This window comes from Apium graveolens, chromosome 1 (assembly GCF_009905375.1).
Source record: "Apium graveolens cultivar Ventura chromosome 1, ASM990537v1, whole genome shotgun sequence".
Lineage (NCBI taxonomy): Eukaryota > Viridiplantae > Streptophyta > Magnoliopsida > Apiales > Apiaceae > Apium > Apium graveolens.
In genome coordinates this window covers 7799543-7871631 of record NC_133647.1, presented here as the reverse complement: position 1 = coordinate 7871631, position 72089 = coordinate 7799543, and the positions used below count along the sequence as shown (strand labels likewise).

General features: G+C 34.7%; 6 protein-coding genes across 9 annotated transcripts; 5 read left to right on the top strand and 1 right to left on the bottom strand.

The window, feature by feature from the left end:
• Positions 1 to 16414: 16414 nt before the first annotated feature.
• Positions 16415 to 16882, top strand: LOC141696635 (secreted RxLR effector protein 161-like). Its single transcript, XM_074501074.1, has one exon. The coding sequence runs from the start codon at positions 16415 to 16417 to the stop codon at positions 16880 to 16882; it is 468 nt and encodes a 155-aa protein (XP_074357175.1).
• Positions 16883 to 20352: 3470 nt separating this feature from the next.
• LOC141660411 (uncharacterized) lies at positions 20353 to 23162 on the top strand. Its single transcript, XM_074467397.1, has 4 exons — positions 20353 to 20598; positions 22235 to 22385; positions 22520 to 22613; positions 22680 to 23162. Exons 1-4 carry the CDS (start codon positions 20489 to 20491, stop codon positions 22940 to 22942), a joined length of 618 nt encoding a protein of 205 aa, XP_074323498.1. The 5' UTR covers positions 20353 to 20488; the 3' UTR covers positions 22943 to 23162.
• Positions 23163 to 24671: 1509 nt separating this feature from the next.
• On the top strand, positions 24672 to 27477 carry LOC141660415 (uncharacterized). The gene is made up of 4 exons (XM_074467402.1): positions 24672 to 25275; positions 26517 to 26670; positions 26802 to 26856; positions 26929 to 27477. The coding sequence occupies exons 2-4, from the start codon at positions 26521 to 26523 to the stop codon at positions 27198 to 27200; spliced, it is 477 nt and encodes a 158-aa protein (XP_074323503.1). The 5' UTR covers positions 24672 to 25275; positions 26517 to 26520; the 3' UTR covers positions 27201 to 27477.
• Positions 27478 to 27610: 133 nt separating this feature from the next.
• Positions 27611 to 35624, bottom strand: LOC141660398 (uncharacterized). 2 transcript variants are annotated; one of them, XM_074467390.1, is made up of 10 exons: positions 34151 to 35624; positions 33716 to 34054; positions 32915 to 33050; positions 32566 to 32644; positions 32066 to 32188; positions 31540 to 31617; positions 30268 to 30371; positions 29550 to 29637; positions 29371 to 29469; positions 27611 to 27896 (listed from the first exon to the last, which is right to left on the bottom strand). In XM_074467390.1, exons 1-10 carry the CDS (start codon positions 35508 to 35510, stop codon positions 27804 to 27806), a joined length of 2499 nt encoding a protein of 832 aa, XP_074323491.1. In that variant the 5' UTR covers positions 35511 to 35624; the 3' UTR covers positions 27611 to 27803. The 2 variants fall into 2 exon arrangements, with proteins under 2 accessions (XP_074323491.1, XP_074323486.1); XM_074467385.1 differs by having other exon boundaries at positions 33716 to 35624.
• Positions 35625 to 42547: 6923 nt separating this feature from the next.
• Positions 42548 to 44368, top strand: LOC141696021 (cell number regulator 6-like). Its single transcript, XM_074500399.1, has 4 exons — positions 42548 to 42707; positions 43087 to 43201; positions 43674 to 43939; positions 44114 to 44368. Exons 1-4 carry the CDS (start codon positions 42612 to 42614, stop codon positions 44366 to 44368), a joined length of 732 nt encoding a protein of 243 aa, XP_074356500.1. The 5' UTR covers positions 42548 to 42611.
• A 5145-nt stretch (positions 44369 to 49513) lies between these two features.
• LOC141719095 (exocyst complex component EXO70A1-like) lies at positions 49514 to 62980 on the top strand. 3 transcript variants are annotated; one of them, XM_074521478.1, is made up of 12 exons: positions 49514 to 49648; positions 56524 to 56699; positions 56969 to 57064; positions 57483 to 57688; positions 58730 to 58960; positions 59244 to 59382; positions 59475 to 59687; positions 60300 to 60505; positions 61337 to 61534; positions 61623 to 61722; positions 62458 to 62705; positions 62805 to 62980. In XM_074521478.1, exons 2-12 carry the CDS (start codon positions 56544 to 56546, stop codon positions 62920 to 62922), a joined length of 1911 nt encoding a protein of 636 aa, XP_074377579.1. In that variant the 5' UTR covers positions 49514 to 49648; positions 56524 to 56543; the 3' UTR covers positions 62923 to 62980. The 3 variants fall into 3 exon arrangements, with proteins under 3 accessions (XP_074377579.1, XP_074377589.1, XP_074377586.1); XM_074521488.1 differs by lacking the exon at positions 56969 to 57064 and having other exon boundaries at positions 49515 to 49648; XM_074521485.1 differs by lacking the exon at positions 49514 to 49648 and having other exon boundaries at positions 56278 to 56699.
• Positions 62981 to 72089: the final 9109 nt, after the last annotated feature.

Here is a 72089-nt window from a genome sequence, read left to right as displayed (position 1 = left end):
ACTTTTTACCAGAAGCTTCAGATTTAGATGTGACTTTCTCTGATTTAAGTCTGGCTTCTTCTTCTTTTAAACTTTCCAAGTCCATTCTTGGATTTTCTTGAAGAAATATATGTCTTGACATTTCCTCATCAAGATCTAGAAGTTCATCAGAACTTATCCTTTTACCAGCAGCAGAACTTATTCTTTTCCCAGTATCAGAACTTGTTCTGTGACTAGCTTGTCTTGATGTAAACCTTCTACCTTGACTATGACCGCTACCCATTCCAGAGTTTCCTTGGTCATCTTTTCCATCATCATTTCCTTGCAGTGTCTTGTTGGTTTTGCATTTGGACTTAATTACCTTCTCCCCTTTTTTGGCATCAGCAGGTAGTAAAAGAGAGATAAGTAGTTCCACTGAGGTCTGGATTTCAGTAAGTTGCGATTGCTGAGAAGCTTGATTTGTCAGAATTTGATCAATCTGAGCTTGTTGTTTCTCTTGAGTTTTCTCAATATAAGCAATCCTGTCAATGGTAGGTTGAAAGAACTTTTTCTTATCAATTTTCCAAACTTGTTCCTGTTTGATAAAGTTCTCCTGAATCTTGTGTAGCTCTGCATGAGTAGTTGAATGAAGACCTTATAGATGTTTAGTACTCAATGCAGTGACTCTAAGCTGGGTTTTAAAATCATCAGAATTTAACATTTCATCAGCTTTAGTCAAGTGCTCAGCAAGATGTAAAGCATTTGGAACACATGAAACTGAGTTCCATTCCTTAGTCCACTCCTGACCTGCAGGAGTTTCACTCCAAGGCACTGGTGTATCCCTGATAACAAACTCCTTTACCAGTTCAGACTTAGGAAGAGTCGGTGGTGGAGTATGTCCTGAAGGACCTGCTTCATCAGCATCGACAGTTGGAGCAGCTTCACCAGTATCTCCAACATTTGCAGCATCAGAACTTAAAGAATCAGTATCTTCTGATAAGACAACAGTGTGAGTAGCAATGGAGGCTTCATCATCCTCTAATTGCTGATCTGATACTAAGTTGTGATCAACAGCCATATCCTGATGCTCACCTAAAATCTGATCATCAGCATCTTGATGCAGAGAAGGTGTTGTTGATAACTCTGGAGTTTGAACAGCATCAGTAACAGGTGTTGTGGAAGGATTAATTGCTGTTGGAGCTTCTAAGAAAAGTATTTTAGGCACAACCAGGTTCTGAATATGAATTTCAGCACTTGTGCCTGGATCAACAAGAGACACAGATGGTGAGTTAGCCTTATCAGATACAGCTTCCTGAGATGGAGTTGATGGAGAAGAAGTGACTGGAGCAAATTCCTTGTCTTGTGAGATCAAAGATTCCTGATCCCCTTCCTTAGCTACTTCCTCCTCATCATCTGAAAGTGGCCTTTGTGCCCTCTGTTTCTTGTACTTCCTTGTTGATTTGGATTCCTTGAGAGTTTCAGGAACTATCATTCATCTAAGCCTCTTGAGAAGCCTAGAACCCCAAATTTCAGAATTCTTCTGAGAAGTTGCTTTCTCAGCTTCATTTACCACAGGTTCTGAAGAAGGAATCTGGTCCTCAGAATCTGATTCATCTCTCAAAGTAATCCTTCTCCTCTTTTGAGGTGTTTGAAGAACAGTCTTTGTTCTCTTTGGCTTAGAGGATGTAGGCTTCACAGTAGGTGCTGAAGAAGAAGGTTGAGCAGTCTGTGAAGTGGAGAGATAGGATTTGAGATAAGTTCTGAGGGTAGGCTGAGATATACCCTGAGTGGTAGGGACTGAAAATGATGAATTTTGGTTATGGTGGGTTGGTTGAACATTGGAGTAAACAGATTTGTAAGTAGCAGGATCAGCATTTACCAGAATCTGTTTCACAGACTGAGGAATCTGTAATGGTCTCACCATTGATTTCTTTGTGTCAGCATTTATCAGGTCGTTAAAGTACCTTTTTGCAACCTTAAAAGGTGGGGTTTGAGTGCTGACTAACTGGGGTTCATCAGTACAATACGTATAAATAAGTTGACGAAATCGAGCAAAGTAAACAACAGTTCTATCCTCTGTCATCCTATCCCCAATAAAACCAATTAAAGCAGGTGCATAATCAAAGTGAGTTTGATTGATAACTGAATACCCGATGTGCTGACTCATGATTGGGATAGCATCAAAGTTTGAACCCTTGTTGCCAAAAGCCTTGGTGATGCAATCAAAGAAGAAACTCCATTCTCTTCTGATATGAGCCCATTTCAATTGTCCTAGTTTTATCAAACTCTTTTCATATCCCAAATCAGTCATTAACTCCCGAAGTTCTGATTCCTCTGGTATAGAGAAAGTACAATCTTCTGGAAGATGTAATGCTCTTCGTACTGTACCAGAAGTGACTACATAGGATGAATCACCCACTTGGAAGATAATACTGGGAGTTCCTCGTTTACCACCATCATCAAAAACTCCAGTCCTCCAGAACCTCAGAACTTGTTGACTTGAAAATAATTCAGGCTGAGTTAAGGCGTACCCAACCTCACTATGTGCAAGAAGATCTTGCACAAAGTGCAATTCAGATGGAGCTTCAGCATGATCAAGAATTGCAGCATAGTTGTTTGGAACAAACTTTGCTCCATCAATGATTAAATCCTTTGGTGCCATGTGAAAAAAAATATTGAGATTCAAGTATGCCTGTTGGGTGTTTGAGCTAATGTCTGTATGAAAAACCAACGTGAGAAAGAAGGAGAAAGAGAGTAAAAGTAAGGAGAGAGATAAAGTATAAAGAAAATAAAAGATTAAAGAAATCTTCTCTCTGTTGTACTTATACTCTGAACAAAAAATGTTACCGTTGGACACCTGTCAGACATGCAGAATAACGGTCAGTTACTGGGCTCGAGAAAACATGAATCATTACTTACCCAGTTGCCTATTTTCAAGGAAAAACCGTTCCATTAATCAAGAGAAACAGTTTTAATTCAAAATTTAAACCATTAGTACTGATTGAATTATTTTTCACTGCATCATTGATATTCTGAAAATACATCACATGAAAATGACCAAGATAAATTAGATGAGTAAGTGCTAAAAATGAATCAGAACTTAATATAAAACAAAATATATATGGTCATCAGAACATCAATCAGGATTTATCAACACAAGATGAAATAACTCAGAGACAAAATCTTGAAGTAAAAGCAACTTTCATTAATATATCAAGACAATACATTTATGAAATGGAAATTACATCAATACTTATACAAGATTTTCCCTAAGCTCCTAATCCTAACATCAACAGCTTTAGTCCTAGCTAAGAAGCATGACAAAGCTGAGGATGAAGAAGAACAGGAAGAAGACAAGATTAAGTCATCTTCCTCTTCCTATCTTCGACAAAAAAGATGGCGAGTCGTATGATTCGCTCTTGCTGACGGATACGACGAAGGTGAAGGTCTCTTCGAACGGCCACCAGATCACGTTTGATAACCTCTGGAAATTGAATCCAGAGATTGTGAGAGATGTTGGTGATTGGGTAGGGAGTTGGAATTCCATTCAAAAAGACATGCACAGTCTCATCACCGTAATTGTAGAACCAGCCAAATTCAGCCATTTGTGATAGTAAATGAAAAACAAGACTGAAGTTGTGATAAAAGTATGATGAGAAGACTAATGTGAAGTGGCTGCTTATATAGGCAAGAGAATGCCAAGAGACGCAAAGATATTTAATGCTGACAGGTAGAATTAATTCTACCTCGTCTCCCTAGACTTTGAAAAAGAATAACAGTCATTGGAAAGAGGAATCATGGTCTAGATCGCACAAGACACAAGAAACAGTGGACTTTTCAAGTACGAATACCATTAATCCTAATCATAGTGACTATTAATCTTCCACTTCAACATATTCTAGTTCGAACTGAGACTGTTATCAAATTTTATTCACAGATAAGCCAAGTAAAGGATTAGACTGAGAAATCAGAACTTAGACCTATACCAGAACTTAACAGTCGTCAGAACATAATTTCTTAACTCGAAAAAGGAATGCCCATCTTAGTAAATACTCATACTAGTTCTGAGTTATGGACGTCAGAACTTAATCATCAGAACGTGTAACTTAGAACTTGTCCTCAGAATTTGTGCAATAATGACACAATGACTGTTTATCTAAAATAACATAGACCACCACAGAAATTTTCATCATTTAGATGGAGTGATTAATGTGTGCATTAAGCTAAAAACAGACAAAGAGTAAAGTCTGATTCACTTCAGTACATCTTAGAAATAAGGCATAACTAAAATTTTGCTAAAGATCTATCATTGTCCTGAAACCTACTGATGAATGAGTTCATGCTTGAGTCCATCTCAACTATTTTGTGCTAATTTTATGCATCTTTTGCAATTCTATTTTACAGTGGCTTCTCAGTGTAAGTGAGTCACGACTGTTTATCAGAATTTATGCTATTTTCAGAGTATTTCTCCAGTAATCATAGAGTGTGAAAAGTCACCAAGAAAATATTTTGCTTTTCTAATGCATATTTACTTAATACCAGCAATGCACTTGGGTCGTCCCTTCCACATTTTTACTCTAGATCTCAAAGGAGTACCTGATTTTATTCTTTGATCTTTTTGCTTTTTCTTTTGATAAGTGAGGTTTATCAGCACTTAGTACATTCAGCAGTTTTACTAGTATCAGAACTTAACAGATGAGTAGCATTATTCTAATTTGTGACTTAGTAATAAGATATACAAAGTAAACTTAACTAAGCTCAATTATCAGAATTTGCTAGTGTCATAAGATTTCCACCGAAATAATTACTTCTTACATGGAATCATTTGTTTATTGAAGACTACTAGGTCAGTTATCTAGCACAGTTATCCTCATAGGATAGAATAGGTACTAGAACAAACATATCACTTATCAGAGTTTAAAAACATATATCAGACAACAGTCAGTACTTAAAGACATTTATCAATTAAGCACAGAATATATAATGAGATTAATTCTGTAAATACTTAGTATAAAGTCTGATAACACAGAACAAGTCTAAGCAGATTTAGAGAAAGAACCTGAAACCATTCCAAGTTCATTTACCAATCTTGTAAAAGTAGCTTCACATAATGGTTTTGTGAAGATATCTGCCAATTGTAGATCTGTGGGAACAAAATACAATTCCACTGTACCTTCATCCACATGTTCCCTGATGAAGTGGTACCTGATGCTGATGTGCTTTGTCATTGAGTGTTGAACTGGATTACCTGTCATAGCAATAGCACTTTGATTATCACAGTAAATAGGGATTTTGAAATATGTTAACCCATAATCCAGTAACTGATTCTTCATCCAAAGAATCTGTGCACAACAGCTTCCTGCAGCAATATACTCTGCTTCTGCAGTTGATGTGGAAATTGACTTTTGTTTCTTGTTGTACCAAGAAACCAATCTGCCTCCAAGAAATTGGCAGCTTCCACTTGTGATTTTCCTGTCAATTTTGCAACCTGCAAAATCTGCATCTGAGTAACCTATTAGTTTAAAATCTGATTCTCTAGGATACCATAATCCCAGAGCAGCTGTTCCTTTAAGATACTTAAAGATTCTTTTTACAGCTGTTAAGTGAGGTTCTCTTGGATCTGCTTGAAATCTTGCACAAAGACAGGTAGCATACATGATATCAGGTCTACTAGCAGTTAAATAGAGTAGAGAGCCAATCATACCTCTGTAGTCAGTAATATCTACTGATTTACCGGTATCCTTATCCAGTTTTGTCGCAGTGGCCATTGGAGTGGATGCACTTGAACAATCTTGCAATCCAAATTTCTTTAGCAAGTTTCTGGTGTACTTGGTTTGACAAATAAAAGTGCCTTCCTCATTCTGCTTGACTTGAAGGCCCGGAAAATAGCTAAGTTCCCCCATCATACTCATCTGATATCTTGACTGCATTAGTTTGGCAAACTTCTTGCAAAGTTTGTCATTTGTAGATCCAAAAATGATATCATCAACATAAATCTGGACCATAAGTAAGTCCTTTCCATGGTTGAGGTAGAACAGTGTATTGTCTATTGTCCCTCTGTTGAATCCACTTTCCAGAAGAAACTGAGCTAAAGTCTCATACCATGCTCTAGGAGCTTGCTTAAGTCCATAAAGTGCTTTATCAAGCCTGTAGACATAATCTGGATGTTTGGTATCTACAAAACCTGGAGGTTGTTCAACATATACCTCTTCCTCCAATTCTCCATTGAGAAAAGCACTTTTCACATCCATTTGAAAGACGGTAAACTTTTTGTGAGCAGCATAAGCCAAAAATATCCTTATGGCTTCTAACCTAGCAACTGGTGCAAATGTTTCATCATAATCAATTCCCTCCTGTTGAGAATATCCTTTTGTAACCAGCCTTGCCTTATTCCTTGTAATTATGCCATCACTATCAGTTTTGTTTCTGAATACCCACTTTGTACCAACAATAGATCTATTCTTTGGTCTTGGCACTAGGGTCCAGACTTTGTTTCTTTCAAATTCATTCAACTCTTCCTGCATTGCTTGCACCCAATCAGCATCTTGAAGAGCTTCTTCCACATTCTTTGGCTCAGTCTGAGAGAGAAAAGAATTGTAAAGACACTCATTTGAAGTACCTGTTCTAGTTCTGACACCTGCATCAGGATTTCCAATTATCAAATCAGGTGTATGTGATTTTGTCCACTTCCTTGCAGATGGAAGGTTTTCTCTAGAACTGGATGCTCCCCCATGATCCATGCTATCTTCATTTTCATTTTCTGATGCTCCCCCTGAAACTATGCTCTCTGAGTTGGATTCTTCAGTATTTAGATTTTCAGCACTATCAGAACTTGGCTTATCAGAACTTGACGAATCAGAACTTGAAGAGCCAGATGCATGTTCTGATGTTTCTTGAGATGTGGTAGGATCTTGAGTATGCTCCCCTGCATAGGTGCATCTTCCTTTAACGTAGTCACCACAGTTTCAATAACATCAGAGTTTAATCCATCAGAGTTTGCAATATCAGGACTTAGACTGTCAGGATTTTCAGTATCAGAATATGAGTCTTCATTTTCAAATCTCAGCTGATCATGGTCAATGAAATCTTTAAGACCAGTGATCTTCTTGTCATCAAAAGAGACATTGATAGATTCCATGACCACTTTTGTTCTCAAATTATAGACTCTGAAGGCTTTTGTGGAAAGTGGATATCCAACAAAGATTCCTTCATCAGCTTTTAGATCAAACTTTGATAGTTGTTCAGGATGAGTCTTGAGAACAAAACACTTGCATCCAAATACATGAAAATATTTCAGATTTGGCTTCTTTTTCTTCACCATCTCATATGGTGTTTTTCCATGCTTGTTAATGAGTGTTGCATTTTGAGTAAAACAAGCAGTCTGCACAGCTTCAACCCAGAAATAGGTTGGAAGCTTTGCTTCTTCAAGCATTGTACGTGCAGCTTCAATTAGAGTTCTATTCTTCCTTTCAACAACTCTATTTTGCTGTGGAGTTCCAGGAGCAGAAAATATCTGCTTTATTCCATGGCTTTTGCAGAACTCTTCCATTATCAAATTCTTGAACTCAGTGCCATTATCACTTCCTTAAAATTTTCACAGAATCTTTGACCATTTTATCCAGCTGTTTGACATGATCAATCAAGATAGATGCAGTTTCACTTTTTGTGTGCAAGAAATACACCCATGTGTATCTGGTGAACTCATCCACTATGACCAACGCATACTTCTTCTTTGCAATAGACATGACATTTACTGGACCAAATAGATCAATATGTATAAGATGATAAGGCTCAAGAATTGATGATTCAGTCTTGCTCTTGAATGAAGATTTTCTTTGTTTGGCCTTCTAACATGAATCACACAGGACCATCAGGAGCAAATACTGAATTTGGCAGTCCTCTCACAAGATCTTTCTTGACCAGTTCATTTATATTGTTGAAATTTAAATGAGAGAGTTTCTTGTGCCAATTCCAGCTTTCTTCAATTGATGCTCTACTTATCAGACAGATTGCAGAACCATCAGTACTTGTTGAAAGCTTAGCTTCATAAATGTTACCACGTCTGTATCCTTTCAGAACAACTTTGCCTTTAGATTTACTCACAATTCACAGTGTTCTTCAAAGAAATCAACATGATAACCTCTGTCACATATTTGACTTATACTCAGTAGGTTGTGTTTAAGTCCTGAGACCAGAGCTACTTGTTTAATTATGACATTTCCAAGATTGATATTGCCATATCCCGAATGTTTTTCCAATGTTGCCATCTCCATAAGAAACACTTGGGCCAGCTTTCTCCACAAAGTCTGATAGCAGGGCCTTATTTCCAGTCATATGTCCTGAACATCCACTGTCCAGAACTAGAATATTTTTCCTGTTGCCCTGCAATCACAAAGACCACTAATTATTAGTTTTAAGGACCCAGACTTGCTTGGATCCTTTGGCCTTTTAAGTTTGTTAACATTTGCAGCGGATTTAGCATCAGAGTTTATGTTAACATTTTTCTTATCAGAACTTACACTATCAGACTTTGAATCAGAATTTACACTAGAAGGAACAATGGAAACTTTCTTCAAAGAAGGTTTTATTTGATAATAATCATAGTACAAACTATGATATTCCTTACAAGTATAAATGGAATGCCATAAACTACCACAATGAAAACAAGGATTTTGTGGTTTGTATCTAACAGACTGACTCTTAACTCCTGATTTTGAAGGTAAGGAGTTAATATTCTTATTCTTCCTGCAAAAAGAAGCCAGATGGTTAGAACTTCCACAGTTATGACATGTTTCCTAGGAGCATCTGGAACAGGTTTATAATCATTGCTTTTATTCACACCTTCCTTTCCATTCCTATTTTTCCTAGGTGATTTTACCTTGTTTGCATTCTTGACATCTTTCAGCTTATGCTTAAGCTGCTTCTTTGTCATTAAGCCTATGTTCACTTCAGCTGTCTTTTCCTGTTTTAGTTTGTCAGAAGTTAATTCCTCTTTAACTTCTGATTTCTCATTTTCAGACTTTACAGTTACAAACTTAACAGGTTTAAACTTTGGCTTTTGCTTAACAACAGGCTTAATTTCTTCAGTTCCTTTATCATTCTTATCTTCTCCATAACCTAAGCCCTCTTTCCAGTTTCCACTACTTAGCAACTTTGAGTTGTTTTGCCAGAGTTAGTCCAAGTCCTGATAATCTCTCTTTCCTTTTCTAACTCAGTTTTTAGAGATTCATTTAATTTTAGCACTTCATTCCTAACATAAAAAGCATCATCTCTATCCTTCTCAGTTTGATGGAACATGACTAACTCTTTTTCTAAGAAATCATTCCTTTTCTTAAATGCAAGATTTTCAGAAGTTAATCTTTCACATGTTAAAGTTTGATCTCTATAGCTAACAAACATGGTTTTAAGATATCTTCTCAACTCATTAATATCATCAGTATGAAAAGCATAAGTAGTCTGAGGTACCTTTGTTTCAGCAGCTTCAGAACTGCTCTCAGCACTTTCTTTATCAGCATTTGCCATCAATGCATAGTTCTCCTCACTTTCAGAGTCTGAGGTGTCTGTCCAGCTTTTCTGCTTTGTGACAAGAGCCTTGCCTTTGTCACCCTTTACCTTCTTGCAGTCAGGAGATATGTGGCCTTTCTCACCACAGTTATAGCATTTAACATTGGTGTAATCTCCTATGTCAGACTTTCCTCCTCTGCCTTCAGATCTTCTGAAATTCTTCTTATCAGAACTTATGCTTTTCCTGGAAAACTTCTTTCCCTTCCTGAACTTCCTGTATGCAATCTTTGTGATTCCTTTCACCATAAGAGCACACAGCCTCATCATCTCCTCATCAGCATCAGTCTCAGGCAAGCTTTCCGAATCTGAAGTCATCATCACTCTCAGAACTTGATGACTCAGTATCAGACTTTATGAAAAGAGCTTTACCCTTGTCTTTCTTTGAGGAAGCTGCTTTGGGGAATTCTTCTTCAGCCTTAAGAGCAACTGTCCTTGACTTTCCTCCTTTCCTCTTGCTTCTTTGTTCCATCTCCAGCTCATGAGTCTTGAGCATTCCATAGATTTCAGTCAAGAGTTGTTTCATCAAGATTGTAGTTGTCTCTTATTGTCGTTGCCTTCAAATCCCAGCATTCAGGAAGAGCTAACAGGAACTTAAGGTTTGAATCTTCAAGATCATATTCTTTATCAACCAATGACAAATCATTCAAAAGTTTGACAAATCTATCATATAAATCATTCAATGACTCATTAGTCTTTGAGTCAAAGTGTTCATACTCTTGAGTGAGTATTGTCTTCCTGTTCTTCTTAATTGTGTCAGTTCCCTGACACCTTGTTTCCAGAGCATCCCATATCTCCTTAGCAGTCTTGCAGTTGATTACCCTGTTTGACATTACATTATCAATGGCACTATGCAGTAAGTGTCGTACCTTAGCATCCTTAGCAATTGATGCTATGTCCTCAGCAGTATAATCACTCTTCTCCTTTGGTACGGTCTTTGCTGCTTCACCTGCAACTGCAACAGCGAGTTTGGTTGGTTTGTGAGGACCTTCCTTGATTCTATCAAGGTATTCTGGATCTGTTGCTTCCAGGAACATGGTCATCATTACCTTCCATATGGGATATTCAGATGGTCTCAGTATGGGGACTCTGATGGTCTCATACCGACTCTGAATTTGTGTCTTCGGTGGTTCCTCAGTTGTGGTAGGCTTAGTTGGAGTTTCTGTGTCCGACATGATTGTGTTTGGATCTTTAACTGTATGTATGTTAACAGATTGGCTCTGATACCAATTGTTAGGTCATACACACACTGTAGAGGGGGTGAATACATTGTATAGTACACTCAAATCGAACTTTAAGAACTTAAGTAACAGAAAACAAACTTTATTGAAACAATAAACTCTGTTACAGTATGGAACTGTTACCTCTCAGTGATGAACAAATATCACGAGAGCTGCAAGGGTTACAATGAATAATCTTTTCTAATAATGATAACACTTATAGTGTAAACCCTATGTCTGTGTTTATATACTACACAGTTACAAGATAATCGCTAATTGATATGGAATATAATTCTGCTTCCTAAAATATATCAATCAGATATCTTTTCTTCCAAGTATTCCATTCTTCATGGAATTCCTTCTTCATGCATATCTCTTCTTATGTTTATCTCGATCTTCTTTCCTTTAATCAGCTATTGTCCTTATCTGATTGTCCTTCAACACTTAAGTTCTGATATCTATCTTGTGATGATTATCTCCTGATAATATAAGTACTGATATCCTTAAGTCCTGACTTCCAGTATAAGTACTGATCAACAGTTAAGTACTGATTTATCATGTTCACGTAAGATTCTGAAATCTAAACATAAAACATATTAGCCATGACATTATCAAATATATCTAACAGAACTTGATGAAGTTCAAGAAGCACAAACTACTACGGATCAAGTGGAAACACTTGTTCAGACTGAACAACCTTCTATGGAACAGCTCATTCGTAGGACAGGGAGAGTGTCTCGCCAACCTGAGAGGTATTATGGCCTTGTCATTGAGAATGACAATGAGTTGTCAATCATTGATGATGACAACCCTGTGACCTATAATGAGGCTATGAGTAGTGTTGACTCAGAGAAATGGCATAGTGCCATGAAATCCGAAATGGAATCTATGTATACCAACCAAGTATGGACTCTGGTTGAGGCGCCTGAAAGTGTTAAGCCTATTGGGTGCAAGTGGGTATACAAAAGAAAGATTGGAACAGATGGCCAGGTGGAGACCTATAAGGCCAGGCTCGTGGCAAAAGGATTCAAACAAAGGCGAAGGATTGACTTTGATGAAACTTTTTCGCCTGTAGCCCTGTTAAAATCAATTCGGATTTTGCTTGCGATTGCTGCTTACTACGACTATGAGATATGGCAAATGGACGTGAAACGGCCTTCCTCAATGGGGAACTTGAGGAGGAAGTGTATATGACACAGCCAGAGGGTTTTCTTTCCAAGGGAAATGAACACCTAGTGTGTAAGCTGTTGTGAACTATATATGGTTTAAGGCAAGCTTCTCGTAGATGGAACATCCTTTTTGATGAGACAATCAAAGAGTTTGGTTTTATCAAAAACATAGATGAACCATGTGTCTACAAGAAGGTTAGTGGGAGCGCGGTAACATTTCTTGTATTGTATGTGGATGACATACTTCTTATACGAAATGATATACCGATGCTACAATCAGTCAAAGTATGGCTATTAAAGAACTTCACCATGAAGGACTTGGGAGAAGCATCCTACATTCTCGGTATGAAGATCTATAGAGATAGATCTAGAAGAATGATAAGTCTTACCCAGGGTACATACATCCAGAAAGTGCTTAAAAGGTTTAGCATGGAAAACTCCAAAGAGGTCTCATACCGATGAGCCATGGAGTGTCCCTTTCCAAAAAACTGTCTCCTAAGATACCTGAGGAAAGAGAGCGTATGAGTAAGATTCCTTATGCTTCAGCAATATGATCTATCATGTACGCAATGTTGTGTTTAAGGCCTGATGTTGCTTATTCAATTAGTGTGACGAGCAGATATCAGTCCAATCCAGGTGAAGACCACTGGAAAGTAGTGAAAAACATCCTTAAGTACTTGCGAAGGACTCAGGACATTTTTCTTGTTTTTGGTGGTGAATCTGAGTTGAAAATAGAGGGTTAAACTGACTCTAATTTTCAATCAGAAAGTGATAGCAAATCCATGTCAGGGTACGTGTTTACTCTAAATGGTGGTGCAATTCAGATTGTTGAAAGAGGAGATGTAAACGTCGAGAGAGTTGACACACATAACAACGTAGCAGACCCACTCACAAAGCCACTTTCTCAGAGTCACTTTGATCGTCAAAAAGACAAGATGGGTATTAGATACCAGAGTGATTGGTCTTAGTACAAGTGGGAGATTGAAAGAGATATGTCCTAAGTCCAATCATGTATGAAGATTTAGGAATAACTTTTATGTAATCTGTTTTGATTTCATTGATATTAATAAAAGGCTTGTTTTGTTTTATTGTGGGCTCTATCTATTTAAATGTTTAAATAAGATATACCACAGTTTAGATTAAAACTTTTTATGGATTGTGATGAGATCATAATAATGAGACCTAAAAGATGATAACTCTAAACTTAAATAGTTCCTCGTCGTAGGATTACTAACTGGTAATTAATAATCCGCAAAGATCGGTACATATTATGCTTGCTTCATTATGAAGGATGTCTGTTCTCATAGACATTTGTGTGGTGACACTATAGCTAGTATGTAGTGCTTATTATAGAATAAGTTCACTGAACATGACTCACACAGCTGAACAACTGAAGGAGTTCACTCATGTGTCAGCAGTTGTTCACATAGTGATAGTTGTACAAGTATCCTTAGACTTGAGGTCATCATAGTTATCTTGTGTACACTGAACTATGTTTTGGTTTAGTTCTTAGTCTCAAGGGACAATTATAAGGGCTCTACTGGGTATAGGAATTTGTACACGAAGATATTGTATGATCAATAAAGGATCTTCCCCTTCCAGTTTAGGAAGAGAATGTTCAATGTTGATCCACTTATGTTAGTTCAGGAATCTCTGGCCAGAGTGAATGAAATTAGAAAGGAGTTTCTAATTTATATTAAATAGAACTAAGCATAGTGAATGGGAAAGCAAGTGATTAAATAAGATAGGCTTGACACAAGTTTCATGCCTTGTATTTAATCGTGACATTGCAGGGTAGAAGGAATTAATTATACGCTAACTACTCACTGAATAGGTTCTTGGTATTCTAAGCAGTGAATTCGTATTATCTGGATAGTCGCGATATGCTGAGAAGTATCCCTCACGATGTAGAATAAATATGATTAATTAATTAATCATATTTAATGAATTAGAGAATTTATATAAATAATGATAAAATAGTTTTATTATTATTTATTTCTACTAACGGCTTAATATTGAACCTACAGGGTCACACCATAAAAGAGAATGATTTAATGGTGGAGGAATTAATTAATAATGGCTGATAATTATTTATTTATGAAATAAATAATTAATTGGCAAATTTAATAATTGATTAAATGAGATTTAATTGATTATAAATTAATTAAGAAAAGGTTCTTAATATTATTAATTAAGAATTTAATTTTTGGAAATTAAATCAAGTGAGAGAATTAAATCTAAAAGTTTAGAAAAAAGATTAATAATTAAAAGGTGTTTTAATTATTAGTGAGAATAATAAAGGGTTAATAATAATAATATTTTATGGGAAAATTTTCAGCTGAAAATTTTGCCTATAAATATACTATTATAAACCTTAATTTTGCCTCAACCAAAAGATTTACAAAACCCTAATTCTCTCCATCTCCTCCTCCTTCATTATATCATTTTCTTGGTGGATACCGGTGCTTGAGGAGCAGCTGCTAAGGATCTCTGTTCATCGTTCTTGGGTCTCTATTAAAGACCTCCATCTTCCATTAACGTAAAGCTTCTTAAGGTAAACATACTGAACTACGAATTAAATATTATTTTTCGCATGGATCCTGCGGAGGGTTTCGGTTTTTTTAAGATTAAATTTACGTTTTCGCTGCGTTTATGTGCTAAAAACCCTTCAGATACTATTCTCATAATCTCATTTCTAAGTCACGTACTTAGAGATATAGAATTGCATATCATATTCCAAGGACATTTATTAATCTAACTTTTATATCGCAGTAAATTAAGAATTAATAAATTATAAAGGGAATAATCGATAGAACATAAACATTAATAATCCTAATGTCTTAAACTAAAACATCATAGTGTTGTATCTAGGGCACAAACACTAACAAGGCCAACTTCCTACAACCAACATTCTCCGCTACAACTAGTACTTGGTCAAGTTCCTAATATTTCTCACTTCAAAATTTTTCGGAAGTGCTGTGTATGTACCGATTGCTCCATCACAAAGATCAAAGATGGGAGCTCAAAGAAGAGTAGGTATCTACGTTGGTTTTGATTCTACGTCTATAATTAGATATCTAGAGCCTCTAACCGGAGATTTATTTACCGCAAGATATGCAGATTATCATTTTGACGAGTTTATATTTCCTCCCTTAGGGGGAGATAAACATTCAAATAAAGTTAATCCTGACCTAACATGGAATACATCAAGATTATATTTTCTAGATCCACGTACCGGTCAATGCGTTCTTGAAGTTAAAAGAATTATCGATATACAAAATATCGCAAACCAAATTCCTGGCGCATTTAATGATTCTAGAAATATAACTAAATATCATATACATGCAGTAAATACTCCAGCTAGAATAGATATACCAATTAAAAAATCATATACAAAAGAATTGGTTACAAAATCAAAGCCACGCCTGAAGCGTGGTAGACCGGTCGGTGCAAAAGATGTTGCACCACAAAAAAAAGAAAAATAAAGAAAATTACCCCTGAAGTGGCACATGCTCCAGAAGAAGCAAATACCCCTAAAGTGGTATTATCTCCTGAAGAGATTCCAGTCCTTGAAGATACGGGATTAAACAATCAAAAATTTCAATAAATTATGTGCATGATATGAAATTATGGGATCGAAGTAAAGCCATAATTGATGATGTATTTGTGTATTCCTCAACATTGGATGTCGATATAAATTCTGATCTTGAACCACAAAGTGTGGATGAATGCTGTCGAAGAAAAGACTGGCCAAAATGGAAAGACGCAATTTAAACATAATTAAATTCATTGCGTAAAATAGAAGTATTTGGACCTGTTGTCCAAACACCAATTGGTGTGAACCCTGTTGGGAATAAATGGGTATTCATAAGAAAACGAAATGAAAAGAATAAAATTATGAGATATAAAGTCCGACTTGTAGCACAAGGGTTTTCTCACAGGCCTGACATTGATTATCAAGAGACATACTCATCAGTGATGGATGGAATTAATTTTCATTTTATATTAGGTATGGCATCTAAAGAAAAATTGAAAACACGTCTTATGGACGTCGTTACTACATACCTGTATGGTTCACTTGATAGTGAAATTTTTATGGAAATCCTAGAAGGGTTAAAAATGGATGAGTTCAAGAGATCTCGTCATATATACTCCATTAAACTTCAACGATCATTGTATGGACTAAATTAATCTGGTCGTATGTGGTATAACAGACTCAGTCGTTATTTACAAAAGAATGGGTATATTAGTAACCAAATTTCTTCATGTGTTTTTATCAAAAAATCACAATCTGGTTTTGTGATTATTGCTGTAAATGTGGATGATTTAAACCTTGTAGGAATAGCTACAGAGGTTGATGAAGCTGTCATATACCTAAAGACAAAGTTTGAAATGAAAGCTCTTGGAAGGACAAAATATTTCCTTGGTATACAAGTCGAGCACTTGTCATCGGGAATTTTCCTCCACCAATCTACATATATAGAAAAGGTTTTGAACAGATTTTACATGGATAAATCTCATCCATTGACTACTCCAATGGTGATTAGATCTTTAGAGCCTGATAAAGATCCATTTCGACCACGAGAAGATGATGAAGAGGTTCTTGATCTTGAAATCCCATATCTAGGTGCAATTGGTGCACTTATGTATCTTGCAAATAATACAAGGCCATATATTATATTTGCTATGAATTTATTGGCTAGATTTAGCTCTGATCCGATGGACAGACATTGGAATGAGATCAAACATATATTCTGTTATCTTCGTGGAACAACAAACTTTGGATTATTCTTCCCGAAAAACTCAACATCTCAGTTGATCGGATATGCAGACGCTGGATATTTGTCAGATCCTCATTTTGGCAAATCACAAACTGGATATGTATTTACATATTGCGGTGCAGCCATTTCCAGAAAATCCACGAAGCAAACTATTGGGGTTAAACCCAATATGAGATATGGGCTTGGTGTATAAGACATAATTGGATTGGGTAATAATTGTATTTGTTGACAATTATTATTATAATGGGATTGAGTAATAATTATATGTGTTGACAATTATTATCATAATGGGAATGGGTAATAATTGTATGGGCAGATAATTATTATTGTAATCAGATTAGGTATGTCTTGTTGGCTAAGTTTGTGATGGCTATATAGACATAGTCATGTTATTATTTTGATGTATGCTTAAGAGATGTAGTCGTCTTAGGTATCGTGCGGGAGATGCTTGAGTATTGGTTGGCTCAGATATCAGTTTCGGACACCATTGAGGTGTTATGTATTGATGTATTATTAATAATTATTTTGATTAATAATACAAGTTGGGACGTGGGTTTTTCACGTCAAATATATCGTTGTGTGTTTGTGTGCGTACTCTGTATTGGTAGAATTAAATCTCGAATATGTGTGTGTTTTTCCTCCTAACAAGTGGTATCAAGAGCTGAGGTTCGAGGTTCGTGATGAATTGGGTTGGAGGAACGTTCAAGGTTCATTGCAATAGTTTCGATGGTTTGATGGTTGATCAACCAGGGGAAAATTTTTGGATGATACTCGTGATGCTGAAAAGAGGCACTCGTGGTTGATGCACATGATTTTGTGGATGGATATGTCGTTAGGATGAAGAACGGTAGTTTGGAGTTATTGGAGGTCACTAAACGGGCCTTAGTGATTCTCAAAAGTTGGAACAACGAGATGAATGGATTCTTGTTTGAGGGGAGGCATCGGCGAACGGACATTGATATTTTGATGGTTACCATTCAACCTGATCTGGAGTATTGGGTTGAAGGGGATGATTATTGGGGTTAAACCCAATATGTGATATGGGCTTGGTGTACAAGACATAATTGGATTGGGTAATAATTGTATTTGTTGACAATTATTATCATAATAGGATTGAGTAATAATTGTATGTGTTGACAATTATTATCATAATGGGAATGAGTAATAATTGTATGGGTAGACAATTATTATTGTAATCAGATTAGATATGTCTTGTTAGCTAAGTTTGTGATGACTAAATATACATAGTCATGTTATTGTTTTGATGTATGCTTAAGAGATGTAGTCGGATGTATGCTTAAGAGATGTAGTCGTTTTAGGTATCGTGTGGGAGATGCTTGAGCATTGGTTGGCTCAAGTATCAGTTTGGGACACCATTGAGGTGTTATGTATTGATGTATTATTGATAATTGTTTTGATTAATAATACAAGTTGGGACGTGGGTTTTCCACGTCAAATATATTGTTGTGTGTTTGTGTGCGTACTCTGTATTGGTAGAATTGAATCCAATAGAGAATTGTTTGGTTGCGGTCTATCATCAAGAATATTTAAGAATCATGTGGATTACAAAACATCACAAGAAGTCCTACTGTCATGTTTGAGGACAACACTGCATGCATTGATCAACTCAAAGAAGGATATATCAAAGGAGACAGGACGAAACACATTTCACCAAAATTCTTCTACACTCATGAGCTTCAAAAGAATGGTGACATTGATGTTCAACAAATTCGGTCATGTGACAACCTTGCTGATTTATTCACGAAATCATTAGCGAATTCAATATTTGGGAAATTACGACATAACGCTGGAATGCGTCGACTCGGGGATTTGTTACAACAAAATTCAGAGAATGAATAGTTTTTCCAAGGGGGGATTGAACTCTTTTTCCTTCGTCAAATTTTTTATTCCACTGGGTTTTTCTTTGAACAAGGTTTTAACGAGACAATTTATGATCCATGTTAAATGACAATCAAAGGGGAGTGTTATAATTGATTGTAATTTCTAAGTCAATGGTAAAATAGTAAAATTAGTCTTAGGAGTAGAAATTTTGATAATGCATTGAATGTTTTTGTTTTTCACCTTGGCTATAAATACATGTAGGGGTGTTCATGGGTTCGTCAACCCGATCAAACCGACCCAACCCAACCCTCTTTTAGGCCGATTAAACCGTTTTAAAAAAACCCGATCCATAGTTGGGTTAAAAAAATTTCAAACCGCATTAAATGGGTTGGGTACGGGTTCAAGTTTTTTTCGGCCAACCCAACCCAACCTGATATAACTTAAGTCTCGTTCGATAATTTAAATATAATTTATATATTATATGCAATTGTACATTATACAATATAATTATTTTCATTTATTGTTACATTTCGTTTATGTGTATATGATTTACGACATGATATACATTACTAAAATTTCAATATAATCAGATTTAAAGAATAGTTCTATAATCGTAAGTTATACTATTCGAAATTATCAATTATATATGGTATTGAAACTTTTTTTTATATAATCATTCAATCCGTTCAAACCAACCCAACCCGACCCAAACCGATGTACGACGGGTAGGATTGAGTTACGATTTTATATTTTACGGGTTGGGTCGAAAATTTTCAAACCGATTTAATTGGGTCGGGTCGTAAAAACGCCTCCAACCCGGCCAACCCGACCCATGAACACCCCTAAATACATGGCTTTGGTGAATGTAAAATTTGCACCAAGCAACTCTAATATATGCTCTCTACCTCCCTTCGATTATCATTTTTTCCCTCTCAAATTTAGTAGCCCCTTCTAATATTATTAAATCTAATATATTAATACAACATAAATATATTAAATAATTGATTTGTTTTTAAATTGAGATGTACCTTGACATTAAATATGTAGGTAGACTCTTTCTCTCCTTGAATCTTAAAGTACGAACACGGAAAACAAAAATTAGGTCAGGCGTATTAAAGTATTTACTTGTTACTGTAGGAAGTAAAATATTACCGGTGAAATGCTAATTAACTTTGTTAAAAGCCGCCCCAAAAAGGACCAATTTACCCATATTCCTTAGGGGCTAAGATTCAGAAGAAAGTAGTACAATTGAGGGAATTATTATTTCCACCATGTTTTGAAAATGAGAATTATATTGATCATGGTATCTAATTATTACTTCCACCATGTTCTAAAAACTAATAATTTTATTTATTGATTAATTATTTGATTATTGGTTATAAAATATTCTGATTTGATTTTAGAATTCGAAAATTTACTTCATATTTTTTAAAATTAATATATCAAATTTAATAAATTAAATTTTATTACATTTTTTTAATTTATCCAAAATCTAATCAGTATTTCGATTAATTATCAATTATCCGACTACAAAATATATTTACCGATTATTTTCGATTTCAGTTTTTTAGAAAACAGATTCCATCCAGCTCCGTCCCCCTCCAATATTTTGCTAAGCCCCATTAGTACTCTTTTTTTTTAAAATTCATTTACAAGAAAAAAATATTTTCAAATAAATTTTCCATATTTAACTTCTAATTAAAAAAAGTTCATAAACTAACAAAAGTTATCTTTATTTTTTTTTAACGGGAACATGCAGAATAAGTACTGAAAAAGATGTTCCACTAATCCACTGACAACAACCAGTCAACCAAGCTTAGAATAAGTAATGGTGGCCCTGTGAAGCCCTTTAAATTTATCAACTCCATCACCACAGTTTCATCATCTCCTTCCTTGCATCTTTTTCACTCTTTAATCTCTCTCCCTCTTTTACTGATAATTCAAGTTAAGTGTTAAAATGGGTTCTGGAAATAAAGGCAAACCAGCAGCTATGATTGATCAGGACACTGTTTTTGCAACTGTTCCTTCAAGAACTGAAGTTGAAAAAGCCATTTCTGAACTTCAAAGGTACCTTCCATGTTTTACATGTTATGTCTTGTTAAGTTTAGGGCTAAAGTATTTATGTTTTACTACTTTGTGTATGGTGGTTGTTATAACGGAAGCAAGAAAGATAATAAACGTATAGAGAAAACACATAAAATGAACTGAAAAAAAAGTTTTATTGATCTTGAGAATACATGTTACACATTCGGGACATTTACCGATTAAAGGCATATTTTAACAGTTGTTACTTATGTAGTTGGATACAGAAGACATGCATTGACTAAGATCTATATATCCTCATTGACTTAGATAGGATTCTCAGTCTCAGTCTAAACTGCTTTTTAACTAGTTACTTACAACTGAACTATAGGATATATATAGCTATTAGTGTGTCTTTGTGACTACAAGATCAAAAATATATAGTTCTTGGTTTGATAGGTGTCTCCCCTCCTGTTAAAATGGATAAAGAAATACTGTTTCGTCCCAAATTAACTGTCATGTTCGATTTTTTTTACAGTCAAATTGATCGAAATTTGACCCAAATTTATTATATACTTTGAAAAAAATTATATATAATATGTCTTTTAAAAGTATATGAAATCTGCTTTAAAATGTATATTTCAGGTTTTCAAGATTGTAAAAGAATAGTTTGTAATTTTCAGTCAAATTTGGGTGATATTGGCTACGGTAAGAGTTAAGTAGGAAATTTAATTTGGGACGGAGGGAGTATGTCTAAAGGCCAAGGGTCAGCCAAATAAATTGACAAGTTGCGGTTAATGCCTCGACAACTCCTAGGTGTTAGAGCGAGGCACCTGCTCATCATTTTGAGGTTAATAATAGGAAACTAGAAGTTGTAATCCAGGTTCTTTATTGACTGAACATTTTCGAAACTTGTTAGGATCCAGGTTCTATTGGTCAATGGTCACTTCGCCTGCAATCGATATTATTCTCACCTGGATAATGGCTATAATGCTTGCTAACTTGATTAGAATGAAGGAAGCTAATGTTGATACAGTTATATGATACACTGAACTGAAACAAATAAACAAGCTAGGAGAAAGTAACTGCAAGAGAATGCAATTAGCTACCAACAACAGAAATAACACCATCTCTAGCTAGAGTACATTGAATGTACAAAACTCCTTATCACATTTGGCAGGAATAACACACTCGACTAAGAATATTCTTATGCAATGCTTATATTTGGCAGATAGTTCAGCTCAGTCTTAAGGGAAGACTCACAATTGGTTTTAGTAGTGACTAGTGTGTCTTTCACTGAGGGTCTATTATATTTTAGGCTTAAATACATCATCTAGTTCGGATGAGACCTGGGAGCGAAAATGATTAAATTCGCGGGTAATCTATGTAGTGAACGATGAGTTCGACCTAGGTCTAGGAAGATTAGGGGCCTAGCTGACACATTACATTCTTCCTGGGAAAACTGAAACTGAAAGGAGTTAAGCAGGTCACACAAACAGTAGTGATTGTGCTGTTCATATTAAGAGATCCCAGAAACTATGATTTAAGTACTGATATCAAGATTATACAGTGTATATTTAAGAAGCTATATAGAACTTTATTATCCTACTTGTTCTCTTGAGGAATCAATAAAATACAAAAAAGAACAAACAAGAACTTGATTCTTTTGCACTCTACACAGTTTCTTGGATGGGGATGCTGGTAGTTCTCCACCATCTTCAGAACACAACCGGCTGATTCAAATGCTAAACAATGACGAAATCACTCAGTCCTCAGTGTATCGACGAGTTAAAGAGGCTTATCATCTGATGAGAACAGATTCCAAAGTTTGGGTATGATACGCCGTTAACTTTTCTCATGATCAATGACATAACACAGTAACTGATATGAGTAGAAATAAAATGCGAGGCTTTCAGTACAATATGCACTTGAATTAGGACTCACTCTTTCCTTCTCCTTTTTGTAGAATGTACTTATGTCGATATCATCAGATAAAGCAGTGTGGAACGCTGTTTTGAGCAACAGGGCAGTGCGGGATCTGAGAGGCTTTCTGAAACAAGGTATGCTCATGATAGTAAGCCAATGGTTGATATAATTACATAACATAAACATATTACTGTATGCAGCTCGAATTTCTGATGAAGAACTAGACTGGGCAGCTACCACTCTAAGGTGGCTCTTGAAAATAACAAAGTCAATATTTGCTGAAATCATGGAGAAATTGGGACTTCTAATCGGTGAAACAGTTCAGAAGGTAAAGGTAGGCAATCTCAGTTCAAAAGTTGTAAAGAATTTTGACGGAAGACTTGAAATGTTATTTCTACTCTCAGTAGTGATTCTTATAATTGTCGTCGTCACTAGAAGCCAAGAGGAGACCCCCGAAAAGTGACTGTACCATTTCACAACAATGTCTAATCCTGCGCGTGTAACGCATATTATAAAATATGTAAAAAAAACTGAGTCACCATTATGGTCACCAGTTAGTTGATTTTCAAATCTTATTCCAACTATGTGACTGATAATGTGTAATAAGCATGTATATATGCTGTTGGAAAAAAATTAAGGGGTTGGATGATTAGTATTAAAATTCTGTCACAGATATTTTGCTCCGTGGACTGTGGTAAATGATTCTATTTTGCTTCTGTGAGAAAAGACCTGTAATTTAAGCACCTAAATTCGCGAAATTTGGTAGAACGTTGGCTGGGAAGCATTCGGATTTGTAAAGTGAAGTATTCTGGATTAGGAATGCTGGTAGTTCACCACAATCACCAGAATGCAACTGGCTACATCAAACGTTAAACGATGATCTATGAATTGCTCAGTCCATTGGATAGCGACCTTAGTCCTCCCGCCAGGTTAACTCTGATACCATGTTAAGTAACCAGTGCATCTAAAACCTTAACCTTAACGTGTCAGAGAATGACCCTTTTCAGGATCTTATATTATTCTAGAGTAAATAACGTGTGGCTAACGTTTACACTCATTTTCAAAATATTGGCCGGATTTTCAAATTCTCAAAATGGTGATTGAATTTCATTTTCGCCTTTCAAAGACGTGCCTACCGTCAAGACCGTGAAATTTGCACCGTTAACTCAATTAAAAAACGTAAATTACAGGGATATAAAAGTAAAAATACATCAGTGTTTAAGAAATATAAATAAATGAAAAGGATATAATAATTCCTGCACTGTTGCCCCGTCCCTGTCCCCAACTTCAACCCCCCAAATCTCCAACTCCAACCTCATTTATAATCTCACCCCTGATCTCTCTCTCTTCCTCTTCCTAATCGTCGCCGCGCTCCTCTCCTCTCCATTTCTCGCCGAAGTCAAAACCCTAAACATCGTCAACCATGCCCGACCCATATCTTTTTCGAGAAATTCAAACATATTAATTGCATCCATGACTAAACTCTAAACAACAACAATAATACATACAAACTATACATACACTGAATGTGATCGGAAAATGAATTTGATCGGAATTTTGGAGGTTTGTGTATGGATTTGATCGGAAATTTGGGGGTTTACGATGTATATGTTAACTGGAGAATTTGGGGGTCTCGGTGGAGGCCACCACCGGCCGCGTGGCAACGGCGGTGGTGGTAGGTGATGGAGATAGAGAAAGGGAGGGGGAAAATAAGGTGGTGGTAGGTGTTGATTTTTGTTATTTTTGAACTGGGGAGGGTTTGTGGGTTTTAATGATCGGAGACGGAATAGACAAAATGATGATGTTGTGTTTATATTGTATGTGTTGATCGGAAAACGAGTGGGATTGAGAGATGTGGTACGAGAGATTGCAGACAAGGGTGAGTGTGTTAAGTGGGTGTGTGTGAGCGTTGTGTGTTCATGGCAGGAAGGAAAGCAGGAAGAAGGAGGGCGAAGCCATCACCGTAGCGGCTATCGTGTACGCAAATATAATTAAAGAAGAAGATGATTAAAAATTGAAGTGAGGACCGGTTGATGAAAAAAAAGGATTAAAAAAGTGAAGAAAATGATGATAATTTAATGGATAAAGAATATAATGATTATAAATATAAAAATCCGAAAATACCCTTTGCTCCGTTAGAGCTGTTAGACTATATTTGACGGGAGACACGTTTTTAAAAGGCTGGAAAGAAATTCAGCCACCTTTTTATAAATTTATAAATCTGGCTAATATTTTGAAAATGAGTGTATACGTTAGCCACACCCCTGTAATTTACTCTATTATTCTAACATTCCCCCTCACTCGAGAGCCCATTTTGGTGTCGAAGAGTGGATCACGGACGCTCATCTTTGGAGCATTAATTTGTCTTTCGTGTCCCTCAAAAATTGTGAGAAATGTTGGGGGTGACTGTGAATCGAATCTTAGTTCTCCCGCCAGCCTAAGGTCTGATACCATGTTGAGTAACCAGCTCATCTAAAACCTTAAGGTGTTAGAGGAATGCCCCAATTGGATCATATATTTAACAAAGAGAAGTATTCTGGATTACGAATGCTGCTACTTTACCAGCATTCGAATGTTGGTACCTCAACTCGCAAAATGTAGCAGAAAATTGGCTGGCAAGCATCTGGATCTGTAAAGAGAAGTATTCTGGATTACGAATGTTGGTACTTTACCGCAATCATCAGAATCCAACAGGTTAATTCAAACGCTAAACGATGATCCATGAATTACTCTGTCCTTGGATATCGACGACTTCAGGAGCTTTATCATTTGTCGGAAACAGATTCCACAGTTCAGGTATGATAAATCGTTGTAAATTTGTTATTTTTTCTCATGATCCAAGACATAGTTAACAGCTAGCAGAACTTGGTAGCAGCATACGGATTCGTATTAACAAACTAATCAAATTAAGGAACAGTGCAACAGAAAAACAAGTGTAAATTCATCCATGAGGTTCAAAACAATCTTGTTGATTATAAATGTTTGACATCCGTTGTCCAGCAGACAATGCTTAACGAGACGCATATCAAATTCCAAATTAACTCTATTTCTGATTTAAAACGCATACCATTTCGTGAACCAAATGATCCCCCAGTAATCAAATAAAATATCAAATATGAGTTGTGACTAAAGGCCATACTCATAATTTTAATGGGATATCTCTTCAAAAGTATAACCGAAAAACTAGATTTTTCACATGTTAAAAGAAGGCCTCTCGATCACAGGTTTGAAACCACGGGAGGGAGTTTTGAAACCACGGGAGGAGAATTTATTATTATATTTTCTAAATCAGAGTTTGCCGCTTAAATGCGGTTTATCTTAATTCACGTGATTTGCACGCTATTGCGTGAGACCGTGGGGTGCAGGTTCCCTACGACATAAAAAAACTAGATTTTTCTATTAACATGAATTTTTTTAAAAAATATATATGATATTTTGTAAAAACACAATTTTTTTCTTAAAGTTTTTTATAAATATAATCTTCTGGATTGTTCTGCAAAAACACGAATCAAAATCAATCTCAAATGTAACCACAATTAATATATTATATTTATATCGTACATGATTATTTTATGTTACAAATTGTATTTAAAAAGTTACTATAATTAAATGCAACCAAAAAACAATATAACATTTTTTTGGACCGAATTTATATTCTTACAATTTTACGGGGTTCTATAATTATTATATTTTTTATTTTTTTTAGATCTGTTCCTTCAACAGATGAAGTCCGAGACGCCATGTCCGAGTTTGAAAGGTTAAATTAAACTAGTTACTTCTCTGCTATACCTGGCATGCATAAGGGAAGTGGCAATATAGTTGTGCTTTATTGTTGTTTGGTTCTCTCTTTGAATCAGTTTTGGAACAGCAACACAAAGTTATTGATCCTTCAGAGTTTTTTTTTTGAGTTGTTTGATAAGTAAATTAATTTAAAAAAGTTATGATAAATCGTGGCTCGGGTCTAATTAATCATGTTTAAGAGATTCTTGATTCTTTCAATTTATCAAACATAGCCACCCTTTTGCACCCTTCTACAGTTTTATGGATGGAACTGGTGGTAGCTCGCCTCAATCATCATCCAAACGCAACCGCCTAATTCAAATGCTAAATGATTCACGAGTCACTCAGTTCCCAGGATATCGACGAGTTCAAGAGGCCTATGACTTGTTGAAAACAGATTCCTCAGTTAAGGTACGAAATATTGTTTCAAACTTTTCTCATGTTCCAAGAAATGATACAATATTTGAAAGCTGTCAAAAGAAAATGCATTGCTTGAAGATATAACGTGTATACCTGAAGTAGTGTTTTCTTCACTTTTGTAGGAAATAGTGGTATCGATATCATCGGATAAAGCAGTGTGGGACGCACTGATAAAAGGTATACTCAAAAGTAATGATCCAGAAATTGCCATCTTTCTTTACATTACCATAAACGGATTAATGTATGCAGGCATAGCAGCTCGAATATCTGGTGAAGAATCAGACTGGGCAGCCCTCATTCTAAAGTGGATTTTAAGGAGGGCAATGTCGATCTTTGGTGATATGATGGCCAAATTCGGAATGCTAATGGGTGAAACATTTCAGAAAACTGAGTTGGGAAATACCAGTTCAGAAGTTATCAAAAGTTTTAACGGAACAATTGAATCTCTGTTTCTCCTCTCAGTAGTGATCCTTATCATTGTTGTGGTCACTAGAGGCCGCGAGGCGACTCCGGTTACATGATCATAACTTTTTGCAGCAATGCTCAATCCTCAACTCCAGCTTGTGTAACGCACATAATAAAGTTCGAAAAGAGGGTCTTATTTACCTATCCTGAGGGGTTATTTATATCTATTTAAGTATATGCATGTGTTCATAATGTTAAAGTGAAAGCTTGGACTATTTCATGATGGAAACTGCAAAGTACTCAAAATCACTTCTCAGGCTCTATAATTTTGAGCTGTTGATCACTTTCAGCCTTCAGGTCTAATCTGCGTTGAGCTAGATTGTACTCAACTAGAGACAACAATTGAATAGGAATATAATAAATCATAACAAAGATTTAACATATGCAAACAAGTTAATTCAGTGTCTGCTGCTTGCGAACTAGCATCACAACAGTGCATGAAGAAAATTTGTGACATCGCCTAAGAGGCTTAAAAAACTCTCCTTGTTCATTCGAAAATGTTTAGCATCTCATAGACGATTAAAATGCACCAATGTTAGTATCAAATTATAAAGTCAAAACGGCAAACTCCATGCCACAGTTCTGGTTTGTGGTCAATAATTCTATTTTGCTTCTGCTGCCAGTAAGATCAGTGTTCAACACCTATAGAACATCAGCAGTCAAGACAACCAATATTTTTGGCCCACTAATTCACGATCTGCGGAAGAACCTTGGCTGGCAAGCTTCTGTATCTGTGAAGAAAACTCTTCGGCCTGAAAAGTAAATTTTGTGAAGTTCAGCAACAGAGTTTTGACATTCTTTAACTGTTTAACACAACACAAATCAAAGCACAAAGGCCTCATCATGTAGCACAAACTTATGCACAGCAGACACATCATAAAAGAGAACAGCAGTATTACAAGCACTCCGGATATATATATTTTCACATCATACAGTCACAGATATAATTACAAGAATGATTAGTTGGCATTGTTTAGAAATAATTGGCATAGTTGCTTTGTAATGAAATATAGTTGGTTCATTAAATATTAAGATAAACTGCTCATGAAAAGTACAAAGTGTCATATTTAAATGAACTGATGATAAAAACTAAATGGCGACTTAATTTGAGTATATAACTATGTCTATAACTTGTTTACTAAAGTACTTAAAAATTTATATTATCAGTTTATCAGTACAACAATAAGTTCAGGAATAAAGGATATAGTGGCCGTTTGGGAAACCTTAAAATAGATAACTTATGACTTAAAATGAATAAGTGTTAAATAAGTGATAAGTTGATAAATACTTGTAAATTTTATAAGTGTTTGGATAAATTTACTTATAAGTCAGATTTTTTTTACTTAAATGGATTAAAATAAATAATTATTAAATACAATTATCTTAATTCATGAATTTTAAATTAAAAAAATATTTTAAAATTTTATTTTAAACTCAAAATTTAAAAAAAAAAGTGAAAAAATACAAATAAGTTGGAAAAAAGTACGTCACTGCTAACATTCAACTTATCAGCTTATAAGTTGTAAATTTAACTTATAAGTTGGGTCGACAAACACTCGTCGATAAGTTGTTGCGGACTTATAAGCCAATAAGTTGGCTTATTAGAATCCCCAAACATGCCCATAGTTAGTACAAACTCTACAAGTAAATAATATAGAACAAAACTAGATATCAGATTATCATCACCTTGTTAGAAGAAAATACTTGTAAAAAAATAGACGAAATAACACTGAAAGCAACCAGTAAAGGGACGAAAAATATCCGGAACTCACGACTGAAGCAGGAAATTTGATCAGAGGCGACTTTCACTTAGAAGTCGCAATCTTTTCCTTTATTCCGTATATTCGGGGTTCAAGTCAATAAGGTCTGTTATCTTATCTCCCTACTCTTTCATATCCACTACACATTAACAGACAAGATGTAACAGGCAATTTTTAAACTGCACATCACATACCACATACTGCACACAGGAGCACTTGCATGTGCTCTTGACAATTGATTCTAAAACAGAAATGTCTCTAATCAAAGCTTATTCAAAAAATAGTTGGTAGAGGAGTAGTGCAAGAAGCAGGATCAGCACAGTAAAATCTATAGCCTATAGGCCACAGCCCACATGTAACATGGCAGTTATATATCTAAAGTACTTTTTGCACCTAAAGCATATGAAATGTCTTCAATTACTACCAAACAGCAGCAAAGCTTAAAATTTATGAAAAAGAACTTAACCTTTTCATCAATCCACATCAAAGAACTTAATTGATTGTTTAAGATTCGCACAACAACATCTAGTGGAGTCATCCCGTCAGTTGCCTCAAGTTCACCGGCCTAAGTAAAACAAATAAGGCAAGTTACTTTATAGATGTATATTTTGGGCAGTAAATTACAAAAAAGAAAAAAGCACCAACCTGGTTGGCATTAACCGCCTGAATAACTGACTTAATTTGCTCTGTCATATGTTCTAGTTCTCGTTCTATAAATTCAGCCTGCTCATACCTGCAAATCACATCGCCCAAAACTATTCAATGCTTACTCTAGAAGATAACTAGCTCAGACACTCAGCTTAATCATTTATCTATAGATTCCGCAAATTAGCACATGATGAGGCAAACACATACAAACCACAACTAAGACATTTATTTGCACATCAGTATAATAAAAAGCATTTGCTACTTTGATATATTGAGTTGAGACAAGGCCAAATAAAAACACGACTACTTAGTGAGGTAAAATTTCTACAGTTTTTCTTGCACATTCTTTGCACCACGAATACTACAAAATTATGTGACGAACATGTGCAAATGAAAAGCTAACCAACAGAAAACTGCCCTTCAGCAAAAAAACAGTAGCATTTCAGGGAAACCAAGATCTATTAATAATTTCTTATCAACACTCAGGAACTTATCATTAGGACTTTCATAGGTGACACTGTAACTGAATACAGCAAGCATATGTATGTTATCCGTCATCACACTTGTGACCAAGTAAAATATCGTACTACAATTTGATTAAAATAATAACAAGAGCTTTAAAGGAAACAGGATACAACTGATTAGCAACTTCAGAAACTCAAAGTAAGCAACATAAACATATCAATCAAAATATCAATAGAAACTTTGTACTCACATTGCATCTCTTGTAGATGCAGCTTCATCGTCAAGAAGGAGTGCGCGCTCATCTTTGTATATACGTTCAGCTTCATCTTCCATACTTTGCAACGCCTTGTCAACCTGAAAGCATAGAAAAAGAACAGAATATTTAACATGCGTTTCATGCACAATATGGACATCTTCATAACAATTTTAAAACTAAAGCATTATCTTTCAGAAGTCCTCATTCATACAGTATTAAGTTAATTTCAAAATAAATTGTCACAAAATACCAGTAGATTGACATTTTGCAGAAGCAGCAATGTGAAACACAATCTCATTATATGAATGGTATTTTCGATTTAATATGTATGCCTTCAGCATGCTTACATAATCAAATTATGTAGTTGAAAAGGAAAACTGACATATAGGTTTGAATTGTTAGTAACCGTCAATCTCTTTTGAGAAAACTTTCCGCAAATTATGATTTCCCTTACTATTCATAATTTAAACCTATCTTGAAAAAAAAAAGATCCCAAAGGTTAGCACCAACAACAGAGCGCTAGACACAGTAATGAAGTTGTTCAGCAAGAAACACCAATGTCAAACCGCTTTACAGATTATGCCACTGTACTTTGATGCTACGCAACTGGTGACATCTCCAATTTAGTTACAAGATAGTGTAAAAAATATTCAAACTTTTTCTACTCGTAAATAAATGGAAATGCACAAATGCAGAACTACAGGTGTGTGTTTGTGCGTTTTTATGGCAACATGTAGTTCTTAACTCACAGATATAGTTGATTGATCTGCATTCAACTAAATCCAGCATAAGATTTTAATTGGTACAGTAAATCCAGCATAACATCTTAATTTGGTCATCCTTTCATGACCAAATATAATAAGTTTTAGCAAAGGTTTTCTTGGACCAAAATAATATGTTTTTTGGGGGTCAGTAGGTCACTGGTCACATATCTTTCTAAATTGTGCACTATGGCAACTTCTACTAAGTTTAATGCTGTCATAGTCTCGTAGATATGCCCCGGATTAGCATCTATAGACTTGCTGGATCATTTTTTCACAGAGAAGAAAACTGTGGCTCTAAATTTCATCATATAGAAAGTATTCAGCAATACTACTTGAACATATCAGTAAGGGTAAAGTGTAAACAACTTGAAGCGTGTAATAATTCCATCAATCTTTACCAAGATAAAAACCATATATCATCTAGTTAAACATATACAAATTCCATGAGCAGGGCTAAAATTTGCATGTGCTATTCATAAGATAGAGGTCACGAGAAACATACCTCTTCCTGATGAGTTTCAATAAGCTCCAGTTGTCGTTCCAAGTTAGTTTGGGTCTCAACTACATTAGCGACTTCAGTCTAATTCAAAGTCATAAGGCAAAATATAAGAATCTTCCAGCATGCAACAATTGGTATTTGAAAAGAGAAGGAACTTTATATTTAGATAGTCAGCACAAAAAAATATAAAATAACTAAACTGAAAATGCAGAAACCTTAACCATCAAAAAATGTATCACATAACAAATCTTTATTAAGAAGAAAAGAAACATGAGTTGACGAATCCCCACAATACCAAAAGCTTCTAGAAAATAAAAAACCTACAAATCTTCAAACTAAAGCCTATTAACAATTACAAGAGAATCACCTCAAGCACAACAATTAGAGTTACAATCTAAAATCAAAATACTGGAACATTACATAAAAATTAAACTGATTGCCTGCTTCCAAAATATGCGGCTAATCATACAAGTATCCCATATCTTCAACAGATAAACAGTGAGTTTTAGCAAGGAAAAAGATGCATAACCTCGAGCCTAAGAAGAGCATCACGATTCTGCAAAATCCTCCTATCCCATTCACCTATTGCAGTAGCCTGCTTCCGAAATTTTCCAGTACGGGCTTGTAGCTCTGCATTCCACTCCTTAATGATCTTCACAATATGGAATATACGTAGTCAGTAAACTCAACAAAGACGAGAGGTTTGCCAAAGTTTACCAAGTAATTTTAAAAAGCAGAAAACAATGATGATGACTAACAGATACCACACAAATACAAAGTAAAAAACATTACACCAAACCCTCAGTTACTAAGAAACAGAAAAAGATGGTACCATGGAAAACTCTGGCTGCATATTGTCTTGGCAAACAAAAATACCAATATTATTAAATAATAAGTAGAGAACTACAATTTCTGATGAAAAAAAAGGAATTCATATCATATTAGATTATTTTTAAAGATTGCACAAGAAGTATAATATTAACAATAAAGTAATGCAGAATAGAAATCAGTAATTGAAAATACACATACTTCTTCAACAGAACGTCCTGTGATTTCAGATGGAAGTTTCGGCACAGGCGCTGCAGCTGCAGTGGTTGTTGAAGTGGTCCTAAAACACAAAAGATCAGATAATAAATAACACTAGTCTGAACTCTAAAGTATGATTCAATCAACATTAAGCTCTACTTAGAAAGTGATCACCAGTCGATTCAATTTCGAAGTGATGGTAAAACTTGTAACAAAAAAAATGTCCAAGTGAATTCTTGAAATTTCAAACTTTCAAGAAAGGTATACATTCTTCATTTTAGTGCATGATACTTGATCCACAATATTACTGAACATTTCAAAATTTTGAAACAACTTTAGTTAGTATACTTACCCACTACTAGAAGCAACAGCAAGTGCTGAAGAAGACTGAGCAGCAGAACTGGTAGCAAAAGTTGTTTCAGCTGAAGACTTTGAAGCTGGACCTAACGAAAGTGAGGTGGTTCCGGATGTTGATGTTTGAGAAAAAGCTACAGTAGACATTTAGGCATTAGCATAAGTAGTAGACCTATGCTTGTCCAGATAATTGCAAAAGCAAGTTGCATAAATGTATGACAAGATTGTATTATACACAGATACGTATAATACACTGGCAGGCCAAGGTACAGGTAATATTTCAAAGCTTCTAATTCTACCATAGGGTGAGCATAGAGTTCTCCATCATAAAGCGAAGACATGGGAATGATTTTGTGATAATTACAAGGAGATTATTATGAATTATCATGGAGAGACAAACTAAACCTTTCATCATTGAGCAGTGAAAAGGCATTAAATTAAGAGAGTATATATGGAGAAAGCAAGGACCAATCACTAAACAATAGATAATGTTTAATTCTAGTTCTTATGCATCCTTATGGAAACGGGAATCTATTAATCAAAATGCAATTTGAAGTGTCCGATTCATGAAGGAATATTTGTATAACATTTACGATGATAGATGTAAACTTAACATCTATGTTCACAATACACATAGTTTAGCATACTCTTTAGGCTGTACCGATAAAACAGTTCCCAATCCCAAAAAAAATTATACTTTATATGGCACATGGAAACCACAACTATGAATTAATCAAAAATTTAATTCACCTATAAGGCTATAACACATAAATAATATAAAATATAACTGAAGACTCACCAAATGAAGCTGTAGTGTTTAACTGTGATTGTGTTCCGAGGGCAGTTGGGGTTGAAAAACTTAAACCAGTACTGGCCGATGAAGCGGAACTGCTTGGTGTGCTCAAACTAGGAATAGAGAAAGAAGCAGCGGATGAAGCAGCTGTGGTTGCTTGAGTGGTGGTAGTTGATCCCGTGCTTAAGCTAAATGAGGGAAATGCAGGAGCTGCAGAAAATGTCGTAGCGGCAATTGGAGCCGAAGTAGCAGCGGGAGTAGAAGCAGTTGTGGTAACTGTGGAAAAGAGAGACGAGGCAGCAGTTCCAAACCCAACTGAAGCGGGCTGCGTAACAGCTGCTGTTGCTGTAGAAACAGTATTAGAGGTTGGCGCTGGAGACACTAAATTTCCTAAACTAACGGCTGATGCTGAAGACCCTGTATTTGCGAATGAAAAACTACCTGAGAATGCAGCAGGAGTCTGAGTAGTAGTTGTAGATGCTGCAGAACTTCCTGTCCCCTTGGATAACGAAAACGAGAAATTAGCCGAAGACGCTGTACTCAAAGCTGGAGTCGAGCTCGAAAATCCAGTAGCTTTAGAAGCACTAAAAGGAGAAGATGATACCGCAAATCCTGGGGCAGCTGCTGAAGATGAGGCTGCACTAGAACCAGCCGGGAACGAAAATCCCAATGTAGATGAAGATGACGAGCTTGAACTAGAACCCGGACCTGCTGGAAATGAGAATCCGGACGAAGATGAAGCCTGAGTAAACAACGAAGGTACACTAGAAGCAGATGTGGACCCTGCGGAGCCAGGAAACGAAAATGCAGGTGCTGATTGGACCGAAAAAGGCGATGACGGAGCAGCAGAAGCTGTAGTCGAAGCTGAATTAGCACTAGAAGATCCAAACATATTAGGAAATAAAGAATTCGTACTCGTGGCAGAAGACGAAGCAGGTACACCAAATGTCGTCGTCGTTGCAGAACTCGAACCAAAGCCAGTAGCACCAAAGCCACTAGTTAACGTATTAGAACCAAACGAAGTCGTTCCCGAGCTCGAACCAAATCCAGCAGTAACCGAATTTGAACCAAACGACGTCGTTCCAGAACTCGAACCAAAACCAGTAGTAACCGAATTTGAACCAAACGACGTCGTTCCAGAACTCGAACCAAAACCAGTAGTAACCGAATTTAAACCGAACGAAGGCGCTGCAGAACTCGAACCAAACGACGTCGTAGTAGTACCAGTACTAGAAACATTTCCACCAAACGGCGTCGTTGAAGAGGCAAAACCGAAACCAGTATTCGCCGTAACAGAACTCGAACCAAACGTCGTCGTATTCGAATTAGTAGTAGCTACACCAAACGCCGTCGTGGCAGTAGTACTACTAGATCCAAACAACGAACCACCACCAAACGGCGTCGTAGCATTCGAATTGGCACCAAACGGCGTCGTAGCATTTGAATTGGCACCAAACGGCGTCGTAGTAGTCGCACTAACACCAAACGGCGTCGTTGTATTCGTACTCGTAGACGAACCAGACGACGCCGTTGGGAACAAATTAGAGCCGGTGGATCCGAACATTGTAGTGGTCGGGGCGGAAGATGAGGTGGAGAAGCCCAAGGAGAAAGGGGAGGATCCGGATGAGGTGGAGGATCCGAATAGTGAAGGAGAGGGGGAGGGAGAGGATCCGAAAAGAGAGGAAGATTGGGAAGAGGAGGAATTAGGGTTAGGAGAGGAGAGAGAGAATGAGAAGGGAGATGAGGATGAAGAAGATGAAGATGAAGAAGATGAATTGGTGGTGAAATTGAAGCCCGCCATTTGAGCAAGGGTTTTTGAATTTGGGGGTTTTGGAGATGATGATGCTATTGGATTACTGGGATTTACTTGCACGCTTGTTATATATGCAGCCCGAAATGAAAAATAAAGAGCCCTAAATGTCACCTTTTTTTTTAACAAAATTGGCCCTCGTATATAAAGTTTTGGTCTACCGTTATTAACAATTACAATAATACTATATCAGCTCCCATTTTAGCCTTTTAAAATTAACATTTCCTTCCTCTCCAACACAGAATGAGGGTTTACAACTATTTTGTTCATTTCCCCTATTTTTCACATAACTGGCAAACACTATGCTATTGAGGATCCTCCATCCACAAATTACATTTCTTCATTTTCTTCGTCATTAATTTATGATTTACGGCACTTCCATTCTACTTATATTATGGATTTTAATATATATATTTTTACTCCTATGTATTTTCTTATTTGTTTCTTCAATTAATTTGTCTTTTCTCGTTAATATGATTATGTGTTTATATTGTTCGATAATAAAAGATATGCGGGTGTTTGTAATAATACCCACCGTGTATTTGTATTATTGCATAGAACTGTTTTTAAGTTAAATCTAAAAATATCGGCTCTAATTATAGTAATTAACATAAATGCATCATAATCTTATTAATGGGAGCTACATAGTTGTAATAATAGTTATTATTTATATGTTGATGATTATGCGAGTAAGGTAGTGTCACTGATTTATAATTGAGAAAGTAGTGAAGATTGTGAAAAATCATAGGAAAACCGTTCCTAAGGGAAAGTGCAAATAGATTTCACCCAATCATATTACTCTCTTTTCGGTTGATGTTGTTGATATTGCTAGTAATAATAATCTGAATTCGTCAATCTGAATTCGTCTGCAATGTATTAGGATGTTGTTCAATTTAATGATTCACGTAAACTTACTGCAATCATAATTTAATGATTCACGTTAACTTGTTTGCAATTTATAGTAAAATAAACTCAAAAACTTGTAGTCAATGTCCCAGTCTGCTGCAACGTTTCTAACCAAGCTCAGCAGCAAAGTAAAAGACACCTTCAATTATAACTCTAGCTCAGTCGTGTGGTTCACCTTCAGTAGTTCTGGATCCGAACTTTTTCTAGAAACAAGCTCCCTGAAACCAACAAAATTAATCCAAAATAAAAGGCTTTTGTTAGTTGGTGGAACTAACCAATTGATAATTGAGTACTTAAATTAAGGGAACCTGATATCCGACTTTAAAAGGGTAAAAAATATGAAACATGTCAGCACTTTTGAAAGCGCAAGTCATTTGAAAAATGGGGATGAGAACATTATATGGATTATTAACTGAGATTTTAATTTATTATAAAACAAAGTAATAAGTTTGATGTACTACATAATATCAAATATGTGATATCAGAAACTAATAGCAACAGAAACTGCATTGGAAACAATTAAACTAACAGCTACCCATATAGAAGAAACTCAAATACGTGAAAGTAATTTTAAAATCCAAACACAACTGTATTTCGATAATTGAAATAGGACGAAAGTAATCAATAAGTACAAGGGAAACATAACAACTGTAAAACAAACTGTATTTCTATAATTGGATAGAAAGCAAGGTTAGCAAAAAGTGCCTATGTCCATGTGATACATTGAGCATCATTTAAAATACATGTACTGGCCTTCAATTTTGTTACTAAATGACCAGATTTGTATATTTTTTTGTACAGAGTTGTCTATATTTGTAAGTACATTTTATATATTTTGTCATTTCATTTGAACGTTTTACGAATATCTATTTGCAGGTTAATAATCTGGGACCTTTTGATGATAGTCTTCTTCATCTTCAGCCCAATCATAGGTCTGGAGAGATTTGGAGGTTAGATGGTGGTGATACTTTGAGATGTAAACGCTCTAATCCTAATAAGGATAGTATTGCATTGGACCGTCGGATGATACCATTTTTACAGTCTTCTACCTTTATAGTGTCGTTAGGGTTTCTGCATTACAGTTTGATTGGATTTTATTACCTGCTTTGGTTGAGAGGTGGAGGCCGGAGACCCATATCTTCCATCTACCAATGGGAGAGGTGACTATTACTCTTTAGGATGTTGTTGTCCTTCTAGGCCTCCATGTTGATGGGCGTGCTCTTATCGCTGATGATATCCCTGGGTCTGGCGATGCTTTGCTTGATTTAGTTTCCTCCATATTTGGTAATGCACCTCCTTTGACTTGCCTTAATGGAGCCATGACTTCGTGTTCTTTCTTCTTTTCTCTTACTTCACGGAATCTCCCCGAGACTACATCATTAGATGAGGTTATGTACCGCACTAGGTGTTATCTTGTTCATCTTATTGTTGGTGTGCTATTTACTGATACTTCTGGAGGATGTATTCATCTGATGTACTTACCTTTTCTTCGGGACATGGATTCATGTGGTGAGTATGCTTGGGGAGCTGTTGTCCTTGCATTCTTGTACTGAGAGCTATGCAAGGGTTGCAAGACAGACAAAGAGGAGGTTATTGGATGTCTTTTGTTGCTTCAATTATGGACATGGGAGAAGTTTCCTACTCTTGATTCGATCCCTAATGGCTTACCTTTACATTATTCTCCCATCTTTGATGATCAACTTGCGGGTCCACACAAAGACATGTATAAAACCTTTTGTATTTTTTATTGTGCTTTTAATTTCAATCATAGTTGTTGTGCAAGACATGTCTGTACTATAACAAGACTAAGTCAAATTGACAGCCCTAAGTAAGTTGTATGATAATCTAAGTTTGCATTTTGTATTGTATTACTTGAGTCTGTAAAAGTGTCAATAGATTGGACTGGAATATTTTTCTGTAAACAGTCCAAAGTCTAAGAATAAACTCTGGAAGAAGATCGTGAAGATCATGCCTCAGAGACAGTGTGAAGAAGTTTGGAGTTGAATAAATCTATTTTGAGAAAACCATTCTAAGTCAAGAAATCTACAAGTCACAGATTAAGTCATATAGAGAAGTCATTCGAGAACTCCAGAATGACTTATCGACAAGTTAAAAATAGCTTAAAAGAAGTGTCAAAAATATTGACAAGTCAAATGAAGATATGAAGATTGGAGATATCGACAAGTCATTTCTGCAATAGAGAATTCAGAGATATCGACAAGTCAAATTGAAGATGTGAAGATTGGAGATATCGACAAGTCAAACTCTCATTAGAGATCTCAGAGATATCGATAAGTCAATATGCCTATAGAGATTTCAGAATTATCGACAAGTCTTTTCTACATACAGAAATTTAGAGATCTCGACAAGCCAAATTCTCTTACAGAGAACTCAGAGACCTCGATAAGTCAAAACAACTATAGAGAAATAAGAGATCTCGATAAGCCATTATACTTATCGAGATATCGAGTTCTCTATATAACAAACTGAAGATCTCGATATAAAACTCAAGTACAAAATGCAGACCAGTTAAAGATCCAAGATTATCAATCAACAAACAAATCAATCACTGATTCGAAAATTCTACAAAAGCAGCTTGAAGAGTACAAGATAAAAGGCCAAGATTATCTGACAAAGTAAATTCACAGACATGCACGATTTGCAAAGATACACTACGCCATAAATAGAAAATTTTAGTTAACTTAAAGTAGGGTTTAGTACACGCTATCGCATGCTGTGTAAAATATGTGTTTATTATTCTATAAAGTAAACAGTGGATGCTTTGTTTTTAGTGGTAACAAATAGATCTAAAATTCATGTAACTCGCTCAAGAAAGAAGCTGAGTTCTTTATCAACAAAGAACCCAAAAATTTGTAGCAAAATATACTTGATTTTAATATAAAATTAAGTGAGTTTTGAAGATAGTGTGTTAATGTGCATATTTTATTATTTCCGTGAAAACACTTTATCTCTACAAGTTAGATTACTTTGTTCACCACATCCATAACAGTTCAAAAAACTTAAAAATAATCTAAAACACATTCACCCCCCCCCCCCCGCTATGTTGTATTCATTACCTAACAAGTGGTATCAGAGCAAAATCTGAAAGCAAACAGATTAAAGATCTTGGAAGAATGAATATACAGAAGCTTAGCAGTATCAAAATCCCTACATTTGACAGATCTAACTACACATTATGGAAAAAGAAAATGATGTTGTTCATAAGGATGGCCAACCCACTATATATTCAGATCCTCAAGAATGGGTCTTTCACCCCCATGGTAAGAGTTGAGGAATCTACAGATGGAGACATGATCATTCCAGCACACTATGCTCTTGAAGAACCTTAAAAATATACTGAACCTGAAAAAGAAAAAGTATCTCTAGACAATGGCTTGCAATTAATTTTAATAGAGTCACTTGACAATGTAATGTACAATAACATTGTCAATTGTGACACAAAAAAACAGATCTGGGAGAAGATAGAGATTCTATTTGAAGGAACAGAGGAAGTTAGGCCAAACCAAAGGAGGATTATGGTTTCTCAGTATGAGGGATTTATGGTTAATCCAAGATGTAATTACTGAAGTTTTTGAGAGGTTCAATAAATTGATAAATGACTTGCAGCTAAATGATAAATATTATGAAGTTTAAGTGGTTAACCTAAAGTTTCTACTAGCTTTTCCTGACCATATTGAACAAAAAATATTAGCAAAGAAAGTTCTATATGGAATTTTGAAAACTTATCAACTTAAAATGCTGCAAAGAAAGTCATTGAAAGCACACCATAGACATGTTGTTGATGGCTCAAGTGCTTTGATTGTACATGACATAGAAGAAAGTGAAGATGAGCAAGATGATCAAGTTCCAGTTATTCAAGCTATGTTACAAAAGAATAAAGGACCTCAGAAGCAAGTTGTATTGGAGCTGGAGGAAGATGAATATTACACCTTGGATGAACTAGATGAAATGGACCAATCCATGGCTTACTTGGCTAGGAAATTTTCCAATATAAGAGTCAAGAAGCCAAGTTTTTTCAAAGGCAAGGGACAATCTTTCAACAACAATAATTAGAAACCAAAAGCTCAGTATAATTCAGCTAGCAAAGGAGGCTACAAAACAAGATATGATACAACAAATCCTGGGGCAGCTACTGAAGATGATGTTACACTAGAACCAGCTGGGAACGAAAATCCCAATGTAGACGAAGATAATGAGCTTGAACTTGACCCAGAACCAGCTGGAAATGGGAATCCAGAAGAGGATGAAGCGGAAGTAAACAACGAAGGTGCACTAGATGCAGGTGTTGACCCTGCGGAGCCAGGAAACGAAAATGCAGGTGCTGATTGGACCAAAAAAGGCAATGACGGAGCATCAGAAGCTGTAGTCGAAGCTGAATTAGCACTAGAAGATCCAAACATATTAGGAAATAAAGAATTTGTACCCGTAGCAGAAGACGAAGCAGGTACACCAAATGTCGTCGCCATTGCAAAACTCGAACCAAAACCAGTAGCACCAAAGCCACTAGTTAACGTATTTGAACCAAACGACGTCGTTCCCGATCCAAATCCAGTACTAACCGAACTTGAACCAAACGACGACATTGCAGAACTCGAACCAAAACCCGTACTAACTGAATTTGAACCAAACGACGTCGTTCCAGAACTCGAACCAAAACCAGTGGTAACCGAATTTGAACCGAACGAAGTCGCTGCAGAACTCGAACTAAACGACGTCGTATTAATGCCAGTGCTAGAAACATTTCCCCCAAACGGCGTCGTCGAAGAGGCAAAACCGAAACCAGTACTCGTCGTAACAGAACTCGAACCAAACGGCGTCGTAGTATTCGAATTAGTAGTAGCTACACCGAACGACGTCGTTGCAGTAGTACCAGTACTACTAGATCCAAACAACGAACCGCCACCAAACGGCGTCGTAGCATTCGCATTCGCACCAAACGACGTCGTAGTATTCACACTCGCACCAAACGATATCGTAGTATTCGCACCAGCACCAAACGACGTTGTATTATTCGCACTAAACGGCGTCGTAGCGTTCGTACTCGTAGACGAACCAGACGACGCCGTTGGGAACAAATTAGAGCCGGTGGATCCGAAAATTGATGTGGTCGGGGTAGAAGATGAGGTGGCGAAGCCGAAGGAGAAAGGGGAGGATCCGGATGAGGTGGAGGATCCGAATAGAGAAGAAGAGGGGGAGCAAGAGGATCCGAAAAGAGAGGAGGAATTAGGGTTTGGAGAGGAGAGGGAGAATGAGAAGGGAGATGATGATGAAGAAGATGAAGATAAAGATGAATTGGTGGTGAAATTGAAGCCCGCTATTTGAGCAAGGGTTTTTGAATTTGGGGGTTTTGGAGATGATGATGCTATTGGATGTAGAATAACTTTTCAGTGATTAATTAAATAACTGATAATTAAGTAGATTGATTAATCAAATATTTTTAATAAAATAAAATAATATTTAATTTATTAAACTAAATATATTAATTTAAGCAAAAAATGTAATGATTAATTAGATTATAAAATCGAATCAGCATAGTATATTGAAATTATTAATCGGATGATTTTTAGAAAAGAGTTAACATGTAAAAAATGTAAAAAAAAATGAAAACTTCAATAAAAATCATAAAAATATAATTATGGCAGATTTAATTACTAGTTTAGAAGGTTAAATTGCAAACTTTCTTATTTTTTTCTCAAATTGAACCCTCGTTTAAAATTTTGTTCTTGAAAAAATTATTTATTGTTATCGTACAATATTTTAAATATACTTTTTTTTGAAACAATATTTTAAATATACTTATGTAATGTATCATAGTTATTATTAAAAATAAAAACTACCTATAAAATAATTAGGAAATTTATCAAAAATACATTTTTTTTGTAAAATTATTTGCTATTTTACCAACTCCGAAAAAGATTTACAAAAATATTATTTTATTTTGAAAATATTTGCAAATACGGTAATACCATGTAAACAAACGGTTTAGAGAAATTACGGGGTGACACAAAAGACTGTTAATGGCTTCCCAAATTTACCGGGGTTTCTTGTTCACTTGTGAAATATTTTCTTACTCTCTTTTTTTTGTGTAGGGTATATTTTGTATGCACAAATGCAGGGTTTGTAGTTAAATTTGGTGAAATTTGGATCTGATATAAATGAAAGAAAATGGCAGAGGGGACTTATGTTAAACTCACCAAAGATCAGAATTCACTGCAGGAAATTAATCCTGGAGAGCTCAATCAACCCATCGATGTTGCTCGGGTATTTCTTTCGTTTGGCAATTCATCAGTACCAGCTTATGACCCGTGTGATGCACTGATGCACGAGCTTAATATACTTATTTTTTATATGAATGATCATGCAAATTTGCCTGAATTTATCTTGCTACAAAGTAGAGTCCTTAGAATCATACCTTGCTGAGTGCTCTTGTTCATGAAGTAGTGATTCGAGTTCATGTGTTTCATGTTTTGAGTCTTTGCACTGCGTTTTTATGTCCTGAGTTGAAGGAGAAGTACTGGTGCATTCTTATCATTTGAAATTTGATCTGAACTAAAAATTTAAAAACGTGTTACACGTCTGATCTCATGTTACTTGTTGAATTGTTGGATATGCATTATTGTTGTGTGAATTCATCTGGCAGGTGAATGCTCGTAAATGCCCAGAATGTGGACAGCCCTTACCTCAATCATACGAACCCCCTGCTGATGAAGATTGGGCAACTGGTATTTGCGGTTGTGCTGAAGATCCTGAAAGTTGTAAGTGCCTAACTAGTAAGATTGTTTCCTTCAACATAATCCTTCAAAATATCCGGCATTCATAAAGCCTCTCCTGAATTAGTATTATTCTTCTCTCGTGAACAGTGTGTCAGTTTCAGATGACAGTAAGATAGCTATAATACAGAAAGGGTTCTATATAATAACTGTAGAGCATCACTGACAGATAAGGTAATTGCTTAAGATACTACTAGCTGAAGATTTAATGGCACCTGACTTCAGCTGAAATTCCCCTCTGTGCATTTCATATTAACGAAAGGACAGGGCTCTAACTAACTATTTACCCATGTAACATGATTTTAATTTTCTCTTGACAACTTTTAGCCGAAAAGTTTGATAGTAGACAGCTTCAGAAACAGGGTACTGATACTGCCCTACCATAATGTTATCTAACTAGTAATGATTTCTACTAGGAATGACATTTGTTCTCATTCACTCGAGTTTTATCTTCTAGGTTTAACTGGACTGTTTTGCCCATGTGTACTGTTTGGGCGTAATGTTGAAACATTACAAGAAGAAATCTCCGAGAAAGGTGCTTGCGTTTGCCATGTGATATTTGTAGAAGGAGGCATGGCTCTTGCTGCAATCACAGCACTTGCCAGTGGAATTGATCCAGACACAACACTGCTCATTGTCGAAGGTTTATTGTTTGCTTGGTGGGGATGTGGTATATACACCAGCATGGCTCGACAATCTTTGCAACGGAAATATCATCTAAAGGTTATTATTGTGTTTTAGTGACTGATGTCAGAATGCTTACTGATATTTGGAGCTGTTTCTGAAGTTGATGCTCAATTATTGGTTGTTATATCATACAACAAGGAGTAGTATGCATATGATCTGTTATTGCTATCGACATACCCTTATTACTTCTGATGGTTCAAATTTCCACAGGACTCGCCATGCGATCCATGCATGGTACACTGCTGCATGCACTGGTGTGCTTTATGCCAGGAACACAGGGAGATGAGGAGTCGTTTAGCTGAAGATCATCGCGATTCAACAATCGTGGACCCTCCACCAGTTCAAGAGATGAACGCCATGTCAAAACCAGTTCAAGAGATGAACGCATCGTCAGAACAACAATCAGCTTCTTCTTCTTCTTCTGTGAATGATGCCAATAATAGACTGGCATTACAGCCTGTATAAAGATCTTTAAGTGATAGTTTACAGAGTAGCATTAATTCATAGAATTTACCAGATTGGGTTAAGAATGTCAATAAAGTCATAGTTTCTGAGACACTTTCTGGTATACTTGCTGTGCATGGAAAGACAAACAGCTGCCAAACAAAACAACAAAAACTTTCAGTAATGGTTAAACTAATATGCTAGCTCAGGGCTGCTATAAAAGAATAGAGAACAAATATGCTTAGATGTTTGTACAACAGAGAGAAGAAGAAGATATATTGTAAAAGTTAGTTGGAGAAATGAAATGTAACAAACATTGGTCAACTAGTGTTGACTATGACAGCTAAGTAATGCTAAAGAACTAATTCCATGCACACTTGACTAAAACCTTATTTGTCTGTGATACTAAAGCAAGAGTAATATTAGTCTTGTACTGATTCTTGACTGATGTCACCACAGTTGATGCATTACTAGATGATGATGTAGCACATTCTTCTATATTCTCATTACGCCCCCCAAGTTGGAGTAACACACGGATTGTGAAGACCCAACTTGGAACAAAGAAACCAATGAGAACGACCACCAAGAGCTTTAGTAAGAATGTCAGCTAGCTGTAATTTTGTAGAGATTTTGGTAGGTAGAATGACACCATTATGGACCTTTTCACGAACAAAGTGGCAATCAAGCTCAATGTGTTTAGTACGTGCATGTTGAACAGGATTAGAAGCGATGTTAATGGCTGCCTGATTATTACAAAAAAACAGGGGTAGGCTTAGAACAATCAACTAACAAATCAGCGAGCAAATATTTTAACCACATAATTTCTGTTGTAATGGTAGCTAAGGCCCTGTACTCAGCCTCTGCTGAGCTCATAGATGTTACAGTCTGCTTTTAAGCTTGCCAAGAAATCAAAGTTGAGCCTAACTGGAGGCAATAACCAGTAACAGAACGACCTGTAAACGAACGACCTGTAAACGTGCAACCTCCCCAATCACTATCACAATATCCTTGTAGAGTTAAATCATTAACTGCTGGAAAAATTAATCCCAGACCAACAGTACATTTCAGATATCTCAAAACTCTCAAAAGTGCAGAAAAATGTTTATCTCTGGGATTATGCATGAACTGACTTAATAAATGGACATAGTAACTGATGTCAGGCCTGGTAAAGGTCAGGTACAACAACTTACCAACTATGCTTCTATAAAAAGAAGGATTGGCAATTTTAGAACCTGATTTATCAGAATCATAAAGTTTGATATTCTGATCTAAAGGAATGGACAGAGGTTTAGCATCAAGCATTTGTGCAGAATCAAGCATATCCAAAATAAACTTCTTTTGACTGAGAAAAATACCAGTTTCATTCCTAGCAACTTCTAAGCCCAAATAATATTTGGCTTCTCCAAGATCCTTGATACTAAATTCATTATGCAATGCAGCTTTCAGATCATTAATCATGACAATGTTATCTCCTGTCAGCAAGATGTCATCTACATATATCACAACAACAGTAAACAAGGATCCTTGTTTGTAGGTGAATAAGGAATAATCTGTCAAGGACTGTGTAAAACCAAAATCCAACAGAAAAGCTGCTAGTTTAGTATGCCATTGCCTTGAAGCTTGTCTAAGGCCATACAGAGATTTTATCAGCTTACATACCAGATTATAAGAATTAGGAGGCAATTTATACCCTGGAGGAATATCAATATACACCTCTTCATCTAAGTCTCCATGTAGAAAAGCATTATTGATGTCTAACTGGAAAACATGCCAATTCTTAGAAGATGCTATAGCAAAAACAGCTTTAACTGTAACCCCTTTAGCCACTGGAGAAAAGGTATCATGAAAATCAACACATATCTGTTGTGTATAACCCTTCTACAGAGTTAGTTCCCTGCTCTAAAGCATGAATATCTTTCAGAATTTGATAGATTATGTGTCCATTAGTTCCTGAGAACCCTTCTCGAAGTTCATTCCAAACCTCTTGAGCAGTAGTGACATAGCTTAATCCATCACTAATGTCATCAGCTACCGTATTCAAAATCCATGTGATTATCATATTGACTCTTTCCCATTGAGCATACAAGGGCGAATCTAAAGAAGGCTTCTCGAAGCTACCATTAACAATCACAAACTTATTTTTAGCATTCAAAACTATTTGCATAGAGCGACTCCATGGACCATAGTTGTCTGGACCTAACAACTTCTTTGCAATCAACACTAATCCAGGATGATCGTTGTTATGCAGAAATAAAGGATGCGAATTATTACAAATTAAAGTATGATTATACTGGGAATCACTGTTATCTTGAAGATCAACTGTGTGTGATTTAGAAATCAAGTTCGTATCATCACGTAAATCGTCATCGTTATCACGAGATTGTGGATCAACAGATGTATTATTACTAGTAGGATTAAGTCCTTGAACTACATTCACGTAACTGTTTCTCACCATGATTGAATCGAAAAACAAACAGTTTCGTACGGAAAACTAGGGTTTCATGAATTGAATTGAGATCTAATTGAGAAATTGCATAAAGAGTGACGAAGAAAATTGATACCGTATAGAGGATTACGCAGAGAAGGCGATGAACTTCGCAAATCGTTGCTCAAATCGATGAATTTCAGTCATGTTTAGCTCTGATACCATAAAAGAATAGAGAACAAATATGCTTACATGTTTATATAACAGAGAGAAGAAGAAGATATATTGTAAAAGTTAGTTGGAGAAATGAAATGTAACAAAAATTCTGTATTTATAAAAACCAGGTCAACTAGTGTTGACTATGACAGCTAAGTAACGCTAAAGAACTAATTCCATACACACTTGACGAAAGTCTTATTTGTCTGTGATACTAAAGCAAGAGTAATATTAGCCTTGTACTGATTCTTGACTGATGTCACCACAGTTGCTGCATTACTAGATGATGATGTAGCACATTCTTCTGTATTCTGATTATGCTAAAACAGAAGTAAAGATAAGAATCAAAATAGAACATTCATCTTCCACTCTGCCCATAGAGCTGCTCCCATCCTCTGACAACAAGGACAAGTCTCTCCAATCTATTGCAAGACCGATAACAGGAACAATGCTACTTGTATATCTGACAACACTGCTACTATTTAGACATTCATGTGTTTACAAATTGTTTTTCCTAAATGTAAATATAACTTATGATCCTTTTCTTAAATGATCAGAAATGATGGTCATTGCAACACCATACTCCACCTCGCGTCAACAAGATGGTTCCTGCAACACCAGTGTCAAAATCTTCATTAGCCAAATTATGAGATTTTTGAATGCAAAATTACCAAAATAGAGTGATTCTAAAACACTCATGTGCATCATGATGAAACTCGGAGAAAAGCACTATAACCACACATCTGCAGAGCATGGTAGATTGAAACTAACTTAACAGTTTTGATATGCAAAAATCACAATAAGTTTATAAAAATTACTTGGGAGAAGAGTATAATAAAAATTAGTACGACGCATTGTAGTGGCAAAAAATTAAGCAACAATCAATAAGCACAATACCATGGATTCATGAAGAAGACAACTATTGTCAATGCTAAAAACCAAACTGTCTTTTGCAATTTGAAGCCCACCAAAATGCCAAAATAATAGTTCAGCCACCAACATACTACTTGGCGTAAACTTTGGCCATCAATATCATTTGAACTCAATAGCAGATAGAGAGCATTATATACTACAACAATTACTATTTACGATGTTGCAAAGATGACAGGCTTGTAGCTCTGCATTTCACTCCTTAATGATGTTCACAATATGAAATGTGCATAGTCAGTGAACTCTCAACAAAAACAACAGGCTCACCAAAGGTTACCAAGTAATCTTAGAGAGCAGAAAACGATGTTGATGAGTGACAAGTATCGAACATACATCAAACCCTCAGATACTGGGAATTCGAGGTATCAGAAAGGACGGTTTCATAGTATACTATAGGCTGCATTTTATTTCAAGAAGATATTGCATAAGCCGTACAATATAACAATAAGTTAGTAGCAGAATTGAAATCAGTAACTGCAAATACACATATTTAACTCTTCACAGAATGTCCTGTGATTTTAGATGGAAGTTTCTGCAGTGGGTGTTAAAGTGGTCCTAGAGCACAAAAGGCCAGATGATAAATCACACTAGTCTGAACTCTAAAGCATACTTAAATAAACATTAAGCTCTACTTAGTAACTGAACCTTAGTCCTTCCGCCAGCCTAAGCTCTGATACAATGTTGAGTAACCAGCACATCTAAAACCTTAAGGTTTATGAGGAAAGCCCTGAATAGGATCATATAGTTAACACTCAGGGCTCAAACAGTTATGGTGCAGCAAATGTTAATATCAGCCACAACAGGCCAGGCTACGGGCTGCTGTTGCCGCTGCTGTGATCTATGGAAAATCTTATGTATACCCATCTCCGAGTACCCTAGTATGGTCCCCTGGATACGCGTTACCTCTGCAAACAGACAGATCTACCTTAAGGTCAGTATAAATGTGTGAGAAGACTGCAAAAACAAGTCGCGTAAATGTGTGAGAAGAATGCATATGCTCAGATAAGCATAATACATTGGCAGGCCAATGTATAAGTTAAATTTAACAGCTTCTAATCCTACCTTAAGGTGAGCAGTAATTTCGAATCCTATTGAAGCAGGTTGCATAACATCTGCTGTTGCAGTAGAAACAGAATTAGTGGTTGTTGACGCTGGAGACGCAACATTTCCGAAACTAACTGAGGATGGAAAATCTGATGTTAAGGACACCGGAGTCCGGAATGAAAAACCACCTGTGGATGCAGTAGGAGTCTGAGTAGTAGTAGTAACAGGATTTTCGTAATTAGATTTTATAAATATGTGCGTTTTAAATTGAGCGGCATGAGATAACTCAAGTGATCTGTTCTAGGTTCTCGGTGGGGCATATATAAGTCTAATAATCAAAATACAACAAAAACCTTAAAAAAAGTAAACTACTGCATACTAGTTTGCCATAGTCATCGGTGAACAAAAGGCTTGGAGAAAATATGGGGTGACACAAAATAGTGTTTAGTATTTATATGGCTTTCCAAATATAACGGGTTTCTTGTTCACTTTGTCTCACATTTTCTTACTTCTTTTATTTTCTTGTATATTTTGTAATAACACATGCACTTTGTGTTCATCTGATGAAATGTGGATCTGCATGAAAGAAAATGGCAGAGGGAAATTGTGTTGAACTCGCCAAAGATCAGATTTCACTGCAGGAGATTAATTCTGGAGAACTCAATCAACCCATTGCTGTTGCTCGGGTAATTCTTTCATTATCGCAATAACGCAATTTATTAGTGTTTTTGTTTGGAAAATTTATACCAACATGCATGCATTACATTTTATAACTTCTGGGTTGGGATGAAAGAAATATTCTAGAAAATTTTAATAGTAATACTTGTTGGTTCTTGAAAAATGCTTCTATTAGGGACTCGTCACTAAACTATCTAAAAAATTTACTTTTACAAATTATATTATCATTTTTTCATATATGACGTGCATTATTTATTATTATATCCCATAAAATTTTAAATTAAATTATTTTTGATATAAAAGTATGGGTGTTGGCCCTAAATGTCACAATTTGGGAAAAATGACCCCTAATGTTAAAAAAATGACATCAAATATCACTTAAAAACGGAATCTCGTCTTGATATTTTTAAATTTAACAAAAATGTTGTTGCATTTTTCGTTTTCATTTTTTTTAAAACTGAAAAACGCAATATGAGCTAATGTTTTGAGGGTGGAAAACGTTATTTGAGATTGTGTTTTTACATTTTTTTTATGATTTTTGTGCCAAAAAGGAGACCCATGTTTGGTTTTCTAAGGAAAACGCAACATGGACCACCGATTAGCATTTTTTTTAAAATTTTTTACCAAAAAAATTAGATAATGTTATTTTTTCAAGCCTAACACGTAATTCAAGGGATATTTTATTCATATTTTATTCGTATTTTATTCATATATATAATTTTTTTTATAATTTTAAAAACCCAAATTGAATATTAGTGACCCTAAAATATTAAAAGCGATTAATAATTTAGAATTTGGTTCCTAAGATTTAGGGGTCAACGACCCTAATACCTAGATTAAATTAGGGTTTAGACTCTGGTCCTAAATCCTAAATCGGTGTACGTTTTATTAATTTATTTTTTAATATTTCTAAAACCTCATAAGGGGATTGGAAAACCCCTAAAATGTTAAAAATAGTTAAATTAGGGCCCACTTTTTAATATTTTCGAGTTCACCAATTCTCAATTTAAGGATTCACTAATTCTAAATTTGCGTTTTAAAAATAGTAAAATATTTATAGATATGAATAAAATACGAACAAAACACTCCTTAAAATAAAATTTTAAACTTGAAAACATGATATTATCTAGTATTTTGGATAAAAAGTAAATAGAAAACAAAAAATGTTGAAAACGGTAATACATATAGCGTTCAACTTGAAAACACAACTTGAAATTATGTTTTGATTGGAAAAACGTGAATTGAAGTCACGTTTAAATGTTAAAAATGAAAAAGAAAAATGAGAAAACGGAAAACGCATTTGCCTTTTTCATCAACAACAAAAACGGAACATGATCATCTGTTTTAAAATTACATTTGGGGCCATATTTTCATAAAGTGACATTGATGACCATTCTTCCCCAAACAGTGACATTTGGGACCAATTTTAAAGTATGTTATATTTAATTATACTTTTTACTAATTGATTTATAGATTTTTTTCATAATAAAATTTAACAGATTTTTAGTTATTAGCTCTCTTTTTTCAAAATTTAAAACTGCAAAACTTACATGTTTACGTTTTTATTATGATATTCAGTTTTAGAACATGAGAGGAAATCGGAAATTTGAAAAAAAGAAGAGAATATGACATTGTTATGAAGTAAAAATATATATGATATCGTGATTACTATTTTTTAATAAGATATCTTGATTACTATTTTAATTTATATTTTAACCGACTCTTAGTCGATGCATCAATTAATTGATTGTTCAATTTTGACTTTTGCATTTATATAATTCGTACAATTATAAAATACAATAATAAGAAGGTAACATTGTAGTAAACAATATTGATGTTAGATTGAAAATATAATTTATAAAAGTATTAATATAATTGGATAGTTTTTCTGAAAGTGTTACGGTCAAAACTCAAAATTTTTATAAGAAACTAATAACCTCGAAAACTCTATAAGAACCCGATGAGCTCGAAAATATGCAATAAAGCTCGATGAGCTTGAAAACTGATTTAAATACTCGATAAACTCAAAAACTCGATGAAAGCTCGATCTCGACTCGTACAGTAAACGAGTCAAATTTGACACAAATTTTGGGCTAAACTCGAGAAAGAAGCTCGAACTCGATCGAATTTGAATAATTCGAACTCGGCTCGACTGACTCGAATTACACCCCCATTTAGAACTATAGAAATGTTCATCTTCTTTTTATAATTGTGAATTTTATGATTAGTTTTTATATTATTACTAATGTACAAACTACTTGTTTTGTACATGTCTTTTATGACATTATGTAAAATTATCTATGTTATACAACGTGGGGTAACTATTATGCGCTCTATAATTTTGATGTTAAAAAATATTTTGGACATGTCTAAAACTAAAATATTTCGTGTATGAAACTAAATTTACACTTCAATATCAAAAAATACAGAAACACATAAGTTTTAGTTATAAACGCTACTTAATCATGACAATTTGGTGTCAAACACTAGAGTTAAGTAAAAATCAAAATTCAAATGAAACAGACAAAAATTAGTATGAATTGAACCATATAAGATTGATTTAAAACCAAAACTGAATATATAAAATTCGGACATATTAAATGGTTTAATTTTTGTTTTAGGTTCCCGTGAAATCGATAAAATTGAAACAAATTAATTATTAATATATTTAATTTTTAAAATAACAAATATATATACAAGAATAAATTAGCCACCATAATATAATTTAAGCACGTGAACTAAAATAGATACCAACTTCTACAATTATATTTTTTAAATTTGTTTCTAAATTTTGTCTCTACTCAATATCTATAATAAATAACGAAATTAATGAAGATTTTCGGGAAATAAACTAGATAAGAAAATTATTATTATAATATTTTAAGATTTTTATTAAAATTTAATGAAAGGATACAATATTATCGCGATAATATTTATCCATCAACAATTGACTTATACATATTATTTTTATTAGTAATTCTTCTTACATTAAATAAGTACTATATAGAATTGACTGATATTTTTTAATTAATATGACTACATATTGTCAACCTTTAGATAGATTGAGAAATATTGAAAAGATTGACAAGAAAATGTAATCAATTTTATCTGTTTGAGACTTATAAAATGCTAAAAAAATTTGGGAAGTCCATAAAAAATATATATGAGGTAATGTTTGATGTGAATGTGCAGATTATATTGCACATAAATAATGATTTTAAGATGAATGAGAGTCAAATTTGATTGATCATTGCAATAAGATGTCAGTGTTGTACTAGAATTGACTAGGTTTGAGCAAAACCGAACCGAACCGTGCTAATTCAGTTCGGTCCGGTCCTAATTTTTTCAGAAATTCGGTCAAATCGGTCCGGACCGAATAGACCGAAATAAAATTAAAATCGGACCGAACCGAATTATTTCAATTCAATTTGGTCTGATACATAATAGAATTACGGTATGGTTCGGTCCAAGAAAAAGTGACAATTCGGTTTTTGGTATATTCGGTTTGGTCCGGTTTTGGACCGAACCGACCGACTACTTAGCCCTAGAATTGATAATAATTAAAAATAATTATTTTTGAGGATATGCAATTTGTTGGGATAATAAACAACATACCAAATTCACTTAACATGGGTACAATATCATGGTTGAATAACACAATCAAATTTGCGTATTATTTTTATGCATGTAATTGATAGTGCAATGTGATTGAAAATTGTAACAAAATGTTAATGTTTGCCTGATAATGACTAAAAATGAGATTTTGTAGAATATGTAATTTATGGGAATATTGAACAATGTACCTAGCTCAAATAATATATATATATATATAACAACTTTAATGTTGATTAACACAATTAAATTACATATCAGCTTTCCGCAACTTTGATTATGAAGAATTATTTGATGAATAGTTAAAAATAATTGAAATTATGCTTAACTTAGTTCAAGAAAAATACAAATCAACTTATCAAAATAAGTGATAAAGATGAGGTACGCTCTTTTAAAGAAAAAACTATTAATCCAAATGAACAAAGCTTTTTTTTTTCTATTAAAGGTTGTTAAAAATGTAAAAAAAAATGAATTTTGGGAATAAGTAATTCTGAAAGATACATATAAGTTACTATCTGAATTTTTTTAACAATAATTAATTTACTTCTTTTAACTTCTTTTTTTTTTATTTTTTTATATGAAATTTATTAATTTTAAAATATTAATATAGAAATTTGTAACTATATACAAATCATATATAATATTGATATATATTTTTTTTTCTTTAATTTTATTTTCTCAAATGTTTTGGATATTAGATTTAAAGGTTTAAAGTAAATTGATGAAAATATTTTTAAGTTCTTTATTAATCATCTAACATATAAATCTTTTATTGTTTATATTTTTTTTAAGTGTCTCTAAAATTTAATTTAATTTATATTAGATTGGTATAAACATATTATTAATACTCCATGTGTATATTAACGTTCAGAAGTAATAATATTAATAATTTTTTATACCATCGGTATACATATTAACATTTAGAAATAATGATAAGTATTTTAATGTAATCACAAACACGTATTATTAAATAAAATACATTACTATAAATGGGAGATGCATTCATAAAAATGGAAGAAATAAAAACTATTAAATAAAAAGTTATGTAGTGGCTAACAAGAGCATTAATATGATAGACACCTTATGCACCCACAAAAATTATGTACGACTTTCGGTGTCACATTTCTCTTAATTCGATATCATGACAAAGGCCAATGCTCAATTTTAGTTTCAATACAGTTCATACTATAAATAATGGAGATAAAATATTGAGCCGTGATAATAAAAAAACCACACCTTTTGAAAATAATATATGCGGCCTGATCGGGTTGCTAATGCTAAATCTAATTTTTTTTTTAATTGTTTCCATAGTCCAAACACAAGAGGAGAAGGAGAAAAAGAGGAAATAAAGATAAAAATGATAGTTACTTGTTCGCTTTGTAATGTGTTTGAAAGGAAAAGAAGATAGAAGAAGTCAAGAAAAAGCAATCTGTTCAATCTTAATAGAATAGTTAAAGCCCACATATACTCCAACAAATATGCAAATATTGAAATGTTGTCAAAAGTCGCAATGATAAATAATATACAACTATTAAAATAATATATAAATACAATAATTTATCAACAAATATCAAATTTAAGTTGGAGAACACACATGTCAATCTCTAATAAAGCATAACCACACCTTGCCATAAATTAACTTATCTCATCAAGTGGAGAAAGTATAAACATAAATATGCAACTCCAACACCAAGTAGAAAAAAAAACGTATTTGACTTAATACTAATGAAATATTTTCCTTTCCAACATTATTAAACCAACAATCCCTCTTGATAATTGAAAAAGAAAACAAAAGATAACACATGTATACATTCGAATATAATAAGAGGCGAATACTAATAAATGATATAATTGAAATCAATTGCCAAGTGAAGTGAGACAAGGGCCTATAAATGATATAAAGTTTCATGTTTAAACTTTTATCAAAAAAAAAATTTGAAAAAAACATTCCGGAACTATATTTTATAGAGGTCTCGAAATACGTGCAAATAGTAAACATATAGAAATTAACGGGACGGAGGGAGTAGAATTCAACTCAACATATAAAATAATTTATCAACAAATAAATCAAGTGGTAAAACACCTATATATCAATCTCTGATAAGTTCACTCTATTATTAAGTGTAAAAATTTACATTTGAATTTATAATAAGGTGTGACCTTTCCTCATAACAATTTCATTTTTGCAACTCCAACACCAAGTAAAGTAAATAACATCTTTGACATATAATTAACTATATTTATTTAAAATTTATTGTACCAACAATGTTTAGTATATTTGAGGTGCACGGTTGATTTTGATCTATTGAGGACGAGTTAAGAATCGTGAATTATATTTGGGGGCAATGACTTAATGTCATGATGTGTAGTTGATGAATTTTTTTATTATCAATCTCATATTCAAAATTTTAGTAATTTGTATTAACAAACATGGTTGTTATTTCTTATATATTCTTATATTGATTGATTTGACAAGATTGGTTCAAAGACATCGATCGATTCAAGCACATCTAACTAAAGCTCTGGCTTCAAAGAAATTATCACTGAGAATCATGTGAGTATTCTTTGAGCATCTCACGAACAACTTAATGTTATAACTAGTTGTCGCAAACTTGAAATTAGTTTGTTGCCATTGTTTAAAAGTATGAGTACCTGTTTCATCTAAAAATAATTTTTAGATAAAAAATAATTAAGAAGTTATTTTTGAATCAAAAAAAGTTTAGCATCAGTGTCAAACGAAACCTAAATAAAATTGGGTGAATTAACATATTAGCACATAGTTCATTTAACTTTATTATACTTAACTAAAATCAAACAAAATTAAATCAAATTTTAAAAAGTAAAAAATTTTAATTTTAAGATAATAGATTAAAAGTTATGATTGTCCTAATTATTCATGCATTATTTCTCAAATAGAGGAATTAAGTTTTAAAAAAATGACATATCTTTTAAGAAGTATTAAAAATTTGTATATTTAGTTTTGTTTTAAAAAAATCCTCTATTGTTTAGGGAGAAATACATGAAATGCGGGTATAAAATATATATTTTTCTTTATTTTCAAAAAAGTGCATGAAATGTGGCATAATCAGAATTAAAAGTTAGGGAAACTTTGTTTACACAATTTTATTACTTATTGTGTTATTATTTACATATGACATTATCAAATGGGAAGTATACGCTAATAACCATTCAAATTTCTTTATCATAATGATAGTAATATATCATCATTTCAATGTATAATCACATGATTTTTTTTGTGTAATCAATGAAGTTGCAATAAAATCACTAGAAATGGGAATCCAATCAATGGAAGCCCTTAGCGAGAAAGCAGATTTCATGAGAGAGTCATTGGAAAAGAGTCAGACCATCACAGATAATATGATCTCCATTCTTGGCTCTTTCGATCATCGTCTCTCCGCCCTTGAAACTGCCATGCGCCCCACTCAGGTATTCATATGATATAGTATTTATGTTTGAAAGAACATACCCAGTTTATTCTTCTTTTATAGGAGATACAATTATGTATAAAAATGTGTATGCTTATTGATATATATTATGACTTGCAAGTGCATGCTTATTTTAACCAATTATTTATTATATATATATATATATGTGTGTGTGTGTGTGTGTGTTTGTGTGTATGTGTGAATTTTTTTCATATGAGTTTAGTTAGTTTTTTGAATACTAAAGAAGTTATAATGATACGAATTTATTAGATACGAACTCATTCAATGCGGAGAGCACACGAGAATATTGACAAGACACTTAAGTCGGCTGAACAAGTATTAGATTTAATCGACCGTGCACGTCAGGTTTTGTTTTCTTCATTCTCTTTCCAAATTCAAATTATATTTTATGTTCATTCCTATGAATACTATTATCCCTTTATCTGCATTGTTATATTGATTTACATATTTATTTATGTGTAATTACAGTGTTTGGTTTATTATGTTAAGGTCAATTAGAGAAATTAAAATACTTACACGCTTACCCTAATAATAACAAAATTGATCATCACTATTATACTTTAATATTATATGTCTTAAATATGACATTCATAAAATTATTCAGTATTCGTTCTTAGTTAAGTTCACTAAATAGGAATTTTTTTACCTCATGTATACTTTATGAATATACAAGTTTTACGTAAATTATATCTTCTAATACACTAGAGTAATCAATTCAAATTCATGATCTAATATTATCTTTTTATGTTATTTTAACTGTAAGGCGGAGGCTGTAATAAAAAAAGGCCCGCATGAGGATTTAGAAGGTTATTTGGAAGCAATTGCCCTTTTAAGAAAAATTATTAAACGTTTCACCGGTAACAAAAATCTTAAGTCCAGCATTGAAGTGATTAGTAGCGTTACCAACACGCTTGCAAGGGCTACAATGCAGTTAGATGAAGAATTCCGACAACTTTTAGCATCATACAGGTTTGGTGGTTCTTATAAACTGTATTCGTAGGCCTCTAATATCTTTTTTTGTACTTTATAAATATAAATGTTATAATTTTTTGTCGAAAAAAAATTATTCCCTAAAGTGATGATAAATGTGTTAAATGATTAGGTAAATATGTCTTTCTTACAAAATGAATTCACGATTTTCAGTATGTTATTGATGCTAATAATCAAATTAAGATATGAATCAAATTCTATTAAAAATAAGGATGATTTAAAATCTATCTATTTATATAAAGCTATATTTATAATTTTAGTGTAAGGATAATATAATATTTGATTTAGACCAAAATTTTTCTTTTACGCATCAAAATATGACAAGTTTATTTAGAAGAAGAAATTAACAAGTGAAGGCTCTTAAAGAATTAGGTACCCAAAATTGTGTAGTTGGTTTTTCAAAATTATGATAGCATAATTTGCCATCCATGCATGTTAGCTTATTGTTATTCAAATATGCATTACTAGAAAATTAAAGATCTTAAAGATGATATAACTTCTATTATCTATTTAGAAATCTATTTTGATGGGTATAGAGAAGGTAGCGACCTCGGGAACATGTCACATTATCATTTCTGAAGTATTTGAATTTTTTATGAACAATTGTGTTATTCATCTCTACCTTTGTATCACAAAGGATATTAAGAAAAAATTACTAAATAATTTCTTATTAATGGCATAAATTTACTCATGTACTTCAACTATTAAAGATAACTTTCAAAGTTGTTATGTAGTTCTGCTTTTAATGGATATTAATGCCCTCAAAGATTTTATTTTCACTAGAGTTGAAGACTGATACGATGAATTAACAATGATTTTTTATTTTTGATATTTCTTAACTGAAATATAGTTTTGCATGTGTGCTAAGCTTATGAATTATTTTCGTACTTAATTTGATGATTGTCAGCTGTCTGACAGATATTTTTTCTTCTCAATTCATAAATGTAAAATGAATATTACATGTTTATAAATTAGTGAAACATGTAACCAGCTCTAAGTCATTTATGCCTTAATTTTCAGCAAACCTATAGATCCTGATAGGCTTTTTGATTGCCTACCCCAGTCATTGCGACCAGCAGCGTCTCCTCATGATGGCGGTGGGAAAAAACAATCAGAGCAAAATAAAAGTCAAGAACCTGTTGTTTACCGTGTCCCGACTCTCGTTCCTCCCAAAATTATACCATTGCTTCATGAATTAGTGCAACAAATGTTTAATGCTGGACATCAACATGAACTCTTCAAGATTTACAGGTAAGTAGAGATATTTGTTCTCAACTTTTGTCATAGAGAGATTTGTTTTACCTTTTTACCCCTTCAGGTATATGATCATCAACGCACTATATTATATAGAGGTCTCTTGCTAATGTTTCTTCTCGAATGGTTTTGTCATAAACGGATTTGTAAGATATAATCATAACTTACAAAAAGTCTTTAACTTTAAGTTGTTCAGACTTATTTCCTTTAGGAAAATAAATATAATTTTATTTAAATCTAGTACTCTTTTCTTCAATAAGATGCCTTTTTATTATGACAGTGAAACCCGTTCTGCATCAATGGAACAAAGCCTCAAAAAATTAGGTGTAGAACCGCTTGGTAAAGAAGATGTCCAAAAAATGCCATGGGAGTCTTTGGAGGCTAAAATAGGGAACTGGATACATTTTATGAGGATTGCTGTATGGATCACCAATATGATCTACGAAATACTTCATAAGACATTGAAAACATTTACTGTTTATTTAAATATAATAGTGCATGTTACATGTAGGTCAAATTATTATTTGCTGGGGAAAAGAAAGTATGTGATCAAATTTTTGAAGGACTTGAATCTCTCAGGGACCAGTGCTTTGCAGATGTTTGTGGTGAGAGTGTTTCCATTCTCCTATGCTTTGGAGAGGCTATTGCAAGAAGCAAGAGATCACCTGAGAAATTATTTGTCCTACTTGATATGTATGAGATAATGAAAGAAATTATGCCAGAGGTATGATCCACCTAAGTTTTAAAAGTTTCATATAATTAAAGAATATTTTCAAATTAGTATTACAACATCTTATTCTTATTTTTGACACCGTACAAAATGTTGTCGGAATGACCTCAACACGACAACATTAACAATCTCCTTATCAAATGTAATTAATATAAACGTTTATATATACATGAAGAAAGTATGTTTTCCCTTTTGTCCCATTACTTCATGAGCTTTTCTTCCAGCACTAATGGTTTTATTATATTATAGATGTATATAATCGATGGTTACAGTCTGCTACACGTATATATTTTGTTTATTGGTTTACTTTTTCCACTAGATAGATGGAATATGTGTTCTTCCTGACATAATTTCTTTTAGAATTTAGATAAAGTATATTTTTTTCCAAATAGAATATATATGAGTTCTTAGAATTTACAATTATGTGTTTAAAGTGTAGAACAACATTTGAATTTAGTTTTATTTGAATGTTACTGAAATTAATTTATACCTATTTACATTCTGTGCATGTTAAATTTATTGATTCATTCAGCTCTCCGCATAGTCCATATCATGCATTATTATATTTGATGTGAAATACCATCGGTATGTTCATTTTGTTTATAGTTCAACGAAATTTTGGGGAGCAAACATTGTGCTGAAATGCGAGAAGCTGCAAAGAATTTGACGAAACGGTTAGCCCAAACTGCCCAAGATACATTTGGTGATTTTGAGGAAGCTGTTGAAAAAGATGCTACAAGAACAGCAGTACATGATGGAACAGTCCACCCTTTGACTAGCTATGTTATAAATTACGTGAAATTTTTATTTGAGTAAGTTCAATCACTAATAGTAATTTCTAACTATCTTTTCATTTTGTTAGTTGTTGTAGTTTATTTGGATGTTTCGCTACCTATATTACTACATTCGTCCCTAATTAAATGTCCATTTTGATTTTTCGAGTCAAACTGACCAATTGTTGACTTCACATTAAAAATTATCAATTAATCATTTTTAAAATATGAAAGTTACATTTTAAAATAAACTAAATGTACTTTCCAATGAAATATTTTTTTTCAGTTGTACGTACGTTTAAACTTCAACCAAAGTTCGGTTAAGTTGACCAGCCAGGACATGTATTTAGGGACGGAGAGAGTATATTTTATCTTTGCTAGTTTTATGTCCCCAAAGGACCATAAACTGTAATATTTCTTTATCCAAATTTTTTAAAATTTTTTTTGACGTTCATTTATGTATATGCATAACTCTGAAAATCTATTATTTGATACTATAATTTGCATGCTAATTCTGTACTAGAGACAAGTCTCTCTCACTCGGCAAACACCAAATTTTGAGCATGATTTTTTTTATCTTCGTCCTTTATTTATACTTGGTACATAATGTATTTTGTATGTTTTTCGAGAAATATTTATATATGACTAATGTCAATTTAGTGTGTAAGTTATAATTGCTTTACTAGAAGAATCTTATACATCAGCGTCATTTTCGGACGCAATAAACCCATTAATAAAGTTATGAAAATTTTAATTTTCCTAAATCATGTTATATTAAATTATATCATATGTTGTATAACTTTAAGATTTTATTGTCATATAAAGACCTGATATTTACTAGTTGACTTATCACACTGTACATCTGTATAGTTATCAATCAACTCTGAAGCAACTCTTTCAAGAGTTTGGCGGCGGTGATCCAGAAGCCCAACTAACATCTGTTACAACACGAATAATGACAGCTCTTCAGAATAACCTGGACGGGAAATCTAAGCAATATAAAGATCCTTCACTAACTCAGTTATTCATGATGAATAACACACACTACATAGTTAGATCTGTGCGTAGGTATGTTATACCATGCATATTCATGAACAACTAGATTTTATATCATAAGAATGTATGACATTGCTATAATGTATTTATTTTTGTCAAGGTCTGATGCCAAAGATTTCTTGGGGGATGACTGGGTCCAAATACACCGCAGGATTGTTCAACAATATGCAAATCAATACAAAAGGCTTTCTTGGTCGAAGGTGTGCTCTTATATATAAACCACTCTTGTAACTATACTGATCATTCATTTGGATTATTTAATTTTTCTATATGATTGTCATCATACTACATTAGGTTCGTTGATGTTGTATGCAGCGTATTTAGAAAGTAAACTACCTATAATTTCCTGTATTCAAGATACTATATATATACAAGTAGAAAATTATTATCTATACATGTAGCGGGGTCTCATATCTTAAATTCGACTAGGATCCCTTTTAACTCAGTATCGACCCTACTCATGTTATCAATATATTTCATTTTTTTATGTGTCGACCCTACATGATTATCATTGTCTTTTTTATATGTCAGTAAAATCAGCCATACTTTATGTAGGCTAAAAAGGGGATCGACATATAGAGGGGGTTGTAGTTATGAGCACAGTTACACAACAGTGACATGTATTGCACAATGTTAAAATTAGCTTTATTTTCATAAGTATATATTTTTTACATGAGAATAAATGAGAAATAAGAGGGTGTTCTGCCCTCCAGTATCATTGATAGATTACGTTGGTACTTGTGTGGGAAAACATCCATAATAATATGAAAAATCACTTGATTATTTGTTCTCCATAAAATGAGTATATGACAAAATGGACTTATTTCTCTTGACAAACACAAAATAAATACTCAAACTCTTAAAAACAAAACATAATTTGATCTCAACCATATCAGAAAACATATTGATCCTATGTTGGTGTCTTCCTTGTGCAGATTTTGTCATGTCTCTCTGTTCAAGGTGGCTCGGGGGGTAATTCATTTTCAGGTGATCCTTCAGAAAAAGTTAATATTTCAAGGGCAAACATAAAAGAGCGGTTCAAGACTTTTAATGTCCAGTTCGAAGAACTTCATCAAAGGCAATCTCAATGGACAGTGCCTGACAGTGAGTTACGTGAGTCTCTGAGGTTAGCTGTGGCTGAAGTCCTTTTGCCGGCCTATAGGTCTTTTATGAAACGCTTCGGGTACCATTTTTCTAAGTGATGGTGAAATTTAGTTATCTTACTTAACTTATCAAATTGCCTACAATTTATTGGTAACCTTCTCTGATTCTCTTATTGCAGACCTAGTATTAAGAATGGAAAAAATCCTTCAAAGTACATTAGATTCACTCCAGAGGATCTTGAACGAATGTTAGCAGAATTTTTTGAGGGAAAGACCTCGAGTGAACAGAAGAGATAAAGTTATGAACCAAGATTATTGATAATTTAAAATTATTGATGCATAAGTTTTATATTTACTTGTTTATTAATGTGATTAAATAAATGTAACTTCTGCCTTACTTAGCCTGGTAAACCCGAAAAGGTACGGTAACCTAAAATTACATTTACTTATATTAATTGGATTTCAAAACACACACACACACACACACACACACATATATATATATATATATATATAATATAACGGGTTTTATTCCTTTCATGAACTTTGTATAGGTAACTCACTAAACATCTAGTTTATTTATTCCCAATTACTATTGATAGTTTCAATTATCGCAACTTATGTCATATGGAGTGACAATGATGTCCATATATTCGAATTTGAGGTAAGAGAGTAAAAATAAATCATCCTATAATTTAGGAGAATGTTTTTGGCACTACAATGTTATTTTGTATGCACTCGCTAATGGCTGTTGATTCCAAATGAATTTCGTTTATTTTTTTTGTACATATTAGGGCATTGAGATTGGCCAATCATTTCTCTCTGCTCCTCTGATAAATAAATTCTTCTTTTTTTCTTTGAGTTGAAGTATATAGCAATTGAAAGTTTAAAAATTATAATTAAGATGGACAAAATAAAAAAGATATATAAATATTTTAAGTACAACACTGAAGTAGTTTGCACAAAATTTTGAGACAAACCTAGTAAATGTATAGTATCGTAAATTCATATACTAAACTATTGAATTTTATAATGGCTGCTTTTAGGTCTAGCCTCCAGGCCTGTTTATAGTTAAAAATCTATGATGAGTAGAAGACGAAGCTCAAAGGATAGTTGATAAGGTAAAAGGGTTTTTCATTGACACCTACTTAAATACTAAAATTTATAATTTTGACTCATTTTGATTGGTGTAGACTTTATAAATGCAGGGCTCCATCATCATTAAGAATTATAACCCAATCAAAATGAGCCAAATTTATGAAATTTAGTGCTTAATGTGTGACGATGGGCACATAATAGATAAACCGTAGGTATAAAAAATGGGATAAAATGAGATGGTTGTTTGACTTCAAAATAAATGGAAACATTAGCAAAAATTTCTGTGTTACACTTGCATTTGTTCTTCTTTAGTTGTTGAGATTTGTAAAGTAGTAATTGTTTAGGTACTCATATGACTATATCATAGTTTTCAGCTGTTCCATTGCCATTAAAAGTCTGCAACACAGTTTTTCACAAAGCTCATTTTCAGACAAAATTTCTGCCTTCAGATCCATTACACCCAAACATCCAGCCACATCTTGAGCAGTCTCATAAAACTTTGGATGTCTCTCCATTATAGCAGCTGTTATGCCTAAAATTTGGTATAAACATTATTCGGGTCAAAGTCGGGTCAATTGGACCTAATTTGAGGATTTGTATGAAAATAAGGTAAGTTCTATCTGGTTAAAGAGAGGAAGGGTGCACCCTATATATTACAAGAGGACACGCCCAAGTATATGACAAAGGCTCCCAATTTTTGATCTGAAACATAGGACGCACCCTCTTATGAAGAAAGGGCGCGCCTTCGTGATGAAAGAAAGGCTTGGAATGACTCTATATGGGTTGGCCCTATACTAATAAAAGGTCTCAAGGGACGCCCTAGGAAGAAGGATGGCTTGGACAAGGTTTTAGCATGGTTACTTGGAGTGATTCTTTAGACGATTCGAGGAAGAAGGAGATTATTATTACTAACCTATTTGCTGTAGGTACTATTTTGAAGAACTCCTTCCTGTAATGCAATCACAGGAAGGCGGTGTCCGTGATCAGAGACCTCCAGGGCTATGTGCGGACGGAAGGCCTCCTCTTATAGTCAATGAGTGTCCTTATTGGGGATATGGGGTAAATTCTGGTGTGTGCTTTGGGAGCTCTGTCTCTGTAGTCAACGGGTGTCCCCGTTGGGAGACTTCGGAGTATCCTGCACTTTGCACCCAAAAGCTTGGGATCACTTGTCCTGCAATCTGGTAGGGGCTCCTTATCTGGTGAGCAAGGATGCGTCCAACATTTGGGGTGAACCACGACTATACTTGCGTCCACGAATTAGAGAAACAACTGGTAGCGGAGGGTTATCCTTGGCTAGGGAGATGCCTTATCCGTGAAGTCTCGAAGCCGCGGACGAGCCTTGGGCCTTTGTGGTTAGGCCTCATCGGAGGACATTCCTAAAGCTAGTAGAAGACGGTTTCTAGTAGGTTTCCTATCGGGCCTCGGGACAAGAGATCTAAGCCCATTAGGTTTCTTATTCCCCAAGAACTACGTTGGCTTGATTCCCTATAAATAGGGATACGTAGGCAAATTGCAAAGAGGGAGAAGTGAGAGTGCAAAGGAGCCACCACTAACCCTAAGCAAACTCAACCACCAATAATCACAAACACCAAACACTATTCATTAAATCTGACGATTACCGTTCACATTCTCCGACAAAGAACCACCGTCACAAATCTTATTTCCGGCTACGAACCTCGAACTTTGTTGCTACCAAATTCCTTCGTCAATAAATTGGCGCTAGAAGGAGGGGCCTAATCAAGATCCGCATCTAGGAGGAAAGATGTCTCAATATTGTGATGGAAGTTCTTATGATGAAGAAAGCTCTGAAGATGGCTCTAAGCAGGTTTCGCTGCTTTGAAGGATCGCTTGGGGATCCGCTTGGGAGATGATGATCTACGAATGTTACTATTGGAATGGTAGAGAGATGCTGATCACAGAGATGTGACGCCCCGTGGTTCAACGCGTGTGCCCCTGAATTCCCTTGAGAATCAGGAGCGGAACCATGACCATGAGAGAGCTCCTCCTCGTGGATCGATGGACCGATATGGTCGAGGATATGGAAGTGACCATTGGAGAAGACCCCAATGGAGGGGAAGAGGCGGAGGCCGAGGTAGATACTTGGACGGATATCGCCACGACAACTATCGTGGCTATAGGGATACTCGCACGTATGACTGAGCTGAAAGAGATAACTATGCGGGGGATGACAGTCGTGGGGATATCCAGAATTATGATCGTGAGACGCCTCAAGGCCACGACCGAGGTCAAGGAGAAAATCCGGAAGGAGATCAAGGGCGAAACCAAGAGGTAGTAGTGATACCTGGAGGAGGACAAGCTGATGCCCAAAACACTAATCAACAACAGGCTCCTCCAGGAGGAAATCAGGTAGTGCTACCTCCACCTCAGCCCCAGGATCCACAACTTCACATGCAAACTATCCCCGGTGTGGGAACTTTTAATGTGGATGATCTGAAGAGGCTGCTCAATCACTTGGAAGGAAGAGTAACGACAACGACCAAACTTCCTTCGCCATTCTATGCGACTGTAAAAAAGGCTCAGTTACCGGCCGGATATCGCAACACAACTAGCGATCTCCGGTTCCATGGAAGTTCAGATCCTGTGGAATTCTGGGTTGATTCAATATAGAGATATAGGTGTATCCCTTGTTCTTGACCAAGTTCCAAGCAACTGTGAGATATGTTAGGACAACAGATCTCGGCTCTGCATTTTATGCTATGAATTTCTATAAAGAGTTCGAACAGAACGTTAACCTTAATCGCTACGGTGCAAGCAATTCAAATCCACGTCTTCTGCTGTATTCCTCGATTATCCTTGGACGAAGTGTGGGCTTCGATCTCCCAAGGTTTACCTCTCCTTAAAGCTCCGAAAATCCAAAACCCAAGCTGGCTCCTTGAGAAAAATGTTTGCCTCTCTCAAACCTTAGGATGTTATTTTCATTTTCGTGTTCTCGTGTTCTCACGCACACGCCTTGTTATCGGCTTCAGGAGAATTATAATATTTATAGGCTACAGTAGGGATCATGGATAATTAGGTCAGGCCTCCCAATGACATTCTGGACCAAGCCCAATGACATTAAATATTAATTCAATCCACTAAAGAATTAATATTCGCACTACCTTTCCTAATTCTGTATATTAATTATTTAATTTGGCTCCCATATTATTTGCTTATTAAATTCCCCATGTTTAAGATATCTCATATCCATTAATTAAATTAATTTCTGACAATTAATTTAATCAACATCTTTTATCCTTAATCATCCACTCAACCTTATAATTGGGCAAAAACAAATCTGCCTGCAGGACTAAAGCACAATTATCTTTATGAGATTTCAAGAGGACATCATCACCCGAATATATTATTCTGACACGGTTTCCTTTTATAGTCAATATCCCACTCTGTATATAATGTCATTGTAACACCCCCAAATCCGGGGTTGGGGATCCGGGTTGTCACGAGTTCCATTTCCCTTAATAACACTTAATCTTAATAAACAACCAACTATTGCGTACTGTGACCCCACAATACACACACACACACACACCACAAGTTATAGTCTCAGAGATGAATACCAAAAATAACACAAGTCGTTTTATTCCACAATTATAAGCCATTACACCTCAAAAAGATTTCTGAATAAATTTACATTTCTTTGCCATTATTACAATTTATATAGATACATAAGTCTGGTACATCAGAAGTTGAAAGCCTAGCCTATTGGTAATTTCTACCTCAGCTACAGCGGCATCAACGCCTACAGGAAACTACGGAACGTTTCCTATCCGCTCACAAATTGGGAGCTTGGTCCTGTTCATCTTGTCTATCTGTTGTTGTGTGATGAAAGAAGAAAGCAAGGGTGAGCAACAAGCCCACCGAAATAATATGTATAATAATTAACAATATATGAGCATTCTCATAGTACTCATGAAAGTCTTGGCCAAGAAGAAATGAACCAAGTTGATATCTTAACGCGACCAAGTCGCAAAATATTCAGTATATATATACATATATACTATTCATAATCTTTGAAATCCTCTGACATGTATAATATACACAGAGTTCCAGTTTATAATTGTATAAAAATATCGTTGCAAGGTGATCTCATATATCTAACCTTGTCTCAACATTTTTCTGAAAACCTTTATCATTCATAAGATAATCATTAACTAGATATAAGTTGAAAAGATGAAGTTACAAGATACTCCAATATACTTATATCTTTTTCTGAATACTACTTGAACTACCACCATTCAAGGTATAAATAGTTCATCCCATAGATGAAGCTACACGCCAAAACTTGTATAGAATCAATCTTTGAAATATCATCAAAATGAAATTAAGTTACGAGATACTTCATTTGATGAAAACATCATTTTGAAAACTCGACCCTGCCAACACTCAACAATCGCCCAGCCGTAGCCTTTCTATCGAAGTGCTCTGGGTAGTGTTGCAGAAATATCCAATTGGATGATGAACTCATTACGGGAGTTTGTCGCGCCAGGAAGACCACTTACGATGATCAGTCGCAGTAGTGCAACCCCACCATTTTCTACATGTAGAGGAGAACAGTCGGATTTACTTGTCAACCGAACACTGGACTCCTAAGGAATGGACAGTCTTAGTGGAACTTCCGGGCCATTTGGGCCAATATAATAAGGCTGGGCCGGCGCCACTTGACCACTTACGCTATTCCTAGTTCAGATGAAATCCATGACTCTGAAACATAAAGCTCGTCCCCCCTTTCCCCAAGTAGAAACTTGTTGATATGGCTCCACCAAGAAGTCGTATCTAGTTGGAAAGGAAAACTCACCGATATTTCCCAGGCGATGCCTGTTAATGGATTAACTTATTCCAAGAATTTTACTTCCCGAGTGTTGGGTAAGTAATCAAAAACTCTTTTATCAAAACAGAAACCTTGTTGCGAATATAAAAATACATCACGGAGCCGGATCCCTCAGATTTTTGAGCGAGTATTTAAATCCCCTTCGAAAGGAAGATCTTAAATATGAAAACGAGTTTTAGGATCCGCTCTAACCTTCCAAAAATAGTTTTGATAAAGTTTGAAAATAATCTCTGGAAATATTTAAAGTAAGAATGATTTGATAGTATCAATTATTTTCCGAATACTTGGCAAATATCGAAACATTATTCTTCAATAAAATAAAGAATATTATATAATAAAATAAGCGAAATCATAAGTCCTCGAATGAATATTCAAAATAACATTCATTAAATAAAATGAGCGGAGTCATAAGTCCTTGAATGAATATTCAAAATAATATTCATTAAATAAAATAAAGTTATCGAATAAACCTTATTCGATTAATAGTTTTGAAAACTATATCTATATATATATATAAATATATATATTATACTCGGGAGCATCGACTCCCGGTTTAGAAAAATGTTAACCTTGGGTCCCCTATACTAAGGGTATACGCAACTACTGCTTATCTCTAGCATAGGTATTATGCAGTTTATAAGCATTTGAATTGATAATAAAATATCAAGATTTCATAACATGCATATATATACCATATCAACATGATCCAATATATCGCAAGATTTGCTAATAACAACCATGCACTTATCTCAAGATAATGCGTATACATATATTTACATCACAACAACAGTATAACGGGTAGAAAACTTGCCTGAGTGTTCCCGGATAGACTTAAGCTTAGAGTGAGTCCGATAACCTATGAACAACTACATAAGTCGTAATTAAACCCCGGTCGCTTAAGAAACTAGACTTTAACCAATTGAACCCTAATGTTCGCTTATGGTCACTCCTACGCTTAACGAATCACATAAGTCGTTCGAGTACCCTCGGCTCCACTATTTTTAATAAATTAACCATTAAGAATTTTAAGGCGATTCTTTCGCGAGTACTCTACCAACTGCCTAATACACTTTACATAATTGTTTCATACTCCAATTAGTCATTTAAGGGCCTTAACCAAGGTTTCAAAGTAAGGTGAGGGGAAATAGTTCATCCGCGAAACGCCGTTACTTAAAACGGTCGTTTCTCCTAAACCGTACATCGGATTCAAGTGAACCACATATCAAAACGAAGCTCGTAACATGAACTATCTAAAAATGGAAATGGTCAGAATCTTACAGTGAGTTCACGGGTCCTGAAGTTAAGAACAAAAATAGTCTAAGGTAAATCGGGCATTACGACGGCTATGTTTACGAGTTTTCCAAGTTTCTCACTACACCAAAACCTCACCAAACAACCCACAATTATTAACACATCAAAACCTCAACTAAATAATAATATACTAGTCCTTATTCTCCAGATTCTTCATCTCAACCAATCACAATCAAGTTCTATTAACTATAACAAGATTCATTCACCAAATCACTCCAAAATTCAAATCAAACTACTAATAATCAAAGATCGTGCTTCTCATTTAGAAAATGAACCATCAAACTTACTAATAATCAAAGTAAAGGCTTGGGTTTGAAGTTTATACCTTCCTTGGGAGGTGTTAAGTTTCTAGGAAGCCTTAGAGAGCCTCCTACAAGCTTGATCTTTCCAAAGAAATCAAGAACACAAAGTTAGGCTTTGAAATTTCTAAAAATCCGATTGAAAGAACTATTAAAATGAGGGTCTTACCATGATTATTTGGACGAGACTTGTGCACAAGAGTTGTAGGCCATCTCAATACCTTTCCAATGAGCTATAGAAGACAACATTTGAGTGAGTATTGAAGGAGATATGGCAGTTTGAAGTTGCTGGGTTTGTTTTGTCCGAGAGCTTTGTTCTTGGAAGCAAAAGTCAACTCTCCTTCTTTTTGTTTTATAAAATAATGCTTGGTTGCTTCTCTTTTTGTCTTAGCAAATGATTTAAATTTTTTACCATGGTTAATTTTGCATGGTCCAAAATTAACCAACAAAACAAAATCCCTTTGTCATGCTTATGTCATCAAGCTTGTGTCATCTTTTTACACTTGTCTTCCCTTTGTGGTGTGATGACATCATCACCCACTAACCTCTTTGATTAACCCTTAATTACTTGGCTAATGACCGCTTATCTGTTATACGGTTCGCTTAACTTTCATTCTCGTTCGTCGTATGAGGGATCATATCCGGGATCTTATTACTTGGGTTCCCCTAAACCTTTCTCAATATTTTATATTCCTTTTATGATTCTCTCTTATAATCCTTGAATTTAAATCCTTTTAATCATGTTACCTTATACTCAATTCTTTCGGTAGCTGGTGGATTTTCGGGAAAAATCAAACTGTTCGAATTTTGATTCTTACGATCTTTACATACACTTATTTACTTTATGGAATAATAATACGATCTTAGAATTTCCATAACAGTACTCATATATAGCGTGGTCTGATAATTTTCCTTAATCAGCATCATCAGCAAAAAGTTACTATTCATCAGTGTTTCAAAAATTCCAAAAATTGGGGTTATTACAGTCTCCCCTCCTTAAAAGGATTCCGTCCCGGAATCAGATAGAAAACAGTTGGGGATGGTTTTCTATCATTGCGCTTTCTAACTCACAAGTCAAAATTTTTTTCCACATTGTGGTTTTACCACAAAACTCTGACTAGTCTGATAACCCTGTTTCTAAGCACTTGCTCCTTTCAATCCATAACCCTTACTGGTTGCTCCATATAGGTCAAGTCTGGTTACATGTCCATGCGCTCGTATTCTCCTATATGTCCGACATTCGGATTATGCTTCCTTAATATTGATATGTGGAACATGTTATGAACTTGCTGCAGGTTCGGGGGTAGGGCTAGTTCATTTGATAACTTCCAAATATATCATAATATATCCAAGGGTCCAATAAATCGTGGACTTAGCTTTCCTTTCTTTCCGAACCTCATCAATCTTTTCCAAGGGTTTCCAAGGGGATACCTTTAACAACATTAGGTCCCCTATTTCATACTCTTTGTCCTTTCGAGTCAAATCAGCATGCTTCTTCTGTCCATCCCGGGGTTGCTACCAGCCATCCTCTAATTAGATCCACTATGTCTTTGGTCCTTTGGACCACTTCGGGTCTGAGCATCTTGCGCTCTCCAACTTCATTCTGATACAAGGGAGATTAGCAGTTTTTTTTGTACAAAGCCTCGTAAGGCGACATTCTGACACTGTCATATAATCTATCGTCGTAAGAAAACTCAATCCGCGATAAATGATCATTCCAAATTTTTTCAAGTCTATTGCACATACTCTCATTATAGCTTCTAGCACTACAACTTTTGCTTCTCAATACTCCTTCTTTTCTTGTTCGTAAGCGTTACTATTTTCCGTACCAAATTTTATACTGATTACACTTTTGCTCGTTAGCGTTCTATAACCTTTTAATAATCGCATCAACCTTAGTATCACGAACG

Excerpts from the sequence above, each read along its gene's own strand:
- LOC141696635 (XM_074501074.1), top strand. The coding sequence starts at position 16,415 with ATGGATAAATCTCATCCATTGACTACTCCAATGGTGATTAGATCTTTA.
- LOC141660411 (XM_074467397.1), top strand. The coding sequence starts at position 20,489 with ATGGGTTCTGGAAATAAAGGCAAACCAGCAGCTATGATTGATCAGGAC. Across the intron at positions 20,599-22,234 it reads GCCATTTCTGAACTTCAAAG|TTTCTTGGATGGGGATGCTG; the intron begins GTACCTTCCATG and ends CACTCTACACAG. Across the intron at positions 22,614-22,679 it reads GAGAGGCTTTCTGAAACAAG|CTCGAATTTCTGATGAAGAA; the intron begins GTATGCTCATGA and ends TACTGTATGCAG.
- LOC141660415 (XM_074467402.1), top strand. The coding sequence starts at position 26,521 with ATGGATGGAACTGGTGGTAGCTCGCCTCAATCATCATCCAAACGCAAC. Across the intron at positions 26,671-26,801 it reads AAACAGATTCCTCAGTTAAG|GAAATAGTGGTATCGATATC; the intron begins GTACGAAATATT and ends TCACTTTTGTAG. Across the intron at positions 26,857-26,928 it reads GTGGGACGCACTGATAAAAG|GCATAGCAGCTCGAATATCT; the intron begins GTATACTCAAAA and ends TAATGTATGCAG.
- LOC141660398 (XM_074467385.1), bottom strand. The coding sequence starts at position 35,510 with ATGGCGGGCTTCAATTTCACCACCAATTCATCTTCTTCATCTTCATCT. Across the intron at positions 29,638-30,267 it reads GCATCTACAAGAGATGCAAT|GTATGAGCAGGCTGAATTTA; the intron begins GTGAGTACAAAG and ends TGTGATTTGCAG. Across the intron at positions 29,470-29,549 it reads AGGCGGTTAATGCCAACCAG|GCCGGTGAACTTGAGGCAAC; the intron begins GTTGGTGCTTTT and ends TGTTTTACTTAG.
- LOC141696021 (XM_074500399.1), top strand. The coding sequence starts at position 42,612 with ATGGCAGAGGGGACTTATGTTAAACTCACCAAAGATCAGAATTCACTG. Across the intron at positions 43,202-43,673 it reads TGCTGAAGATCCTGAAAGTT|GTTTAACTGGACTGTTTTGC; the intron begins GTAAGTGCCTAA and ends TTTATCTTCTAG. Across the intron at positions 43,940-44,113 it reads AACGGAAATATCATCTAAAG|GACTCGCCATGCGATCCATG; the intron begins GTTATTATTGTG and ends AAATTTCCACAG.
- LOC141719095 (XM_074521478.1), top strand. The coding sequence starts at position 56,544 with ATGGGAATCCAATCAATGGAAGCCCTTAGCGAGAAAGCAGATTTCATG. Across the intron at positions 59,688-60,299 it reads TGAAAGAAATTATGCCAGAG|TTCAACGAAATTTTGGGGAG; the intron begins GTATGATCCACC and ends TTTTGTTTATAG. Across the intron at positions 60,506-61,336 it reads TACGTGAAATTTTTATTTGA|TTATCAATCAACTCTGAAGC; the intron begins GTAAGTTCAATC and ends ACATCTGTATAG.